The sequence below is a fragment of the Medicago sativa genome, chromosome 5, assembly GCF_051527215.1.
Source record: "Medicago sativa cultivar Bolivia chromosome 5, Bolivia_mono, whole genome shotgun sequence".
NCBI classification, from domain to species: Eukaryota; Viridiplantae; Streptophyta; class Magnoliopsida; order Fabales; family Fabaceae; genus Medicago; species Medicago sativa.
In genome coordinates this window covers 30373151-30434098 of record NC_140753.1, presented here as the reverse complement: position 1 = coordinate 30434098, position 60948 = coordinate 30373151, and the positions used below count along the sequence as shown (strand labels likewise).

General features: G+C 33.7%; 3 protein-coding genes across 4 annotated transcripts; all 3 read left to right on the top strand.

Moving 5' to 3' along the window:
* The first annotated feature begins 285 nt into the window (after positions 1–285).
* On the top strand, positions 286–2316 carry LOC146921686 (uncharacterized). The gene is made up of 4 exons (XM_085715010.1): positions 286–587; positions 1014–1103; positions 1203–1299; positions 1917–2316. The coding sequence occupies exons 1-4, from the start codon at positions 383–385 to the stop codon at positions 2053–2055; spliced, it is 531 nt and encodes a 176-aa protein (XP_085571136.1). The 5' UTR covers positions 286–382; the 3' UTR covers positions 2056–2316.
* Positions 2317–4192: 1876 nt separating this feature from the next.
* On the top strand, positions 4193–16532 carry LOC146921685 (uncharacterized). Of its 2 annotated transcripts, none has more exons than XM_085715007.1 (15): positions 4193–4356; positions 5191–5588; positions 8707–8784; positions 9008–9063; positions 10028–10147; positions 10245–10315; positions 10970–11063; positions 11203–11406; positions 12257–12508; positions 13278–13386; positions 13590–13657; positions 15002–15071; positions 15155–15229; positions 15574–15665; positions 16211–16532. In XM_085715007.1, exons 2-15 carry the CDS (start codon positions 5271–5273, stop codon positions 16284–16286), a joined length of 1683 nt encoding a protein of 560 aa, XP_085571133.1. In that variant the 5' UTR covers positions 4193–4356; positions 5191–5270; the 3' UTR covers positions 16287–16532. The 2 variants fall into 2 exon arrangements, with proteins under 2 accessions (XP_085571133.1, XP_085571134.1); XM_085715008.1 differs by having other exon boundaries at positions 4862–5588.
* A 976-nt stretch (positions 16533–17508) lies between these two features.
* On the top strand, positions 17509–18595 carry LOC146921684 (acidic endochitinase-like). The gene has a single exon (XM_085715009.1). It carries the CDS (start codon positions 17563–17565, stop codon positions 18445–18447), a length of 885 nt encoding a protein of 294 aa, XP_085571135.1. The 5' UTR covers positions 17509–17562; the 3' UTR covers positions 18448–18595.
* The last annotated feature ends 42353 nt before the right edge of the window (positions 18596–60948 follow it).

Sequence of the window (60948 nt, the reverse complement as noted above, 5' to 3'; positions counted from 1 at the left end):
TTTTATTCCCTGGTTAAATCAGAACCATTTTCCTAAAAAAAAAAAAAATCAGAAACATTTAATTTTATTAAAAAATCCGAAGTGGGAAATGCACAACGCACTTTCGTTAGCGTCATTGGTTTAAATTTAAGAGCAGAAACCAAAAGTGTTGAAGAAAAGTATTTTAAATATTAAAGGTTAAAAAAAATAAGAATTGAAAATTGATAATTTTATGAAAAATTATAATTTGTAAAGTTTGAAAAGTTTATAATATATAAAAAGAAGCAATATGAGCCTTGTATATCTGCTGCCCCTTATCTCACTGCCCTTTGCTTCCAACTCCCAAGTGTTCAGCTGATAGGCAGCAGTGTAGAGAGGGGAACCCAAACCAATCATCATCATCATGGGTTCCTCTTCATTACCATCTTTCATTCAGATTTCCACCTTCTGTGAAAAACTCAGCAATCCTCAAAAGAAGGTTCAGTTTGGAATAACAAAAAATGACACAAAGTTTTCATGCTCCTTATCTTCTCATCATTCTTACAATATTCTTCAAAAATCAGTTCCTTTGGCTGCTTCTATTGCAATTCTTCTCTGGTCAACTCCAGGTAAAGTAACCTTTTACCATGCTTTAATGCAGCATGCAATTCAAGTCACTAAACTTCATTAGAGACACATGCTAAGGCATTTTTGTTATTGAGTTTAATATTATATAGTAAAATAGTTTTACCGTGTCATCAAATCATAATCAATCATATATATGATTTTACAAGTAGTTATGATTGATGTTAAGATAGTTTGAGTTAGTTAGGATTAGTTAGAGTTAGTTACTCGTTAGCGTAGTTGAGTTCTATAAATAGTATTCCTATGCTATCTCTATCTCATATGAGTATGATCTGCAGCACTATGATCCTATGATTCCTAAGAATTAAAGTGAAACATTTTTAATAATCTGACGATTATGATTGATCGACGGTGTAAAAAATATTTACTGTGACAATGTATATGAATTGAATTTTTTTCTTATTTTGCAGCACATGCTGGATTCATGTCAGGAATCACAGGACTAGAGTCTGTTCCTGGTCCTGAGCTGCCTCAGATTGACTTCCTCAAACGTTTTAATGGTTTCAACTTTCAAACTCTTATAACATGTTGTGATTTTGTAAACCTAAATTTCATGAAATGAAACTAACATATATTGTTTTATGATTATTATTTCACAGAAGAAAACCAGAAGAAATATGCTGAAAATGATGCAAGATTTAAAGAGACTCCCCTGGTGAAGAAACTGCTTGAGCAATCTAAGTTGAATAAAGAGAAGTAATTTTTCTGTTATCATAATTGAACTGTGTATTTTTTATTTAGACAAAGTGCTATGTCCTATGAGCACAGCACAGACACCTCTCCCTAAAGTGCTATGTTGATATGTCGGATACGTTTTGGACACCGACATTTCTCATACACGATTTGGACATGCAATAGACACTTCTTAATGTCCAATTAAAAAAATTGGCTCGGACCTGTTAGACACGTCAAGAGACCTAGCTAACACCTATTGAGCCTATTCTAATTTTTTTAGACTATTATCAATACATCATATCCGTAACTAGGTTTTATAAAACACACTACCTATCTTCTTATATTGACAAAAATGTAAGAATTGGATAAATGATTCTGTTAATATTCTTTTTTGTGAGAATCTCTGTCATTACCATAACCTTATTTTTGAAACGTTAATATATTAATATTAATTCTCAATTTAGAATATTGTCACCGGTGTCCTATATTTCGGACACCAGCCGTGTTGCGGTGTCTCCTTTGTCCTGTCCGGTGTATGCATTAGATCCTATTATTCATCGGTATTAACTTTGTTTAAAACAATGTTTCTATGCATCTGTTATCAGAAAGTTACAACATTTTTGTGTTTTGCTCTTTAGGAATAGTAAAGAAATTGAGAACAAGTACTGCTTACGAGGGGCGGAATGGGGAGTTGGTGATTGTTCAGCAGAGGGAATGACTCCAGAGGCAAGGGACAAATTCATAGCAATGTTGAAGGAGAAGGTTGGAGAAAAGTAATATGATGAGCATAGAGAAAGGAAAATGTCTTAGGCCTGTTGCAAAGTTTCAAAATATAGTTATTGAAAAAGGTAAAAAGCACAATTTTGACATATTGGTTGGCACCAAGTGAAGAAACAATTTTAGGCCTGTTGCATAGTTTCAAAATATTGTTTTTGAACTAATTAATTAGACGTGGATCATTTATATGTATGGTTGTAAAAGAAAAACACTTGTAATAAATTTTGTTAATAGTTTAGATGATTTTATTTTCTTTGTTTATGTGTTCTAGTTTGCCCCTTTTTTGTTACTGTTGATGGCTGAAATGGGTTGATGGCAAAGTTCACATTAGGAATTTTCCTCTTGATGAATTGTGTGCATGTTTTGTGGTGCATCCACATGTCTTTCTATTAGAATTGATACTATTCAAGGAGTGTAACTTTTACAAAATCACGGTGGTTCACCATGATTCTGACAAATTCATTGTGACTTCATCAAACCAAACTTACCAACTCTTTTTATCTGACGTTCTTCAAATCAACTCATTTGAATGTCCCCCCAACATGCACTTTTTCAGTTAGGACTTGAAATATTGAATCTTGTGTAGCAAATGTTGTACACATAATCTCCGATAAGCTTTAGGAAATACTCTATGAATCATGTTCCTAATGGCTAAAATCAACCACCATTATTACAAGAGATATTTGCTAATAAATATCATCCTCATTTTAAAATTAATTTTAAAAATACTATTAATTTGTGATGATGCTATTCCTCTTTCATCATTTTTTAATATGTGAATTTGAAAGAGGAATAGCATCATCATTTTTAGATAGATAATGATGATGAAGATTATAGCAGCACAATCATCAAAATTGATAAGTTTAGTAACCCATTCTTGATCACCAAGTTGACCAGCCAATTCTTCAGGTTCAACCATTAGATCATCCAATTTCACTAACAGGAGAGTTCAAAATGATCACTAGTGTTTTGTGTGAAATCCATTTCAACAATATCACTAAGTGTCTTCATTGGATCATCAGATATACATTGCCTTTGAGGAATGCTATCCAAGAAACTAGTTTCATCACTTTGTTGCATTTTGTTCAGCATGTTAATCCTTTGATTGCAAGCTTGAATCTTGCCATCTATAATATCAATGAAGGTTTTGAGTTGATCCCCTTCCAAGCTATTGAAAAACAGACCCTTTACATTCTGTTTGCGCACTTTGGAAATCTCGGCTTCGATCATATTCTTCTTATTTGCAAAAAAATTCCTTCACATCAAGTTCCTTTGGAGTTGCACCCTCAATCTTTTGTTGCTTGTATTTTTCGAGCATGGACCGTACAATTGTGGAGTCTTGTTGCCAAGTCATTGATCTACTATCATCATCATCATTTACAATTAAGCAAGCTTCAACTCCAAACTTGCTAGAAAATTTAGAAACTTTCTTTGTTAATCCATTCTTTATCTGAACGAAAGCTAATTTCTGAGTTTTTGTCAAAGTTACTTTTGCACGACCCATTTTTACAAATTCAAAAGATGAATTATATTTGAATTTTAATGTCTTTTACGTTTAAAAATTCATATTGAATTGATGTTTTGTTAAAAAAAATCTATTTTTCTTGTGAAGAATTTTTTTTATAATATTCTAAACATTCATATAAAAACTCATTAAAAAATATGAAGGATTCACCTGGCTTAACTTAAAAGTGTGGATGTATATTTTTAAGGGAATTAAATCAAAAATTTAAAATAATTATAAGAATAAAAAACATACTTAACCCTAAAAAAAATATAAACTTTTGTAAAAGAGATTTTTATAATGTACCAAACAAGATTGTGGAAAAAAAAACCAAAATTTCGAATAAATTGACTAAAAGTTGAAGAAATTATTTTAAAATATTAAAATAAAAATGATGATTATATTTAAAGAAATAAAAAACCATATAGTATATTTTTTTTAATATCAAAAAACCATATTTAACTCTAAATATAAATATCCTCGACCTCCCTTCAAAAAAATAAAAAAATATCCTCGACCTACAAACCAATTCGGTTATGAAAAAAAATTGTATTAATTTTTGGACAAAAAAGATTAATTAACCTTAAGCGGTGATAGTTAATGTTAATGATTGTTAGTGTTCTGAGATTGAACAAACAGAAGAAAACAAGAATTTAATTCTGTCAGGAAAAAGAAAAACAGCCTTTCCAAGCTCATCCTTTTTCTTGTCCCGCCGAATCTTCAACAACAGTTCTCATTCCTCCCATCCTATAATTGCAAACTACTCTTCTTTTTCGATACCCAGATTTCATTTCCAGGTAATTCATGCTTTTCACATCAAATTAACCTTTTTTTCGTTTTCATTATATATAAATTTTTAATTTCCAGGTTATATCAAGATTCAAATTTTATGTTTTTTTTTTCTTCAATTGATTAATGCATTTTCTTCCTGGCTGCAAGAAAATGATGATTGAAGAAATCGGTCATACTTTGAATTTATTTTGGAATCTTATATATCAAGTTATTTTTTTAAAGGAGAGTTCCTTATTGTTGATGTTGATTATGGCGTGCCAGAGATATCTGGCATCTCTGGCACGTGTGTAGTTACCTTAGTGTTGTGTCTGGTGCCCGTGTCTGTGGCATAGTTACAAGTGTGTGTCTGGTGTCCGTGTCTATCTGATATCCGGACACATGTGTAGTTAAACTCAATTACTGTTACTAAATTAAATTATTTGAGGTTTTTATGTGTCGGTGTTTAATAGGTTAGTGTAATCTGTTTAACTGTTGTGTGAATTTTGGATTGTTTGTGTTGTTACAATACAGTGATTGTGGAACTTGGAAGGAGATTTCTTATTGTCGAGTTTGATTATGGTCTATGTAGCACCGACACTTTAGATAAATGGCGTCTTAGATATCTGACGTGCACATAGTTACATTCGGTGTTGTGTCTGGTGTCTGTGTTTATCATAGGTCTGACGCGTGCATACATAGTTACATTCGGTGTTGTGTCTGGTGTTTGTGTTTGTCATAGGTCTGACACATGTATACATAGTTACATTCGGTGTTGTGTTTGGTGTCCGTGTCTATACGTTATGGTGATTTATTTAGCTGATTTGTGAGTTTTGGATTGTTTATGTGTTGTTACATTACAGTGATTGTGGAACTTGGAAGGGGTCATTTGGAACCATAAGAAAAGGGTTGGTATTGCTGTTGATAGGATAGAGTCTCAGAAATGTACAGGCCCGTGGCTGCTTCGTCAGCCACATCTCAAGATGGATTACCTGATGACAACGGGGACTTTGTTGTTACATTAGATCAAGTTCCAAGGTGGATTGATGCCGAGCATATATTGGAGAATGACAATGGAGATTCACCGCTTTCTAGTCCATACTTCCCTGATCCTTTGGCGTTCCAATCGGGAACAGGGAGTGGTGCAGGTGGTTCGGTCTCTAGGTTTCCTGTTGACCATGAAATAAATTCACGGTTATATTTGTGGAGAGGGGATCCTTGGAACCTTGAGGTGGATGCTGTGGTGAATTCAACAAATGAGGTTAGTCATACTCCCTCAGTCTCGTATTAAGTTTCACTTTGAAATATTGTCTCGCATTATTTATCGCTTTAGAATTTCAATGAAGCATTTATTTCTTTTCTGTTCGCCTCTTTTTTTCTTCTTTCAAACAAGTAATGAAAACGAGAAAACTAAAATGATGTATAAACATTTTTTTTTATTAATGATGTTCATAGTAGTCTTTAATTAAATAATATAAATAAAAATCATAAGTAACATACATGACAATTCTTGGTTTGGTTATTATTGTCTAAAAGTCATTAGTAACCCACACCATTTACCGTAGCGAATTGCAAACTCGCTGACTAAGGCTTGGTTTAACTTTTCTTGGTTTGATAATCACAAAGTCATGGTTATTATTTTCTTGTGATTTTCTATCTTTTCTTTTCTCTTTGATTCATGTAGTGCAAACAAAACAGGATAAACTAAGACCGTGTGACGGAACTCACATTTTTTTTACGTATATGGTTCTACCCCTGAAGATTAATGAAAATTGAACTATTTCTAAAGTGTTCCTACTGCTTTGAAGTTAAAGTTCAATATTCATCGAATATCCATTGGTTGCGGTGTAATGGCGTGTGATTTAATCAATTTCAAATTGCTTTAGTTTGTCAGATAACCCCACCCAATTAGTTGTTACTCAATTAGGACTTTTCATATTCATTTTCTGTTTTTAGTTACAAAAATATCACCCTGTTTTCACCTTTTTTTTCTTCAACATTTTCAAAGTTTTGCGAAGGTAAGAAAGTAAAAACATGGTGGTATTTTTGTAATTAAGACTATACTGAAAATGAAAATAAAAACCAAACATGGTCTTAGTTTGTTAGTTGGAATTACTTAGGTTGTGATGTATATAAATAAGTGCAAGGGAGTAGAGGGAGCGGTCTTGTCGTTACATAGAGAATTGGGGACATTAGGCATAGGGAAGGGAGGTATATCCCGTTCAGCTCTTTAATGTTCTATCTTTGTATTTTTGGGTTTATCATTTTTTATTTTTAATAAAAAATACTATTTCCTATCAATTAGTATCAGAGCTCCGATCTTGGAGCTTTGAGTAGTGAGGCATCAGAGCTCCGATCTTGGAGCTTTGGGTAGTGAATATTGATGGATTCATGGCGAAACACATCATTGACATTGTTGGAGGTGTAATATAAAACATAATACTATCAAAATCAGAGACTAGGCAAGACAGAAATTTAGGAAACAAATTTTTAGGAATCATAAACAGGAAGAGAGACAAATAATAATACAAAATTTTCCATAGTTGAAGAAGGATTCATGTTGCATCCTTTAGAAAAGAACAGGAGGAGTAGTGTCTTTGGATCCAAGAAAGGGTACATGAATCTTTGGTGTTAGAAATGAAAAAGGACTGAAGACCAAGAGCTAGAATTGGAACGTTGGAGGAGAAACAAAGAACATTATAATATGGAGATCAGAAACAAGGCAAGGAATGAATTTGGAGGAAACATAAACTGTTAGGCAAGATACTACTGCACCTATTGATAAGATCTTGAGAGTTTTCTTATAGAAGGAAGTTTAGGTATAATAATAAATAGGCCTCTGGTTGTATAGTTTGAGAGACAATAGTTAGAGACCAGTTAGAGACGAGTTGTTAGGTTGGTCTGCTCTTTTCTGTTAATAGAATAGACATTCTGAATATTATTAAGTAATTGACTGGTTTATTCAAGAGTGAGGGACGGACAATTCAGGGATGGATAGCTTCCTGGTGTAATCATTTCTTTCTATTAGCAATAAATTCAGGGACGGACAATTTCCTTTCTTCTTGTGGCTTTTTGAAGCTACCTTTTTGAAACAGTAAGAGAGACAAATGTTACCACAATCAAAGTAGGAGTGTAGGACCTGACTGTTGATAGGAGAAAATAAATGACGGAAAATAATAGAGACAGAAGGGGAAATCGCTGTTGTGGTTTCCTAGTCATGAAAAAGAAATGAGAATACAAGAGCATGGGTCATTACTCTCTAGGATGCAAAGAGGGGACAACAATTGTGGAAAATGGGTTTTGTGAAAGTAATCAACAAACTCCTTCTACCTCAGAACCACTAGCTCTGATGATGTTAAAGTATCTAGAAATCATCTAATAATATTATTTGATTTTAGAACATACAAAAGTATCATAGATGATCTCTTATGAGTGGGTTTAGTTTTTCCATATAATATGTTTGATTTTTTATTAGAATTAAGTCTAATTTTAGTATATATTAATATAGGGATAATGCTGTGTTTTGCATAAGATCAAATCAATATCTATTTCAACTGATTCAGTCTCAACTCTCATTTCGCCCTTCCCCACCTGAAAATTACGGTGTCTGAGTATTACCGACCTTCATGACTTGTGCTTAACTATACTAGTGTGGAGTTCCCTGAAACCTAGAACTCTATTGCTATGTTCGAGTTAGTCACATTCTCCAGATGTTAATATCTTCCTTAACTGTATAGAACCAGAAATAAATAATTAATAAGTGAGAGATTGCTCAATAACATCCTTGTGCATTCATTGAACTGCTCCATAACATCCTTGTGCATTCATTGAATTTGCTATAATAATTTCAGGTCCTTACGTAAAATCCTATAATAATTTCAACAGATAAGAAAAACCTACCTGCTAAGATATTACATAAAATGGTATTTCTATTTTCTGAGTCATATCGTAGAGATGCTTGCTCTCTGTTTGGTGTTTGAATACAATTAAATTATAGGTCAACAAACAATCACGTAATATTGAACCCTTATGATAGAATGCTCACATAAAATTATTCAAATTATGTCACTTAAGCAGGATCTTTATTTAAATAAAATAAACATGATAAAAAACGATTTTTGGTTTACCCTAAACCATTGTTCACTTGTTGTAATCCTGTGTCTACACTACCAAAAAAAAAAAAAATCCTGTGTCTACATGTGACTATGTAAATCAAGTTCTAAAGAGGTCTTGCAATTCTTGACAGTTTTCTTGCATCTCAGACCATTGTGATTATGTAATAAAATGATATTTCACAGCAGGTTAGATCTAGACCTCCAGTAAATATAATGGTGATAATAAAGCATATATCTTATCAGCTTTTGGTTTCTTGACAACAGGCTTTGGATGAAGCACACAGCAGCCCTGGGTTGCATGCCGCAGCCGGACCTGGTCTTGCTGAAGAATGTGCAACTTTGGTATTGTTTTTTTATTAATTGCTTCTGCAGTTATAAATTACTATGAGCATAATGTTGATAACATTTATATTTGTACATTTAGTAACTATAATATTATTTGTTAAATATTTGGAATTCATGTGTGGAATAAATGTTCGGTTGAAAGATTTAGCTAAATATACTGCAAAGTTTCCAATGAGTTGTAAATATGATAAAATAAACGATTTCATATTATTCTGGACAGGGTGGATGTCGAACAGGGATGGCTAAAGTTTCCAACGCCTATGACCTTCCTGCAAGGTTTGGCCCCTTTAAGTTTACTTTTTCAAAGTCAGAAAGTAATAATCTCCAGTGTCCATATGGGAAGCCCCAATGCTACTATGCAATAATGACTTGCTTTTTTTGCCTCCTGTCTGGAGAAAAGGCACACGGAAAATATCTTTAAGTAATGCTGTTGCATTGTCATTCTTTCTTAGATCAGTTTAGAATCATGGTTGTATTGACATGGGAATTGTATACACATGTGGAGCACGGCATATAAATAACTGATCTTACATACCAAAACAGATTTGACTAGTTTATAATGATTAACTTGCATTACACAAAGGGGATGCACAAATATATATACAAGAGAGTTTCTCTTTAAATTAAATAAGGAAAAATAATAATCTAAATCTTAGAATTTGGGTAGGGCTTAACTCAACCCTAACAAAATGGGTTTGTAATTGTAATGTGGGAGGGACTCTTACAACAATCCTCCTTCACACCTAGGCTTGATCATCCGGGTCGTGACTCAAGTGGCCCAATAGTGGTGACCTGACAGTAGGTGGCCCAACAAATATTGGATAGGCTCTAATACCAAATTGAATAGTTTAGAATTATTATTTTGCATTACACAAAGGGGATGTACAAATATATAAACAGAAGAGATTCTCTTAAAATAAGGAAAACTAATAATATAACGAATGTGTATTAATGATATTAATTAAAAAAATTATAATTATGACCATAATCAACGCATAGGGAAAGAGAAAACATGCTCAATTGTGGATGCATTTGTACAAATGGTAAGCAACATGTTTTCTCTTTGAATATGTTTTGGTATGTGAGATCAGTTATTCACGTGTCATGCTCCACCGATTATGTTAATTTACTATTCCCCTTTTATTGACCTATATTCCTTCCATAGTTCCATGCACAGTTGTCTTGGCTAGAATTTAGATTCCTAGAATATGATATTCTATTCCCTGATAAATTCTGGCAGGAAAGTTATCCATACAGTTGGTCCGAAGTATGCTGTGAAGTATCACACTGCTGCAGAGAATGCTTTAAGTCATTGCTATCGTTCTTGCCTCGAGCTTCTAATTGAAAATGGGCTTCGAAGGTTTTCAAATGTTGTCATTCTTTTTTCTTCAAATAGTTAGACTATCTCCCATGTTACCTCAAATATCTAAAACTTACCTTTTTATTGCATAGTGCAGCATTGCTATGGGCTGTATTTATACAGATGCAAAGAACTATCCCCGTGAACCAGCTGCACATGTAGCTATAAGTGAGTTTCTCCCCTTAATTTTTTTTCGGCTTCTATATTCTGTCATGATAAATTGAATAGGTTAACTTTGACTATCCGATAGGAGTTAAACTTCCTAAATTTTGGAGATATATTACTTCTTTTCTGTTCAGTACCACGTATTGAAAATAGCAGCCGTGGATGCAAAAACCATGAACAATAATGTGTTGACTTTATCTTAGATAGAGAGGAAGAGAATCTTATTGGTCATGGAAGGGGGGATGGGAAAATATATAATTACAAAGCACACACTCAAGTCTTCAATCTGCCAATCAATTATTTTCTGTTGGGTTTATTTAATTTAATTTTCCATATTACTAAGTGGTGATTAAAATTGTCTTTGCAAAAAAGTGTTTGTTTAAATTAATGATGAAGGGGATGGCAAGGTGCAGCTTAAGAACGAAAATAGATGCATGTCTAGTTGCATCCTTTTATGTATGATTCTTTTATTTTATACATTTTCCAAAACCTTCATTTTCTCTAATTGCCTTCCATCTCAACCCATTCCACTGCAGTCAGCATTATATATCCAAACATGGCCTCTGGGTATTTAATCATGCAATATTGAATGTATGTAGCATATGATTATGATTTTATATTTTGTCCTTTCACATTTTCTTGTGTCTTTTTATTCAGGAACTGTGCGGCGGTTTCTTGAGAAGCAGAAAGACAATGTAACAGCTGTTGTCTTCTGCACTACCAACACCATTGATACCGAGATATATAAAAGGTGTTTCTCTATTGCTGGTACCTGCAATGTTTAAAATAAGAGGAACTTCTCTAAAATTGCGCCAGTTTGTTTTATACGCTTTTCAATGTGGACTCTGCATTACTTATTCATTCTTCCGTTTTGTATTATTTACATGTAGGTTACTTCCACTTTATTTTCCCCGGGATAAACATGAGGAGGAGGTGGCTTTGACAAAGCTTCCTGCAGATGTTGGGGATGAAAATGGTGAGACTACCATAGATGAGCGTAAAATTAGAATAAAGCCTTTGCCTAAAAAGAAGGTTCCGAAACCTCCTAGAGAACCAGTGGATCTTCCTGTTAGTGATGTTGGCTTGGTTCGCAGGTCAGTCAACTTTTAGTTAGAGATTTTTACATTTTTTATATTTCATTCTAGATTTCTCAGTGTGTTCCAGTGTACAAATACTTGAGTGGGCGGTAACAATCTGAGCAGAAATAAGTAGTGGATTTCATGGTATCTGAATCTGATAATATATTCTAGACAAACCCTATTTGTCCTTGACATTCTCTTTTATTTCTCACTTTAGTCCTGACATTTTTTAATGTAATTCTATTTAATCATCAATCGGTATACTACTAGTCATCTAAAGAAATAAAGAAACAAAGAAATAAAGATGTGACACCAATATTCATTTGCATGACAGTTTGACAATATATGTTGTAAAGAAATAAAGAATACATCCATAGGAACTTGTTTTATTCTTTGCTCATCAATTGAAATGCAGGATGAGATTTTTCTCTTATCCTTTTTCGAATGGCAAGTAATGAGTGAGACTTTATCATGTTAGAACTTAGACGGTTGTTGAACTCTTGAGTTAACACTTCAACTCTTACATGTTTATGTTCCTAGGTTACAAAACAAGTCAACTGGATTGATAACTCTTTTTTTATAAACTCACAAGTTCAATGGAACTGATAAAATTATTAAACTGTCAATTTTAGTTGCGAGTTTACGAGTCTACAATTCTACATTGATTTGGCCTTAAAATCTAAGTTTTTGGTCAGTATTATTTGGATTAATTATTTATCTTTTATGCTAAGCTTACATGCCATAATGTTATTTACCATTAATTTTATTCTCTTGAACTTTTTCCATTGCATTTAAGTGCGCAGATATCCTCCATTTTAAAATTTTGTTTCTTGTGGAACTTTCCTGATTAATGATTCTTTGATAGGACTTCATCATATTTAGATTCATTTCTGGATCCTGCCTTCATGTCTTTGATTAAAGACCCTGATGAAAGACGTCTGGAGCAGTGGGAGAAAACTGTTCAAGCACAACGAAGCTGGACTTTTGCTAATTTGCTTGGATTTGGTGACCTAGGCGGACCTTCATTGTCTGCCGCTGAAGAATATTCTCTGCACTCTAGATATCTTTCTAAAGCAAAATCCTTAAATCTATCTGAAATTGCAGATATGAAGATTGTGTAAGGGTCAATCTATTCATTGCCTGTGTTTTGTAGACTTTGATTACTTTCATTTCCAAAATTACTTGAGATATTTGCATACTTCAACGTTTGGATTCATCGAATCATGAGGAAAAATGTGTTACTAACCAGTCTACATGTGCATATCTTTTATGTATGATATTAATCATAAGGAAAATCATCTCCCAAGTTGGAGCTAATCTAAGCTAAATCATCTATAAGGCTATGACGATTCATTAATAGCTAGCCCTACTCATCATAAGTGTAACTTTTTAAAAAATTGGGGAGGGTATCAAAATTATTATTAAAGTTGCACCAATGACCATTATACAATTGTCTCCAAAGAGATTTGAACTTGTCTTGGGATTACAAGGTCAAGCTCTTACCATTGAGCTGACACTTCACGGACCATCATAAATGTGATTGAATTTAATGCAATCGTTGAAATGTAAGGTTTTTGTGTTTGGATATTTTCTGCAATTTGGAAAATACGAGATAAACTGACATTTGGGTTGTGCATTCTTCAATTCTTTTTGGCTTTCTTTACCAAATTTTAAGACATCTGTAAGGCAGTCATGTAATGATGAGAGTGATGTTCTTCCACATTAGAGAAAATAGACTATTTTAATTATTGATAAACAAATAATGAAGTTTTATGCTCTTTAGAGTTTTGATATTCTCTTGTTTCTTAACCAATTGATATGAAGGTTTCATGCATGAGTTCATATTGATATTTACCTTGACTTTCAGAGATATTTGTATTTTTCAGCTATCGTGGAGGGGTGGACAGTGAGGGGCGTCCTGTCATGGTTGTTGTGGGGGCTCACTTTTTGCTCAGATGTCTTGATCTGGAACGATTTGTGCATTACGTAGTGAAGGTGATTTATATTTGTACCCTTTAGCTTGACATATTTTACTGTTGACAAACATGAGTTTGGCTACACAATTTTCATCGTCTGGATATTGAGATTGCTTATTTATCTTAAAACTAATTTAAGATCATTATGTTTTAAGCCATATTTTTCCCTTACCCTGTCAAGTTTTCAAATATATTGAAAATTGTCTTGGCGTTATATTTCAGGAGTTCGAGCCAATAATACAGAAGCCTTATACTATTGTATACTTTCATTCTGCCGCATCTCTGCAAGTGTAAGTGTTAATAATGGACTTATAGGATTTACAGATATGGTTATTCTTTGGAAGTTTATCAATCTGCCCCCTATATGCTCAACCTGCCAAAATACACTACCAGAAGCATGCCCCACACGTTTTTGGGGGTGGATTAAGAAATTATATTATTCTTGTATGCTAAAAATGAATGTATGAAATATGCCAAGGGTCTACCAAAAAAAATAATATGCTAAGGGTTGTCTTTGAAATAATACTTGGATATTGAGATAAATTGGCTATGCAGACCTTAATTAGATGATTTAGTTGTTAAGCGTAATGTTTGATCACGTAAAAATGCCCTTCCATTTCTAGAATTCATTAAATTCACTTTTTTTTCAATCAGAAATATTGAACCGGAAATTCAACTCAGGATGGATGAAAATATGGCTGAACAATTTTGTATGAGCTTATGAAGCATTTTTTTTTATTTAAGGGTCTTGTTAACGAGAGCCCCTGGGCCACTCTTTAAACATTCTAAGTTAAGTAACTATTTTTTTAAAATGTCAAAGTTTTCAATTTCCAATGCACTGATTACACAAACTTTCATAAAAAGTTACCATTTAAGGTCCTTAACTAGTGCCCCGTGGGCACTAATTAACATTTCCCTTTATTTAATTGCTAAACATCTCACATTGCATAAGTAGTATGGAGTTGCTGGAAAATCTGCTTAACCATTGGTTGAGTGATAGAACCCGTAAAATCAAGGTAATAAATCTGTATATATTGAATGATAAAGGTGATCTCAAGAGTTCTACAATTATGGAAATGCAAAAGAAAAGGATAACCAGAGGTTCTATAAACTCGTAACCAGAGCTAAATGCTCCTCAACCAGAGAAATCATTCTCCTAACAACTCTTAGCAATTAACTAGCATGACTCTCACTACTCTCTCAGTCACAATATATTCCCCTTGCCTCTTAACTGAATTCCTAGGATCCTGCTCCACATGATAACCGACTCTCCCTCTAAGTGGGCCCTGAATATCTGGGCCTATGTGTATGGATCAGGATCCTATCATTGAGGTTGGTTCTGCATTATTTTCTGTCTGTTTAACATCAACTAATTCTCAATACGTAGCCCCATATCTAAATCAGGCAATCCTTTGATTCGATTCACTGTGGTTTGGCTATATGCAACTTAACTTGAAAGAAAGAAATACGATTGTGCTCGGAAGATTTGTTAAGAACATTTTACTTATGTTGGTTGCTTTGTGAAACTGTTCTATTTATAAGTTACTTCTATAATTGGTTGCTCCAAATTTTGCACAATGCTAATTAGTATGGTTTCTAAATCACGTTTCTCCACCCTATTTTTGTATGCATAGGCAACCAGACTTAGGTTGGATGAAAAGGTTACAACAAATACTTGGACGGAAGCACCAGCATAATCTGCATGTAAGCAGTATTTCTGTTTTCATAATATATTACTTTTAGACCTTTGTAGTATTTGATCAAATCTCACTGTCTGATATGTCCAGGCAATATATATCCTTCACCCAACTTTAGGACTAAAAGTTGCAGTACTGGCTCTACAGTTGCTGGTGGACAATGTGGTATGTTAGGAAAATCAAATTCTTTTAATAGACTTAGGCCTTGTTTGGATAAACATCTTAATTAAGCTCTTAAGCATAAACACTTATAAGATATCATAAATTCAAATTGTTTTCAGATAAGCTATAAGTTGTTTTCGTAAGCTATTATGGAGAGCTTATGGAAATAAGCTGAAAACAATTTATGGACATGTCATAAACAATTTACCTATGCTCTCCCAAACATTCTTATAAGTTATAAGTGTTTATGTCAATAGATAAGCTCAAATAAGTCAATTCAAATGGGCCGTTGCCCCAAATTTGAGAACATCCTAATTGTGTTATTGCCATTGATACTTGGGTTCTAGGTTTGGAAGAAAGTGGTATATGCTGATAGACTTCTGCAGCTCTTCAGATATGTACCTCGTGAGCAGTTGACTATCCCGGATTTTGTTTTTCAGTTGAGTATTTAGTTTTCATGTTGTTGTTTTCGTTTGTTTTTCGTAATGTTTTTCTATGAAATCTTATTCCACGTAGCATTTTTTGTATGAAAAATGATATTTTGAGACAAATTTGATAGAAAAGAATCGACAGCAGTTTGGATGGTTAGTGCTGTTAAAATACGCGGTAAAGAATATAACAAGTTGTCACAACTCATCAATTATCCATTGAACACAATTAACCACAATTTTTCAGGTGCTCAAATATAAATGATATTTGTGATAATCATATAAAAATATGTATTAACCAAATAAATTATACATGCAAATCATGGTTAATTGTATTGTGTGGATGATTAATTAGTTGTGACACCTTGTTATATTCATTAATCATCTACCAAACATGTTTAACCAAGTATTTGACTCACGTTAATCATTTAAATTGTTGTCGAATTTTGTTGTCTCATTGTGTCAATAACAAAGCCCTTTTTTTATAGCGTTTCTATTTCTAGTAAATGTAGTTTAGTTTATCGGTTATAATTGATTTTGTACTATTATTTTGTAGGCATGACTTAGAAGTGAATGGAGGAAAGGGTCTTATTGTGGATCCCAGAACAAAATATGTTTATCATAGACCTTGAGCATTTCATCCACAGTGACAAAGAACATCACTTGTTGTAGTTTCTTCATTAGTCTGCCCCGTTATTCTCAGTCTCACTGTTGGGTGGAAGAGGGTCCATGTATCTGTGTATGTAAGAATTTAAATTCTTTTTTTTTTTTAATTGTTGATAAGTTTATCTGTAAGTAATATAAGATTATTTTTTTGTCTGTAATTTCTCCTAAGTGAGTTCTTAATAAAATTCAATGCGATTTTGATCTTTGTTGTAGCTGGTTTGCTGTCTTTGTTCAAGTATCTTGTATATTAAGCCAAGAGATCTTATTAATATAGGTTTTGAAAATTTATGCTTCTAATCACTATGGTATTAAGTCTTCTTTGAATTTTGTTTGCTTGGTTATCATTTAGCTTAAACATTTTGAAAGTGCTCTAGTGCCATTTTGATTGTTTGACACAATTATCAACCGGATTAAAGTTGCTTAAATTTAAAGATATTGAGACCAAAATCAGACAAATAAAATAAACCATCTTTTAACAATGAGAGTTGGTTCTAGAAGAGGCTAGTCTTGTACAACATGGTGAATGAAAGTTCGAATCCTGCTCGAGCTTGGAAGACTTGTCTACCTTTAATATCCAACATAGTTTGAAATAGGATTACCATTAGTGAAGAATTTACTGAAAAACAAAACCAAAAAAAGAATAAATTATCTTTTATTTTTAATAATTTATATTAAACTAGGAACAAAAATGAAGTACTATTATTATAATTTAAAACTAAACTCAAACCAAATATGCCTTTTTATACTGGCATATTTTTCATTTTAAAGTTCAAACGCAGTGCAAGTGGGGGAAGATAATCCAATATGTATCAAAGCAGAAAAATAAAAAGAAATTGATAGATTCACTATAAAACCAGTGACCCATTTTTTCTTTAATTAAATTGTAATTCCATCACTGTAAAAAGAGAACATCAAAAAGATATGGTGCTCAGCTGCATTTGACTGGTATGCTGACTGTATTAGCAAGAGTGGAGTGGAAGAAAATCAATAGCAGTAATGGACAAGAGCAAATATATACAGGCTTATTTGCACGTTGTTTCATTAATATTTATCAACATAAATGATTGCAATTTTGGACTAAGTATAAGAAAAAGACACATTAGCAAACAAACTATTAAGGATTAGAGGCATGTTATGTTAATTGTCACCCTTATAAATAGCTTCCTCTAACACCAAAGTTCTACAACCTAAAAATCATTCAATTTTGATCAACACACTTGACTTTGTCAAGTACTTGGGAAAATGGCTAAATTAGCAATTTCAGTTTCATTCTTCTCCTTGATACTATTAGCATTAGCATATGGTTCTAATGCTGGCAGCATAGCAATCTACTGGGGACAAAATGGGAATGAAGGCACCCTTGCACAAACATGTGCCACAGAGAACTATGAATATGTTATCTTAGCCTTTCTACCAACATTTGGCAATGGCCAAAAACCAATGATAAATCTAGCAGGACATTGTGATCCATATAGCAACACTTGCACAAAGTTAACCTCTGACATTAAATCCTGCCAATCAAAAGGCATCAAGGTGTTATTATCGATAGGAGGAGCTGCCGGTGGTTACTCACTCGCATCCTCTCAGGACGCGAAACAAGTAGCAACTTATCTTTGGAACAACTTCTTGGGAGGACAATCTCCGTCTCGTCCTCTCGGCCCTGCTGTTCTCGATGGCATTGATTTCGACATTGAAGGAGGATCAAACCTTTATTGGGATGATCTTGCTAGGTACCTTAAAGGATATGGCAAAAATTTGTACTTGTCAGCAGCTCCTCAATGCCCTTTCCCTGATGCTTGGATAGGAAATGCCCTAAAAACAGGTCTTTTTGATTGTGTTTGGGTTCAATTCTACAATAACCCTCCTTGTCAATACAGTGGAGGTGCAATTAGCAATCTTGAAGATGCATGGAAGCAATGGATATCTGATATTCCAGCCAAGAAAATCTTCTTGGGATTGCCAGCTTCACCTCAGGCTGCAGGTAGTGGCTTTATATCTGCCACTGATCTTACTTCAAAAGTGCTTCCAGCAATTAAAGATTCTTCCAAATATGGTGGTGTTATGCTTTGGTCTAGGTACTATGATGATCAGAGTGGTTATAGTTCGTCCATCAAAAACCATGTCTAAAACCAACCCCCTATGAACATATATTGGTGCATTATGTCATGTTTCATGTTTATTCTTGTATTTGCTTGTGTGTGTAATTAATCTATATATGATGTTTTATCTTATGATATCAGCAATATTGCCAGTTTGTATTTTGAACAAGTTTTAATTCTTATTTGGATGTCTTTCGCACTATTTCTAGCATGCAAACGACATTAATGTAAAGGGGAATGCTAAAAGCTGAAATGAATGTTTGGATAATTGGTTTATATTGATCGTTCTTGGTTGAGACCAAACATAAAAAAAACCTTGCCATAAATGAATAAAATAATGTTTCCATTTATTCATCAAAAAAGGCGAATTCTTTGAAGCCAGAATGCATTTTCCTTGATATCTAACATAATGAATGAGAGGATCCTTGAAGAATGTTAAAGTATACGAAAAATCCTTAGCAAAAACTTCTACAAGATGTTCTCTTTTTGCATAAAAAAAAATTCGTTAAAAAAAAAACGCTAAAAGATTTTAATCGTAAATGAGAGGATTTATTACGTAGAAAAAGGAAGATAGATTCATATTCACATACATAAAAATTATAGAGGAACAAGACACCCATTCAATAATTAGAAATTCCTCTAAAAAAATAGCAAGAAATTATTCCTTTAAAGAAAACAATAATAGCCAGAAATTCAATTATATCAGCCAAAAATTCCTCCATATTTAGTGAATGCACAACATAAGGAAGTGAAAAAAAAAAAAAAAGGAAGTGTCGTGTTAATCAAGTATGCACATTATAAATTTAGATTTACATTAAATTTAAATATATTGAAGATTAAAATAAAATAATATTTGAATATAATTTATAAGTGAAATAAGGGTCTGTTTGGATTAGCTTATTTTAGAGCTTATGCAAAACAGCTTATGCAAATAAATATTCTTTTATTTATTATTTATAAGCTTGTTAATGTAGTTTATGAAAAAACAGCTTATGAAGATACAATTTTCGTTAGTGAGAACTTATGAATTAAGATAAAAACTTATTTATTTGCATAAACTCTTTTTCATAAGCTCAATCCAAACGGGGCCTAAGACTTGTTTGTTATATTTGCTAAAAAAAAAAAAAAAAGAAGATTTGTTTGTTATTTTAATTAAAGATATGATTTAAAAATATGTTTTGGCAATACAATGTGTTTGGTAACAACGAGAAGCTAGCTTATAGCTTCTTGAATTAGCTTATAAGCTTGTTGGATCAAACATGACGTGTTTGGTAACAAGCTTTTCTCATGAGCTTATAGCTTTTTTTGAGAAGCTATTTCAAGTAACTTTTGAGCTTATATCTTATAGCTTTTTATACATTTTACCATTTTTAACCTTTAGTTTTATTTTATTATTATTTTTTATAAAAGAAAAAACTACCCACTAGCAAGAAAAAACTGCCCACGTTTTGCCATGCCTCTTCTTATATCTTTTCTTTTACGTAGGGTTCATCTCATCTCTCTGTTCAATCTATAAACCAATTTTTTATTTTTATTTTTACAAATTGAGAGTATAAAGTATGCTGTTCTTTATATTGCACACATATATCATATTTATTAGTGCTAGTTTAAATAAAAATATATAATTTTCCATAAAACTTGTAAACTTAAAAGATACGATTATCTCCTAAAAAAAATACGATAATGAAGTTTTTTTTTTTTGACGTTACGATAATGAAGTTAATTAAACAAATATATAATTTGAATTCATATATCACATATAGCATTGTAAGGAAAAAAATATTTATAAACATAATTTATACAAAGAGCAAACATACATGTATTTTATGTCATTTTATACTTATCAGTTACTTCAACAGTTAATTTTACCAAACACATTATTTTTAATAAGCCAGCTTTTCAGCTATAAGCTATCAACCATCAGTCATCAGCTATAAGCTATAAGCTAGCTTTTCAGCTATCAGCTAGCTAGCTTATAGCTTCTTTTTACCAAACAGAGCCTAACTCTATATAAAGTACAATGAATACAAATTTAGAATGACGTTTCTCCACATATTTTATATCTCATATAGTTTCACTTTCACTTTCACATACTCAAACAAAAAAACCTCATTAGTAAGTATCAACAAGAAGAATAAAAGGAAAAACATCTGGCTGTGTTTTGTAACACAAAAAAGCTAGCTTATAGTTTCTTGGATTAGCTTATAAGCTTGTTGGATGAAAACTTGATGTGTTTGGTAACAAGCTTTTCTCATGAGCTTATAGCGTTTTTTGAAAAGCTATTTCAAGTAGCTTTTGAGCTTATACTTTCTTCCAATTTTAACCTTTTATTATTATAGTTTAATTTAATTTTAATTAAAAAAACTACCCACATTCTTATTCAATTTCCCACGTTTTAAAAAAACTACCGACAATCTTTTTCAAATTTTCTTGTTCACTTTCTTTTTTACATAATCTTAATTCAATAATAAATAATTTTATATAAAATTTACAATAAAAGTTTAGTTGAGTAAAATTCATTAAAAGAAAGTTTTGTTAAATAAAAAATGTCAATTGAATTCATAAATACATTTATCATTTGGGAGATGAAAATATTTTGAAATAAATTTAAACATTTAAAAAGAAATACATTAATTAATAAAAATTGGATATATGATTTATAAAAAAAAGATTGTCCTTTTACGTCATTTTATATTTATTAGCCACTTGAACAACTAATTTTACCAAACACTTTTTATTTTAATAAGCTAAATTTTCAGCTATAAGCTACCAGCTAGCTTTTCAGCTATCAGCTAGCTTATCAGCTATCAGGTAGCTTATAGCTTCTTTTTACCAAACACACCCCTACATGCAATGTCAACTTTTGAAACCAATAAACCCTCACTTTGGCTTATTGATAGTGGAGCAACAAGTCATTTAACTTGTGATCAAGAACTTTTTACAGAACTCGACAAATCTTATACTTCCGTGATCAGAGTTGCGAATGGAGCAAAAATTACAGTAGAAGGCATTGAAACAGTTGTATTTAAGAATCACTCAGGTTTTAAACTAGTTTTGAATGTTTTATATGTTCCTCAAATTTCTAAAAATCTTTTAAGTGTTCCACAATTGTCGAAGAATGGCTACAAAGTGTTATTTGAACATGAAAATTGTGTGATTAATGACCAAAACAACAAAGAGGTGCTCAAAATTCCGATGAAAGGCAACATATTTTATTTAGATTTGATGAAGAATTTAGAAGATGATGAAGATGAACGTGATTTGAAGAAAACTCATGTTAAAGAAGAGAATGAAGGTGCAAGTGAAAAAGTGCCTTTCTTTTTAACGAAGGAGAAGAACCACCGAACTGCCGTAATAAATGCGATGGTTAATACCTTGAACCCTAGGTATTGAAGCTGGCCAAAAGGAACTGGGAGTGTTGAAAATATTATGTCTAGATATATTTAGATTTGAATTTATTAAGAATTGAGATAAAATATCATTGGGATATACGAATTATGTTCTTTTTTTATGTTCATAATTTTTTTTTTTTTTTTGTGTTGTTTGAGTATGAATTTTGTGTTTCTATTTAACATTTTGTTTCTATAATTTGAAGGTACAATTTGTCAAATATAATCTTTCTTAATTGCTCGTATCTACTCTTTTTTTCAGTAACACTAATTAATGTTATCTACTTAAAAAATTCAAGTTTTTTTTTTAAACAGTTTGTTTTTCGTTATCCGGGCATTTAAACTTCCGTGAAACAAAATGTTATTTCCTTGCTATAATAATAGTTCTATGAAGAGTTGAAATTCTATATAAATAAGATGAATAACATTGTTTAAATTTTAAGTGCGAAATAAAATAACAATTCTGATGGAAAAAAATAAAAGACTCCATGAAGTTGGAATTTTTTTAGAGATATGGTATTTAAACAACCATGTTTAAACAACTTTTGTAACAACTTTATCTCAAAATCTCATTGTACTTGTATTCTCTCTCGCACTTTTTCTCTCTCTCTCTCTCTCTCTCTCTCTCTCTCTCTCTCTCTCTCTCTCTCTCTCTCTCTCTCTATTGTTATTGTTCAATAAGAAGAGAGAGAAAATGTTGTCACAAAAAGTTGTTTAAAATTAGTTGTACAAATATCGTATCTCTAAATTTTATTTTGGTTTACAAACAACATTTAGACTATTGCAATTGTTTTTTATGAAAGAGAGACAGAGTGGGTGTGCAAAAAAAATATGAATTTGTTGAAAAGACAGAGAGAGAGAGACTTATTTCAATTGTTTGTTATAGAAGAAAGATTACACATCAAACTTACTCACAATAGAGTGCGTATAAAAAAAATAAATAGGAATTGATTGTTAAATTAAAATGAGGGTATAATGGAAAGAAAGAAAAAACTCCAAATCCCACTTCCTAAGTTTAAGTGTATTATTCTAAAATGATACTAAAAAGGAACGGGTGAGTAATTACTACTTAAAATTATATATGTTAATTTATTTAAGATTTATTTCTTATTGCAATCGGCTTCCAACAACCGACACCTTAATCAGGAGAAGGGTACTTCAACCGAATACGTTTGTTTGTTCAGGTGGATGCGGCTCACTAGAGGATCTTGTTTTTGACTTGCGACTTTTTTGGTCAAATTTGGTATGAAATTTACAATTGGCTTGGATTGGTTTCAGTAAAGGCAGCTCATGTCAAGGATAACATTCTTCAATTTCGATCACTAGGTGGCTTCTCGAAGAATATTTTCTATGATAAAGATTGTTGTTGGTGTCATTAAAAAAAAGAATTTAGATTATATTTTTTTGATATATTGTTGGTGTCATTGAAATAGATAATCATGGTTAGTTTGGTTTGTTATAACATGAAAACAACAAACATTTATATTTTTAGTTTTAATCTAAATCAAAATTTCATAAAAAAAAACACCATTCATAATTTTCAAACGTTAGTGCAATAAAAAGAGCGAAAAGACGGGCACATGGGTGCACATTTCCGTCTTTCCGCTAGTCTATACTATATATAAAGAAAACAACCCCTTTAAGCTCTTTTGGGCTGAATTTTTCTTTCCAAAAATTCCGTCAATTTTCATTACAAATAACACGTGTAACAAATAGATAAGAATAAATTTAAATATTAAAATAAAAGTGTAATAAACACAAATGTACAATTTTTCCTTTATCATTTAAAACGTGTAACAAACTAGACGAGTATACTTTTTCTTTATCTCAATTATACCCTTAAACAACAATTTTTTCTATAATAAAGATTGTTGTTGGTGTCATTAAAAAGATAAGAATTTAGGTTATATATTTTTGTTATATTGTTGGTTTCATTGAAATAGATAATCATTGTTAGTTTGATTTGTTATAATTTGAAAGAAAAAAATATTTATATTTTTACTTTTAATCAAAATTAAAATTTCATAAAAAAACCCAGTTCATAATTTTTAAACGTTAGCGCAATAAAAAACCGGAAAGAAGGGCATGTGAGTGCCCGTCTTTATATATACTAGCAAAAAGACGGGCACTCACATGCCCTTCTTTTTGCTAGTATATATAAAGAATATAGCCCCTTTTGGCACTTTTGGGCTGAACTTTTTCTCTTTCCAAAATTATCCTCAATTTTCAATACAAATAACATATATAACAAGTAGATAAGTATAAATTCAAATATTAAAAAAAAAATGTAACAAACATGAATTTTTTGGTTACCACACAAAGTATATCGTGTAAGTTTGTAAGTCCATTTATTTTTTATTTTATCCTTAAAAAGTGTAACAAACTAGATAAAGAGAATATGAGATATTGGGGAGATTTTTGGCTAGCATTTTTTTAATCCAATTATACTCTTAAAAAAAATTTCATATATTGTTGGTGTTATTGAAAAAGATAAGAATTTTTGTTATATTATTGTTGTCGTTGAAAAATATAAATATGATTTGTTGAATTTGTTACATTTGAAAGTTACAAATATCTATACTTATAATTTTAATCTATATCAAAAAATATATATTATTGTTTGTAATTTACACGCAAAATTTATATAAAATATTGTTGATAATCTACACGCGTTAGCGTAATAAAAAGAGCGGCACGTGCTAGTCTTTTCGCTAGTATATATAGGGGATGTTTCAAATGAGAAGTGATTTTAAAATGAGAAGTAAGAAGGCTAACAAACCCAACAAACAATGCTTATCTTTTGTAGACAAATTCTAATATGGACCAGTGGCCCAATATGATCCATCATGGATCAGTTTTTTCAAATCGATTTCAGCCCTAGATATAATATTAAAATATTGACTGGCCAGGATGAATTCATTTAGCAGGTTTTCAATCGGTTTTTTTTTTAAATATTGTCATGTTTTTGGAAAATGCTGAATAATACTTATGAAATATAAGAAACAAGTTAATATTGCGTCATTAATCAAACTCTTTTAACAATTTACTTTTAATTATGTCATTACTGAAATAATTAAGATCTAAATCATCAAAATCCCCAAAATTAAGATCTAAATCCCTGAAATTAAGATTTTTGATTCTTCGTTCAACAAAAAATTAAGATCCGCCGAAGTTTGATTCTTCATTAATCAGCCTTCTTCCTTCAACAATCGATCCTGTCTTGACCAAAGTTTGCATCTTTCGCCTTCCCTTCATCGTTGTTCTCAGCTCGCATCGTTGAATGGATGTAGTTTCGTAAAGGTAACGTTGGTTTGTTTAATTAGTTATTGGTTTCGATTTAAAATCATTGATTTGTTACGATTGTGTTGGGGATTAACATCAGCTTCAGTTGCGTGTGAGTTGGGAGTCTGTTGGTACCAAACGAAGCAATGGGTTGTTGTCAATTCGCAGCATAGATTAATAGATTAATGAGTAAAGATTAAGAGTTGTGGGTAGGTTGAGTTATTTGAAACATGTTAATTGTGTTAGTGATTAACATCTGATTAAGTTGTGGGTAGGTTGAGTTATTTGAAACAGGTTAATTGATATGCTTGCATTGACATACATGTTGATTTAGGTCCCAACAAGTAAACAATTGTCAACAAACAAAACTTAACATACATGTCCCTCATAACTGACATCATTTAGTAAGGTTATGTACAATATTTGATCAATACCAATATCTGTTTTTCAGAAGATCAAGAGGTAGTAAATCAAAGGGAATTCACAAGTCATTCCAAACTATCATTTACCCCCCATATGACATTGCAAATGTTATGATTATAAATTTCAAATCATAAACCATTATTGGTTATTCATAACTTAATGAATTGTTGAAGGCATTTCAACTAGATTCTATATATACCAGTGATACGAGTGAACTAACTGTGTATTTATGTTATATAATCACATGATAGAATTGAAATTTGTCTAGCATTTTGCAAGGCATGGAGATATGAAATTGATGTAGATGAATGTGGGTGGTTAAACCATCCAAGTGGGAGATCATGCAGGGTGGACTTGACTTGTACATCTCCGGTTCTAATTGTTATATGACTTCAGGTATGACATTACTCTTGAGTTACTTGAATGAATGCTGAAGATAACACCTACGAAATGATTGCTGTTGAGAATTATGATGGGGTAGATAAACATATGAGCAACAAGAAGAGTCCAATTGTGATCAGCTCCGATTCTGAATGATAAGTTAACACACATGACTTGATTGAGTTACACAACTGATAAGTATCCCAAAATCCCAATGAACTTCCAACAAACTTATAACGTAGATGTAGAGTATGTTGGTGTTATTATCAACCAAGGTTGGAAGCATTTAGATGAAATGGTAAGTAATAGTGTGTAAGGCTTAGTATGTTGATGGTAGGGTGATCTTACTATTTTCTTCTTGTATGTCACAGAAGTAGTTTTTATGTATGGGATAGACCTGTATGTTTAAATGAATTTTTGAATGTGATTACTTTATGCACGTTGGAAGATGTCTGATGCTATGCGTTTATTATGTTCGTTGTATTTACCTTTAATATCCATTTATTCACACTCAATCCATACAAAAATGAGTGAATACAAAGCCAAGATTACACTCATAAATGATTCATCTTTGCATTAGGTGAGTGATTGGTAAAAATTTATTGAGTCAACAACTATAACATATGACGTATATTATGTTCACCAACTTCATTTAACACAACATCTTCTATGACCGAGGGCTTTATTAACAAGGTACTATACTGAATGAATTATCATTTTTTGCATACCAGGGCACACCACCATAACTCATTATCATACTTTGACAATCCCTGAGTTCACAGAATGATGAATTATGTGGTACAAGGCCAATTCTCTACAATACATGTTCCAGATCAGGTAAGTTTACTCCTTTCATTTCTTATGCAACCATTGAAATAAACATGGTTTCTTATCAAGTTTTATCATTTTGTTTTGTCGTTAACATGATTGTTCACTATCTAGCCCTACGGAGAGATTGATCCAAAGTTTGTTTTGGAGCATTACAATGAGTTGGGGGATGAATGGATATTGAGGGATGACAACGATAATCCATATCTGGCGACAGTGGTGAAGAACGAAATGAAACCGATTATTACAAACGGTTAGGTATCTTTTAGGGAAGCTTTTACAATCGAAGGAACACAAGAGCTGCATGCATTCTATTTGGGGAATAACAACTTCTGGGTATTTAAGGGGAAAACCCTTACAGATTCATCCCAATACCCTACATTTCATAGCCTTAGTACGAAGAGTGGAACGACTAGATGCTTTAATGTACTTGTGACCGACTACCTTTCTATAAGCTCACAATTGGTAAGATGTTTTTTTTAAAGCTATATCTTGTAAAAAACAATTATTGATAATTGTAGACAGTATTTTAACAAACTGTGTTCTATTATTTGTAATTATTGTTCAGATTTTCAATAAACAATTTGGGGATTACGTTAGATCGAGAGGGTTCACAAGTCTTAATCTATGTGGATCAAATTGCGAAGTTGTGGAATGTACGGTCATCAAGACCAATCGACCAGAGAAAATTACCAAAATTGTTGGTGGATGGAGGAACTTTTGTAGGTTAGGTGGTTACAAACCTGGTGACACTATCCGCTTCAAATTTGCTCATTTTGGGAACAATAATTTAGTGCATGTCATGAAATTGGCAACTTGATGTAGCTTGATTGGCTATTAAAATATCCTGGTCATTACTATATATATCATGTATTGTGTATGGTAATATGTATGGTAATCATTTCAGTTCTTTGAAAAACCAGTGTACGCGTTAATTTTGGTAATGTTAATGGTAATCATTTCAGTTCTTTGAAAAACTAGTGTTCCCCTTAACTTTGGTAATATATAATATGGTAATCATTCGTGTTAACTTTGGTAACAATCATTTCACTTCTTTGAAAAACTGGTGTTCGCGTTAACTTTGGTAATATGTATGGTAATAATCATCTCACTTCTTTGAAAAACTGGTGTACGCGTTAACTTTGGTAATACATTTGAGATAATCATTTCAGTTCTTTGAAAAACTGGTGTACGCGTTAATTTTGAAGAGTTTATTTGATAAACATGACAAATAGGAAGGTAAATCTCAAATTAATATGTTAATGTAGAATGTTACCTACTACGATCACACAAACTTGTTTTACCTCACCTATGCGGACAGTGCATAATGTGTTAAATATCAATACTTATAGCATATGCAAGAATATTAGTGATATAGTTGGACAATGTCCATATACTCCATACAATTAGTCACTTGAAAGTGTTCTAGGATTGAACCAAGTCAATACAAAGTACAAGTTATTAAAGACATTGTAAGGACATTACACATTCCAAAATATAACAGATAAACTACTTGCAAAATGAGGCTTTATAACAAAACAAAGCTTATATATTTCTCTTGATCGATTAGTTGTTAGTAGCTCTGGCCTTCCCCTTGTTTCCCTTGCTCTCTTTTCTAGCCTTTCCTTTCTTTCCCTCCTTTGATAATGTTTCTTGATCAACATCCTTTGAGTTCCCCTCAGCATCGGGTCCCTTGTCTGCCTTCCTTGCCTTCTTAGCCTACAAGCATAACATATAATCAATAGTTGAAAAGAAGAAGAAAAAAAATAGCTTAAACCCTTTCTGTTTGATTTATATTACCTTGTTTTGAACTTCATGACCATCACCATCTTCCGGAAGAACATGTGTGTCAACTTTATGTTCCACATAAATAACAACAACTTCATAATCCTTCATATCCTTAACAAATAGCAGTACATGGTCATCGTAATTCAAAGGCCTTAGGCCACGTTGAAAACTATACTTGGGGAACCAGTACCACATGCATTTGATATTATTGTAATGTTCTTCACACTTGACCAATTCTTCCAATTTGTAATGGTTTTTATAGTCCACATCCCACTCCCAGTCCATCTCATCAACCTTACCCTTTACGTACAATTTAAAAGGTGTCTGAAGAAGTTCACCCATATGGTGAATTCTTAACCTAATACCTTGCGCCGATGGTGGCCTAAACATAATCAGATCAAATGAATTAAAAGGATAACCCTAAACATGCAAAATGACATCATTTTCAACAAGTAGATTTAAATCAGCAGCATTATTACAAAATAATTAGTTGTCAGCCATATATAATAGTCCTCTATAAACGCAGACCCTAAGTTGGTAAAGTGATTGAAATAACAGCGACAACGTCAACAACAAGAAAATGACTTAAAGAAATCTACTAACCTCATACAGTACTTTGATTCCTCAGTCTGGCGCTGGAAGTAGTTACGGTGGCTCTCCATTTTGAAATCTAGGATGAAATAGGGAGATTGACGATGTAGGGTGATGAAGAATATATAAGGTCTGATGTCGCTATCAAATTGGGGGAAGTGGTAAAATTGGAGAAAGTGGTAACCAAGGCCCAAGGGTTTCCTTCTATTTATACTCATTCGATTCCAAATTGGGTAATGTGGCAGGGATGCAAATACAAGCTAGATGCCATGTCACTATTATACCAATTTTTGTTTTTAATCAGTTTTAAAATTATCTTATAGCTCTTTAAAAATCTATATATATATATATATATATCTTAGACCTTTTTTTAGGCAGTTATTCACTTATAATTTGATCAAATATTTTCATCAACCCTTTTAATCCAAAATACCAAATGTATAAGTCGATAATTTATGTTAACAAAAACAGCGATTAAATATTAAACAATAATTTTTAACCTTCAATAACTAATAATAAACAATATACTTCCTCCGGTCCGGTCTTTTTTACAATAAACAAAAAAACAGGGACGAATGCTTGTACAACCAAGGGGTAGCTATGGCTACCCCAAAAAAAATTAAATTATTGAGTTAGTAGGTGTATTTTTATATTTAGCTACCTCTAATAATATATATTTGGCTACCACAAGTTCGATTTTAGGTGCAATATATATATGGCCACCGCGTAAAAATATTGTTAGCTTCGCCGCTGCAAAAGACATAAATCATCAAGATAAAGGACGAGCTTAAATGTATAATAAGTTATGTTCTTTTTGTGATTTTCTGTTTTACACAAGATAATTGTGACACGTCCTACTTTTGAATTATATTGATTCTAATTTTAGTTTGAAAAATTCTTTCCATCCCTTTTGGAAAAATGTTCGACAGTTAATAAGTAATAAGTGATATATACCCAAGTAATAAGTAATATATATCCAAGTAATATACACCCACGGTTGATGTTATAGACCCAAAAGTACACGAAGTTGTACAACAAACAAATATTTTAAAAAATCTTAGCGGCGCACTATTTGTACAGACAAATATTCTGCGTTGCGATCAAGTGCAAACTTCAACAAGTCTCCAGGCTTTAGCTTTTTGTCCTTGACAAACTCATACCAGCCCTGACCCAAATGCCGCTCGTTTGGACTATGAATAGAAGGCAGGATCTTGCATACATATTCAGCACCGTCGTCCTCACTACTAAGTATAATCGATTGTTGGCCATCTTTTAGGCCAAACTTAGTAGTAACGGCTGGAATATACTACATAAACAAGTAAGAAGTTTAACATCAGTGAAGTCATGTAACGTGAACTCATGTAATGACATATGTCTATGTCTATACAATTGTAATATGTCTATGGATATACATACATCCTACTCTTATAAATCAACTGCAGGAATTAACAAATGCAAGAGATAATACATGATATACATCTAAACAATAAGGGAAATGACTGCATGTCCTTGAATTGAAATTAACAGAGCAACTTTAAACAATTATTAGTGGACGAGCTTTTGAAACTGCATGGTGAAATTGAGACGGGGTGTAGTGAGCCGTATATTATATTCTAATATATACAAATTCATAAGTACATTTGGTGTAATTAAGTAAAGTATAAAGTTCGGTTCACTTACCAAAGCCTGAGGCTTCTTGATGTTTGCAAGTGCTGCTGATACTTTACGCTCCCAGTTGTAAATATCCCACTCATCCGGTTGAAGTTCACAGTGTAACCAATCTTCTTCATCTTCACCAGGAAGATATTCTTGATCAGAGTCTTCATCACCACCAGCATACTTACCACCATCAGCATAATTACCACCATCATCTTCACGAGTAACATAATGACCACCACATTCTTCATTGCCACCATCATCACGATGATTTCCTAACACATTCTCAACATCATTACCATCACCTTGGCCATGATCTTCAGCAAAAGCATAGTAATCAACCAATTCCTCATCCTCATTCTCATTATTATAATCAGCATCTTCCATTTTAGTCATCTGAACACCACCTTCAGTTCCAGCATCTCCATCACCACGTTGCTTTTCGTAGTCTCAACTCGAATCCTCGTTGTCATAATCAGCATCCTGTACTTCAATCAACAAAGGTCCGTAACCATCAGGAGGATGTTCAAGGATAACACAATCGTCATCAGAAATATATGGTTCTATGGCATTTTTGTCATCTTCGACTTCAAATTCTAATAGAGATGGATACTTGTTTGAACAATTTAACACCTTGTCGGCATCGGTTAAGACAGTCATGACAAACCTATTACCTTCAGTCACATATTTCAGTTCCACCCATGTCGGCTCATTAAAACCACATTCTTCCGCCACACATCTATCGGATTGCAAGTACACAAGTGCGTGATCCCATATCATTTCAACATCAAGGATTTGCTCACTAGGGAGGATGACACTATATTGGTTCTGAACCCTTAGCTCTTTCGCCCAATTATGGGCAAAATCTGATTGCACTTTGATTGTGTTCTGTAAGGGAAAATGATAGATTATAAATAGACTATAAAGTTACATTAATCTTAGACCAGTTTCCTTATACAACAATCAATAAGTAACTAGTTTACAAAAAAGTATAATCTTAGACCAGTTGCCTTATGCAACAATCAATAAGCAACTAGTTTACAAAAAAGTCTATAGATAATAATAAGAATAAAACTAGAAGAGTTTAAAAAATATGATTTGTTACCTTTTTTGGTAAAATGGCCGTATAGAAATAATTGTTTGGTTTAGGGTAGAATCCTCTTGTCTCTCGTCTAAAACAATGAAATATACACATGGTCAATGATTTTGGTTAACTATGTAAATCAACATGCAGGTCCATCAAAAATAAGTGTGCACATTAAATTAGTTAAAAATTCGATATATTCATTGTTTAACATAACAAGCTATATATACGGTTTGCACAGTATAGGTTCTGAAACAAAGAAGAATGTAGTCAATCAACAAAAATGGTAAATAAAAGATTAGCCTTTAAGAACAAATAAACGGTAAAAAACAACAAATGCAACAAAAATGGCAAAGTACCTGCGTACAAATATCCCTGGTGAGTTGTTGGGGTTTGCGTTGGGATCGTTTGGAGCGTCGTTGTTGGGGTTTGTGTTGTTGGAGTAACTGTTGTTGTAGCCGGGTGGGAGGTAGTCGCTGTCGCTGTCACGGTCATCGTCGGAGAAAGCCACACTGTTGTAACTGTCGTCGTCGGAGTAAGCCATTGTCGTCTTCCTTAAGTTGGAGTATAGCGATACACGCGGGTGTTAATTTAGTGGAGAGATGAAAATTGTCTATTTAGTTTCCCATCCCGTGTTTGTTGGTAATAATTACTGGGCTGGGCAAAATGGTGGATCGGGTACCGTTTGTATGTTGGGAGGGTGGTACACATGCCAGAGAAAAATAGTCTATGGACCCAATAATATTAAGTGGCCCAAGACCTAAGAACCTGGGGAAATTTTACCCTATACCCTTACAACTTTACCTTCACCCTTACAAATCAAAAGAAAATGTCAATTTTTAGACTTCATTCCTGAATTACACTTCATTATTTCACCCCGACATATTATATTTCTGGTATCCTGAATTGTTTTTAAGAAGAATTCATCGATATTTCCAGTTTTAAGAACATTCGGAAAACATAGTACATAATTTTTTGATTATTTTATTTATTCAAACTGAATTGATCTTTAACTTTTTATTGGAATTAGCAGTTAAAAAAAACTGATATGTTCTAAAAGCTTTTGACTATCAATTCAAAAACCTTTGTAGAGAATCAAAAGAAAACCTTAGGCAAATTAAATACGTCGTTGAATCAAAACTAAGTTCCACAATTTCTGCATGTGGTGGATTCAAAATTTAAGAAGAAAGCTCTCTCTCTACACCGCATATTTTAGAGTTACACAGAAGATTATGATTGCAGTAATCTCGGTTCATGTTCGGTTCATAATCCAATAAGGTCTATTGAACGCTTCGATTGATTAAGTATGTTGCCTAGTCGTTGACATCTATTTTTATTGTGTGAGTAATGTACTTACAGGTTCACTAGGTTTCTAATGGGATAGTTTCCCATATCGACTTACACATAAGATTCTGTTGGGGGTAATTTGATTTCATGCTCCATTATTATTCCTGATCCCTTACTGTTCCTTGTAATGTCCTTGTATAATTTTACCAGGATTTCTTAGCGGATCTTCTCCTAGAACGACGCACAACTAAGATTCCAGTTTGGTTAACTTGAGTTCCTGATCCCTTACTGTTCCTTGTAATGTCCTTGTAGTATAAGTTTACCAGGATTTCTTAGGGGATCTTCTCCTAGATCGACTCACAACTAAGATTCCAGTTTGGGCAACATGAGTTCCTGATCCCTTACTTCTCCTTATAATGTCCTTATATAAGTTTACCTGGATTTCTTAGGGGATTTTCTCCTAGAACGACTCACAACTAAGATTCTGGTTTGGGTGACTTGAGTTCCTGATCCCTTACTGCTCCTTTTAATGTCCTTCTATAAGTTTACCAGGACTTCTTAGGGGATCTTCTCCTAGAACGACTCACAACTAAGATTCCAGTTTGGGTGACTTGAGTTCCTGATCCCTTATTGTCCCTTTTAATGTCCTTCTATAAGTTTACCAGAATTTCTTAGAGGATCTTTTCCTAGAACGATAAGATTCCGGTTTGGGTGGCTTGAGTTCCTGATCCCTTACTGTTCCTTGTAATGTCCTTGTATAAGTTTACCAGGATTCCTTAGCGGATATTCTCCTAGATCGACTCACAACTAAGATTCTGGTTTGGGTGACTTGAGTTCCTGATCCCTTACTGTTCCTTGTAATGTCCTTCTATAAGTTTACCAGGATTTCTTAGCGGATCTTCTCCTAGATCGACTCACAACTAAGATTCCAGTTTGGGTGACTTGAGTTCCTGATCCCTTACTGCTCCTTTTAATGTCCTTCTATAAGTTTACCAGGATTTCTTAGGGGATCTTCTCCTAGAACGACTCACAACTAAGATTCCGGTTTGGGTGACTTGAGTTTATGATCCCTTACTGTTCCTTTTAATGTCCTTCTATAAGTTTACCAGAATTTCTTAGGGGATCTTCTCCTAGAACGATAAGATTCCGGTTGGGTGACTTGAGTTCCTGATCCCTTACTGTTCCTTATAATGTCCTTGTATAAGTTTACCAGGATTTCTTAGCGGATATTCTCCTAGATCGACTCACAACTAAGATTCCGGTTTGGGTGACTTGAGTTCCTGATCCCTTACTGTTCCTTGTAATGTCCTTCTATAAGTTTACCAGGATTTCTTAGCGGATCTTCTCCTAGATCGACTCACACCTAAGATTCCGGTTTGGGTGACTTGAGTTCTTGATCCCTTACTGTTCCTTGTAATGTCCTTGTATAAGTTTACCAGGATTTCTTAGCGGATATTCTCCTAGATCGACTCACAACTAAGATTCCGGTTTGGGTGACTTGAGTTCTTGATCCCTTACTGCTCCTTTTAATGTCCTTCTATAAGTTTACCAAGATTTCTTAGGGGATCTTCTCCTACAACGACTCACAACTAAGATTCCGGTTTGGGTGACTTGAGTTCCTGATCCCTTACTGTTCCTTGTAATGTCCTTGTATAAGTTTACCAGGATTTCTTATGGGATCTTCTCCTAGAACGACTCACAACTAAGATTCCGGTTTGGGTGACTTGAGTTCCTGATCCCTTACTGCTCCTTTTAATGTCCTTCTATAAGTTTACCAGGATTTCTTTGTGGATCTTCTCCTAGATCGACTCACACCTAAGATTCCGGTTTGGGTGACTTGAGTTCCTGATCCCTTACTGATCCTTTTAATGTCCTTCCATAAGTTTACCAGGATTTCTTAGGCGATCTTCTCCTAGAACGACTCACAACTAAGATTCTGGTTTGGGTGACTTGTGTTCCTGATCCCTTACTGATCCTTTTAATGTCCTTCTATAAGTTTACCAGAATTTCTTAGGGGATCTTCTCCTAGAACGATAAGATTTCGGTTTGGGTGACTTGAGTTCCTGATCCCTTACTGTTCCTTGTATAAGTTTACCAGGATTTCTTAGCGGATATTCTCCTAGATCGACTCAGAACTAAGATTCCGGTTTGGGTGACTTGAGTTCCTAATCCCTTACTGCTCCTTTTAATGTCCTTCTATAAGTTTACCAGGATTTCTTAGGGGATCTTCTCCTAGAACGACTCACAACTAAGATTCCGGTTTGGGTGACTTGAGTTCCTGATCCCTTACTGCTCCTTTTAATGTCCTTCTATAAGTTTACTAGGATTTCTTAGCGGATCTTCTCCTAGATTGACTCACACCTAAGATTCTGGTTTGGGTGACTTGAGTTCCTGATCCCTTACTGATCCTTTTAATGTCCTTCTATAAGTTTACCAGAATTTCTTAGGGGATCTTCTCCTAGAACGACTCACACCTAAGATTCCGGTTTGGGTGACTTGAGTTCCTGATCCCTTACTGTTCCTTGTAATGTCCTTGTATAAGTTTACCAGGATTTCTTATGGGATCTTCTCCTAGAACGACTCACAACTAAGATTCCGGTTTGGGTGACTTGAGTTCCTGATCCCTTACTGCTCCTTTTAATGTCCTTTTATAAGTTTACCAGGATTTCTTAGCGGATCTTCTCCTAGATCGACTCACACCTAAGATTCCAGTTTGGGTGACTTGAGTTCCTGATCCCTTACTGATCCTTTTAATGTCCTTGTATAAGTTTACCAGAATTTCTTAGAGGATCTTCTCCTAGAACGACTCACAACTAAGATTCCGGTTTGGGTGACTTGTGTTCCTGATCCCTTACTGTTCCTTGTAATGTCCTTGTATGAGTTTACCAGGATTTCTTCGCGGATCTTCTCCTAGAACGACTCACAACTAAGATTCCGGTTTGGGTAACTTGAGTTCCTGGTCCCTTACTGCTCCTTCTAATGTCCTTATATAATTACTATGAGTTTCTTGTAAGAATCAATTATTTTTAGTGTTTATCCAAACACACGGTAAGTATGTTGCATTCAATCGGTTAACTATGCTTTGATCATATGAGTAACGCCCTTTCCAATTGACTACGTTTCTAATGGGATATTTTGTCAGATCCAATAACACAGATAATTCCGACTTAAGTCACTTAGTGTGCAGAGTATTAATTAGAGGGTGCAATTAAAAAGAAAAAATTATTACTGCATTGGAAACTGAAAGTGACATTCATTTTGAAACAATTTTTGTTGGCTAAAGCGATATTCATTTTGAAACGGAATAAAAATTAATCAAACAAAGTTATCTACGGATGAATTTATGTTTGAGGGAAATAAATCCCACCTAAATTTTGAAAGGAAAAAATCTCACCAAAATTATAGTCCCGCTTAATTATTGGGTGTAAGATAACATGAAGCATAACCACAATGTAGTTACACACAGATGCCGTTTGATTAAAATATACGGCTGAGATTGTTCAAACGGGTTATGACTTCTTGATATTGTAGCCGTCCGATCTGAGATCAACGATAGAAAAAGATGAAAACTAATTCACTTAAATAAATTGATGGCACACTGGACCGAAACGCGTGTGCACACAGGCTTTTTTGCAGCACTATAATGATTACTATCAATACCAATGCAGGCCTATATTCCTACTTCCTTACAGTGCACTGTTGATGGTGATGTATTGAGATTTAGATAGATTTTTGGAAGATTTTGCTGCCCTCGTCAGGAATCTAATGCTGTCATCACAAAACCGGTAAGAGACACTGTGACAGCCATTTGTTTGCAGTGACACTATGACAGCCATTTGTTTGCGGTTTTTTTTTTTTGGTTAAATGGAATTTTCCTTTTTAGGCATTATGAGTTATACTAGCACAAGCTTTTTTCTTTTTGCGGCGTCACAAACAAAATTCGTTAAATGTTTTTCCATTAAACAAAATTCATTTATTGTTTTTCCCCTAAGTATAAGCTAAAAACTTGTTATTTTTTGTAGTACATTCACATTAATCTCCCATCTTATCGCTGACATTTGTTTTGATTTATCAGATCAACATTCATTGAGTATGGTAGGAGAACTAGGGTCTTTAATTCCAAATAGTAATATAACCAACTAAAAAACTTTAGTTGAACCAATAGTTCCATTGCAAGAGTTTTGTACCCTTTGCCAACACAAAGATTTGGACCCTTTATTTGGTCACTTACACATAAAAAGGAAAAAATAGAAAAAGTAACAATTAAATGATCATTGATTTTCAAATGATTTTAGCATGTTCACTTTTTTGTGTTTTGTGTGCACCCAAGACTTAATCCGCGTGTCCACGGACGGTGAAAATTTACCGTTAATTTTGTTTTTTCAAAACGGTTAGCGTCTGAACTATATGTATGTATATATTGTTACTTGGATGCATTGGACATCAAATTGGGCACAACACAACCAATAATCTAACACATTGAAAAAATGCAACTACGATCTAGACAATTAACGATGAAATGATAATTAATGCAATTGATATTAACGAACTTTTAAAACTTTATAACACATACATTGTCGACGAACTTGGAAAATAAAAATTTTAAAAATTGTTGACAAACTTGTAAAATAAAAATTTAAATTAGATGGTAATGTAACCATTATTAAATTACATCCAAACAAACGCTTGTAAGTCTGTCCATCCCTCTATTAATTAGTTCTTGATACTAAGTGCTGCTTCATAAGTTTCGAACGCTTTATTCATGTTAGATTCAATTTCGGATCTTTCATTGTGACCTCCCATAATTTTAGCAATCACTTCATTGAGAGTCTTGTATGTAGATTCTTTCATCCTCGGAATGAGTTCCAATTTTACGTTAGCGACTCTAATTTTTTCCTCAATATTGTTGATCTCATCATCTTCGACATGTTGGCCAGTTGCTACCATGTCTTGTAGAGTACGTAGTCTTTTTCCAAGTTTTTTGAGAAGATCTTCATGGTAAGATTGACTAAGTATATGCTTCAGAATTTTCTCAGAATTGATCTCACGTTGTTTATTGAGAAAGTTAAGTTCACGTTGCGAGACACCATACTGATGCTCACATAATCGAAGGGCTGCAATCTTTCTCATGTTAGGACCAAAAGAGTAGAGATAGAATTTGATGGCAAGGTAGAACCCAACTTCGACATCATTGAAGGAATCTTTGAAGACACTAACTTGTTCCATTAGTTCTTTCAAATTCAAGATACAGTCTTCATCCGAACTAAAAGCATCAAAAGTCAGATCTAGCATATCCTTTATTTGATCAAAAAGGTTTTCAATATTAACCCTAGTTTCGTCATTTGTAACAACGGATGATTGTGGAGACATTTCTTCTAAATTGCCTTGATCATTCATTTTGTTTTGCAAGGAGTAAGTACAAAAATGATAATGATTATGTTGTCCAACAATTGGGATTTATATATACATAATTGCAGATTATTTGTAGAGATGCAACCCTTCGAAAGGTTACATTGATGCGTGGCAACCGTTACAACGTTTTGAAAGGTTCCATTGGTTAATTATAAAGTTATTGGTATTTTTAATTTTAAAAACCATTATAACATCAACCACTTGTGTTGATTCAGTTTCTTTCAAAAAAAATAAATATGATCTTCATAATTTGTTTATTTTTATTTTCAGTGCAATGTACTTAGGCTTGGCCACAACAATAAAAACAATCCAACAATTTGAGCATATCCAACAAACAACACGACACACGGAAAAACATTGTTGAAATAACTAATACTGTTTGGGTTGCAACATCAAAATATTGACAATAACACTTAAGTACCATACCCAAATTAACTTACGACATTGAGTAAACTACAAACCAAAATATTAGGTGAACCAAAATATTATCGTTGTCGTTAAAATATTAAAACACAATGACACACATCAAAATACACGAAAATAGTACACATCATACTCAAATTACCAGACTGAGTAATCTACAAACCAAAATATTAGATGAACCAAAATTTTAACGTTAAAATATTAAAACACAATGCGACACACATCAAAATACGCGAAAATAGTACACATCATACTCAAATTACGACATTGAGTAAACTACAACCCAAAATATTAGATGAACCAAAATATTAACGTTAAAAAGTAGTTGAACTCCAAAGTCTTGACACAGTTTGTTCAAAAGTAATTGAAGTTCCTCATGAACGAGGAATAGAGGAACATTGGTGTTTGGAGCAAATGAATTATCTCCTATACAATTAAAATATATAATAGTTAATATATAATAAAATAGTTAAATAACAAATGTTTATTTTAAAAAACATTGAATATCCATTGTTATACCTATAATGAATTCTTGGGTGGAGGGTGACGATCCGGATGATCTTTCCTTATCATGGTTGACTCCAATGTTTAGCATTGCCACACGGTTTAGGTGTCTATACCATGCATCCTCAACTTCAACATAGGATCCAAATCCCTCATATCTTGCATATTCATAGCCAACAATTTGTTCTGCAATATCCTCCAATTTTTCATATATACCAGGGTTTTTACCGGCATAGACAACATAAATCTGTTTCTTGGGTGATTTACCACATTTGTATGGTGCAGTTCTAGGGAGTTCCATCATAAGTTAGCTTATTGAATTTAGTGGTGTTTACTTAAGTGCATAATCATATATAGAGAGATATAACTGACATTTATTGACACAACCACTACACATCCCATCCCATTAACTATTTAAATTTTTGTTTGGTAGTTGAAATAATTATGTGCATTGGTACTTGACACTAAGATACACATTACGCGAATTGAAAGTTGGTTTAATTACCTATAATTATCTTTTCAAGTGGTGGCAACGGCTGCGTTTGGGTTTCCAATTACAAAAACTGCACCGATTCCATTTGGTACGTCTATTGTTGCTAACCGTTCAAGTGGTAACTGTTGAAAACGTCACATATCCTTCTTGAATCCGCTGCACTTGTCCAAAACATTCCCTAAGGTTCATATCATTACTATCATCTTCTTTTCCCATGCATATACATTTTTCCTTATTAGGTTTAGTATTTGTGTTCTTGTAATTTGTTCGCTTTTTGTTACTTCAGGTTCTTCTCAACTATCAAGTCATCATCCACTTAGGGGTTGCAGGTTGTGTCATTTCGACATGTCTAGATCTGATCTCATCCGTCGAATGCTGGTGCACCCTCCAAAAGGCATGTTCATCACTGTGCATGTGAAAGATGAGGTCGTATATATCGTATTATGTCCTTGATATGTTATTTTGAATCGACAATGAATTACCTTTTAACATTAATAGTAATGGTTGAATCTAACGGACATTGTTTAACGGTTTCAGCCTGTAAGTGAGATTGAACCGTCATTTTTTGGTGAATTCCATGATGAGTTGAGTGAAAGATGGGTGCTTTATACATGCAAGGGAAGGAGGTTTGATCTGGAATACGTGAAAGACAACAACAATCCAATCTTAACTGAAGGATGGCTACGAATCAGGGAAGCATATTGTCTACAACATCACCATGAAATCTTGTTCAAATATTTAGGAACTACTCCTAATAGAGATAGTGTATTTCACTTCATTGTTGACGTTGATCGAAAAACCAACCCCAATGAATTCCCAACATGGCATTCTAGGAGAAAAGCACTAAGGAAATCAAAAGCATTTGTGTTGACTATCGTACAAGATCCTTTCCAGATTGATGAATTAGTTGAGTACTAAATATATAAATGTTGCAATATATAAACGTTGCAGCCATATGGTTTACTTTTAATTTTTTTAACATTACCATAATGATAATCAATTCATTATTTTTTTGTAGATACTGCCTCAGGAGATGGGAGAGTACTTGAGGAACACTCTTTATACTCGTGTTAAGCTGTGGGAAAGTCCACAAGTTATTCAGGACTGTGCCGTCGATTATGAGACTTCTCAACCAAGGCTTGTTAAATTTAAATTCGGTTGGAGTAGCTTTGCACGTCTTAACAACTACAAAGTTGGAGATAAGATCCGATTCCTCATGACAAACCTTCACATTGGACAATACATCATAGTAAGTCGTGTTTGACTTCTATTTATAGTTTTGTTGCTTCGCTTGTAATGTTATGGTGTAATGCCGAGACACAATTTCTAGTATTACGGTGCTATTTTGGTTATTTGGTTTTAAACTTGAGGCACAGTGCCAGTACACTTTGTAGTATTGATCTTTAATCAAGGTGTTTGCAACTAGTTTTAAAACAAGGGTGTTGAGTCAGTACGTTTTAAAAGATATAGATTTAGTTGGTCACAAACACAAATAAAAGTGACTTAGGCACCAACACATGGATAAGAAAAATTTAAAGATTAAAATAAAAAATGATGTGACTAAAATAGATAGTCCAAATCCTTTTGTCCAACCTAGAATGTCAAACTATATGGTGCACACATTACATTGGCACTTGTGACATCGTGGTTGGCCAATGTCACGTTACATTGGCACCCCTTCATATGTCACCAAAGTGCTAGACATAAATAAGACAAGAAGAAATTGTGACTATAAAGGGACAATAGGCAAAAGGAACAAAATAAGGTGTTGTACTTGTACTGACTGACCTTAGAGGAACACGTGGGGAATAATCTTTTAGCTTTAGTAGTGTAATATTTTTATTCCTCTGACTGATAAAAAAACACAATATATAATATATTGGACCACCACTTTTTGTGGTATATGTCTGAATGCATGAGCTATCCACATCAATTCGCTAGTTCCCGTACTTTTCATTCGATCCATGCAATAACATCATGCATCCCGGTTCAGTTGATGGATAACATGAAAACTTCAATTCTGCCCCTCACTCAGACACTCACTCACTCACAATACATGCCAATCAAATTAGATGGTAAAAATTGAACCCCACACAATCTATTCAACCAATTGACTAACACTCTTTTTAGTCAACTTTAATGGGTGTACCTTAATTTATCGTTGCATTTATGTGGACCCTACCACACCAATTTTATTTCATATTTTTATTTTCTTTTATGTTTTTGTGATTATATCATTTATGTGGACCCTACCACACCAATTTTGTTCCATATTTTTATTTTCTTTTATGTTTTTGTCATTATATGTCTCGAGGTATTCTTCCATTGTCACAAGACCAAATCCATAATATTTGGACACACACAAAAAGATTATCCTCAAAATTCTCAACCATTTTTTTTATCAGTCTCCTCTTTATTATTAAAAAACTTCTTTATGTGTGTGTGACCAAACACTTTTTCTTTGGTCCCGTGACCATATTAAGAATTTCTCCATTCAGGTGGGATGCTATTTTTTGACCTTTACAACAGTGTTCACTGTTCACCCCTGGCATGCAAGCACTAAGGGTGTGTTTGTTTCTAAGGAAAGATAGTGGAGAGGAGGGAAAGATGAGGGAAAGAAACACTTTCTTTTGTTTGGGACTCACTAAAAAGGCCAAGGAAAGAAAGATTTTAGTGGGATCCATCTTAAAAATCTTTCCACGCTCAACTGGACAGAAAGTTTGAGGAAACACCAATATTAGATTGAAAAGTCCAAAATAACCCCATGTTGTTTATATTTTTTCACTTGTCTCTTTCTTTCTTTGTTTTTCTAAATTTACGGCTTTGTTTTTTTCTTTCTTTCTTACAATTGCTTTAATACTCACAGCAAGTGCACATTCTTTTTTCCATTGAAACAGTGGGGACGTGTGTGTGTATATATATATAATGTAATTTTTCCTCAAGGGTATTTTTGTCAATTATTAAATATAGATCTTTCTTTCCTTAACCTTTCCACTTCACTTTCTTTTATACCAAACAACCAAAACAATCCTTTCACTTTCTATTCTTTTTCTTTCCTCATACAATCTTTCCTTTATCTATCTTTCCCTTCACTTTCATTCTCCATCCAAACACACCCTAAGGTGTGTTTGGATCCATGGATAGGTTAAAGAAAGAAAGGCTAGGGAAAGAAAGGTTGTGGGTACAGTACCTTTCCACAGTTTGGTTTAAAGGAACAGTAACTAAGGAAAGAAACAATTTGTGGGACCAACGCATGGAAACCTTTCCTCCCACTAAAGCACGGAAAGGGTGAGAAAACACTTGTTTTTTGTGTTGTTCCACTTTTAGCCCTATGTATACATAAAAGTATATAAATTATGAAATTGATAAATAAATATGGGATGCTATGCTACTGAATATGTATTTTCACAACGTATAGATAAATAAATATTTATATTCATGTGCATATGTTAAATTATTAATTTTTATGCCATATATATATATATATATATATATATATATATATATATATATATATATATATAAGTAATAAATAAATATACAACTCATTTCATTATAAGGATGTTTTTGTCATTTTGCAAAATATTCATCATTCTTTCTTCTCACTTTCCATTCACTTTCACTAATACCAAACAACTAAAAAATCATCTTACTTTCTTCTCACTTTCTTTTAACTTTCATTCCTTCAACAATCTTTCCTTTTACTATCTTTCCTCACACTTTCTTTTCCAAGCCAAACACACCCTAACATCATATTTAGATAACCAATACTTTTTTGATTTCAAAATGATGTTGGTTGTTCCCTTTTTTGAAATTGTAATTAAATTTGCAAATGAATATTATAGAAACACATTAAACATGCACACTTTAATACGATATTATAGTAAATATATTATGTTCTTGGCACTATGCCATTAATAACAGTACAAGTCATACTACCACAACCAAACTAAAATATGTACATAGACATCATAATACCATACTACAGACAATCAACTACTTAAGTAGAATGTCCTGGCATTATGTCATTAATAATACAACCTATTGGCACTACACTACCACCCAAAATAACAAGGAAACCTTCAATATTTGAATTAACAATAATCAACTGCGATTACTTGGTCAACATGAAAGTTAACAAAGCGAAAGGAGATTTTATCTCCAACCTTGAACTTGTTGTGCGCAGCAAACTCAATCCAATCTTCACGAAATACCATATGGGTAAGCTTCAGCCTTCTGTATGCAACGTACTCGCTGCAGTCCGGATGGTCCACGCATCTTAACCTTATAATAGAGTGTTCTCAGTAGATATTCTTCCATCTCGTTAGGCACAGTCTACATAAAAACAAAATATAAGGAATCAAATTTTTTCATTTATGTCATCCTTAATAAATTTAGTAAAAAATGCAAGAATTGTGGTTATCAAAACTCAACCAGCTCAGTAGTTATGTCACCATGTGTGAGAGTCTTTTGAAAAATCACAGCCCTTCTAAGTCCCTTGCTCCTACTGTGCCATGAAGGGAAAACGTTAATATCCATTTCAACTAGTGAAACGTCAACAACGAAAATACTTCTCCCTGTGCTGATGCTTGTTCCTAAATACTTGAAAAAAACATTGTGGTGCCCTTTGAGTTTATGAACTTCCCTGAATGTCATCCATCCATCGGTTAACATGGGAAAATCTGGGTCTTCGTTACACTCAACCGTGAGTCTAACGTCTTTGTTGTCGTATAGAACCCAAGTTTATCCCAATTCACCGTGAAATTCATCGAAAAAGCTGGGTTCAATTTCACCACAGTCCTGTAGGTGTAACACAAAAACAAAACGAAGAACAAAACAAATAACAATCATTTACCTATAAACATCTAAAATCCAAAAATAGATTTAGCATTACTAAATGTGATGGGACTAAGAAACTAGCAATGTAACAAAAAGCAAGGACCAAAAAAAAACTAGCAATATGTACTAACAAATAAATGTTATGTGACTAATAACCTAGCAATGTAACAAAGACCAAGGATCAAAACAAATCACAATCTCATAATCTCAAATAATAGTTGCATGAATCAACACAATCTTTTACCTATAAACATCTTAAATCCAAAGTAGATTTCGCATTACTAAATGTGATGTGATTAAAAACCTAACAATGTAATAAAGACCAAGGACCAACTCAAATCACAATCACGTAATCTCAAATAATAGTTTACCCTAATACAAACTATTATAAGGACTAAAGTGAAATTTATTTAAAACAAGCCTCATCTTTGACATGCACAGTAGAGAAAAATCCTCTTGCAGGTTGTTTTAGGAGTTGGCCAAGGGTGGGAGGCATGTTGTTGGATGGGTGAAGACGTGAAGTAATGAAAACTGAGAGTAGTTAGGGGGTTAGGTTGTTAGTTTTTACAAATGTGGTGTTTGGGTTGTGATGGGTGAAGTGACAGAATGGGAAGAGGCGTGTTTTTTGAGTCATTTGATTCAAGTTATATTATATGGATCCGGATTCAGTAATGTTGTGGTGGGATAAGTAAGGTGACTTTGGTCAATATCAACCATTGATTAAATCTTTTGGTTCAAAATTTGACACATGTTCCAAGCTTTGTTTGTAATTAAAAAACAAAAGCAAACATCTAAAGAAGACCTATCACAAAACCCATACCCATAGCATGACCCACCACCACTTCTGCGTTCTGCATCTCTGATCGTCATACGCTGCTCATCTCGCCGTCGTGGTCTTCGATCGCCGTCATAATCGTCATTTTCAAAGATTTTGATTTCATCTATGTTTGTTTTCGTTGATCCTTTCTTCTGCAACCAAAAACAACACAGAAATCAAAGAACGGCGGCGCTGAATAAATGGTGGTGGTTGTGGGACGGTGGTGCGGGGGACATCGGTAATGGCAACAACAAAGGGATGTGGCAGGGAGATGGGTTTCGATATGGATTGCAATCTGATTGATGAAACGGGTCATGAAAATGGGCCATAGTTTATCAATCTGATTTGTTTTTGTTTTTTAACATAAAAAATGAGTGGGACACCTATTAAAATATGGACCATAGGATTAATCCAATGATGGAAATTGACTCAAAGTTACATAACTTTTCCCTCCTAAAGGTTACTGATTCACCCAAGTGCTGTCCGTGGTGGTGACTAGATGACGTTTGCAGACTTTAATTAAATGTAGGCTTAAATCCTCAATCAGAGCATCCACACTGGAGACTCTCATCTTTGAGGCCTTAAATAGGTCTCACATTGACACATCACTTTTTAATAATTTTTTAATAAAAATACCTAATTAGTACTCAATCACGTCAATGGAGATCCTCTAACAAAAGGTGTAACTGGGTCCCACGCATATCATTTATTTAATACACTATCTATTTTATACTAATAAAAAAGTGATGTGGACCCATTTAAGAATGAAGTCTTAATTTAGACAGAGGTATTCTTGCATGGTCACAGGACCAAATCAATAAAGTTTAGACACACACACATAAAAACATTATCCTCAAAATATTGAATCATCTTTTTTTATCAATTTCATCAGCATTATTATTAAAAGGGTTTGTCTAACATGTGCAATATTGCACATGTTAAGGTAACTAAAAGTAGCAAGATTTTATTGAAACCAACAATTATTTAACAAAAAAGTTATATATTTAATACAAAATGTTCAAGTTCCAATGCAAAGTTGCTATTTTAAATTTCTTAACATGTGCAAATTTGCACATGATAGAAAAACCCATGTTTAAGACTCTCCCATTGTGGATGCTCTTAGTCCCTTAACTTGACCTTAACTTGATTTTGAGTATCGGTTTGGTCCCAGAAGTAATAAATGTTCGTTTAGGTCTCTTAACTTTATTTAAAGTAACGGTTTGGTCCCTTTTGTTAATCTAATTAAAAAGAAAACGTTAAATTTTGGTCATCTTATTTAATTAGTATTATTTTGATCCCTAAACTTAACGTTTTTTTTTAATTAAATTCTCAGACGGGACCAAACCGATACTTTAAATAAAGTTAAGGGACCTAAACAGACCTTTTCTTATTTATGAGACCAAACCGATACTTAAAATCAATTGGTTATATTCATTGGTTTGTGGGTAAAAGGACCTATTTCAAACTTTTGAAACTTAAAAGACTAACTAAAAAAAATAGTTGACACTAAAAGGATCAAAAATAGAATTTGGTCTATTATATAGACAAAAACATAAATATATCCATAAAAGAAATCGTTTAATTAATATTGATATGTCACTTGGGCCCAACTAGAGACCGCATTATCCAACGTCAACCACTTCTTCAATACGTTTCTTCTTACTCGATCCAGTGAAAGCGACCCTGTGTGCTGTGTTTGCCCTCTTGTGCTCTACTCAGAACTTGCTCTCAATCTCTTTTTACTTCATTCTCCATGGCTGCTCCAAACTTGTGAGTTGAATATAAATTATTTTCACCTACATTATAATAGATCTGAATAATCAATTTTGATTTGCATGTGTTTGCTTTACATTTATTTCTTTCCCTGAATAAGCAATATAGATTCATGCTTCCTTCTATTTTGTACGAGATTGTATGCCAATGCATGATGCATGTGATTATTTTCAAATTATTATTAAAACCTACACAAATAATTCGTTTATCAACTTATTACCTTAAATGTACACCTATGTATTATGAATAGTGAGTAGGGTTTCATAAATTTTTTGGTTTTTTGAATTCGTCCTCATTATTTTATTGTTTGTGGGTGATGTAACTTAAATATGCTGTCAGGAGTTTTGTTGTGAACAATGCTGGTAACACTGGTGATGGATCATGCAATGAAGGTGAAAGGACATTTGAAACCTTCATTACTCCTGAAAGTGTAAGCCACTCAATCAATCCATGCTATCAAGTCATGTAAGAAGACATTTGTATGTATAGTTCTTTACTTGTTAGCTTAATGCAGGATGAAATTTCTGTCCCAGCTGAATTTGTTAAAAGGTGGAAGGATGATTTTGCACAATCGCATTATGGTTGGATCAAAGATCCAGTAGGTAGTTTTATCAGGATTGATACAAGTAGAATTGTCACTGAACATGTAATACTTGGAGGACTATCATTATCCTTGCATTGTGGATTCAATGCTGCTCAAAAAGTCATATTTTGCTACCAACTCTATGACAATCAACTCAATATGCGCATTGTTGATGACCAAGGTGTTGACATTACTTGGTTAGGATCGCATCACCCCATCAATTTCCATGCCATGAAACTTGCTGATCCAAGTTTTGAAGTCCCAATTGGGTTTAGGTCTGCTGTGGAGCATAATGAAACAGATGGAGAGGATGTTCGGGCCTTTCCTTTTGAGCTGTATATGGATTATGTTATTGGAAGAGATGATGAAGATGGTGCAGATGGAAATGCTGCTGTTTACGTTGATGAATTTGGTGATGAACATAAATATGTTGCTGGAGGTAATGGTGAACCTGAAGAGTATATATGGACTTTGAAGGTTACCAAATCTATTGCTGAGGGTGGTAGTGTGATGGTAAGTTTTTTACTCAAACATCTCTAACTAATTTTTAATTCAACATCTATACGTTAATCAATTTCGTATTTATTTCATTAACTTATTGTAATCCAACTCCTCTAACTTATTCAATTTGTGTGTGACATTTTTACAGCCTTTCCCAAGCTTTGTGGTTGACAATTTCGATTGGATTGATGCTACTGAAATTGATGTTGTGGATGCTGAGACTGATGAAATAACCAAGTGTAGACTTAAGACTATAACCAGAAAATCCGGATATGTTGAGAAGCACCTTACAAAAGGTTGGTATGAGTTTGTTAGGTCAAAGAATTTGACTGAACTTGATCAGATTCTCCTTGGTGTTGAGAACCCTGTGGACCATGTGATGGTTCATGTTATTCGTCCTGAAATCTGAATGTTGCACTTAGCTGTTGGATGTTTTCGTGAACTTACTATATACTCTGCGTGCTGGTGTTATGTCTTGTCTGTACGTTACCGTGCTTTGGTTGTTATAATTCTGCAGTACCCATATGTTTAATTTAGAAAACTTCGTTGTGTATGGATATAATGTGTAATATTTGCTCTTGAATTCATTTAATGTCCGTTGATAATTTACATTCACTGCTTCTATGTTTTGGTAAAATCGAGTAGTCCGAGTATGTCAATGTTTTAGAAAAGTCTTGCTCTATAAAAGTTTTGGTAAAGTCTTGCATGTTTCAGAAAAGTTTTGACCCATTTTTTATCATAGAATTGTTTTATATCATGTCGCAAACTATCATAAATTAAGTTTATTTACTAAATTATTGGATTTGGTCCCTCCAAATTTTAATTACTGGCTCCGCACCCAGCATAATCCCATGCATGTTTTGTAATCTCATTCGTATGCAATGTTTTTAAGAGTCCTTATATGGAACGAAATTTGATTAACAAAAACATATGAAGTACATATTGGCATTAGACTTATAAGTTCTAATCAAAAGATCATAACGGTAATACAATGCACCCATATGCGGAATACACAGGATATGTATGCATTAAAGTAATTTTTTAATAAACAATACTAATAAAATAGGCTCTTTTAATGGAATACACGTTGGTTGTTAGTAAACAAAGGCAAATTACGTAATCGTGATATTTCGTTGTACGATATTTCGTAATACTTAGCATTGGCCATGTTTTGTATAGTAGCAGCATATATTGATTCACCGTATATACGAAGGTTATATCCTTGTACAAGTTAAAAGGACAATATTCATATTAGACAGACTCTTCTATATCAGCACACATTTCTCGTATAAACTGTAGTCATTAGCTAACATAAACAAACTAACTATTCAACATCATCACACATTATAGACCCCACAATTACGCGAATGCTTTACTAATATTATAATATGTTTCGGAGACCCTAAATTTAATTGTACAATCAAAATTTGGTTTAAATAACTAATTTTTTTTTTAAAAAAAAAACAAAAACAATTGGTACAACTGAAATTACATGGCCCACATATATTTTCTACTTGGGTCAATATTTACCTCCAACCTAAATGGTCCCCACTCACTTACCAAAAGTTAACAAAACTCTTTGCATTCTTCCTTCAAAACAAAAAAAAAATCTTTGCATTCACACACTGTCGCTTTCCCTTCTCTCATACGTTTGAGAACCAGCTTGAAGCAACCTTTAATTCAACATGCAGCACCCATCAAACCCTAACTCCTCATCGCTGAAGAGGTACGATCTTGTAAAGAAATACATCATCCATTTAGTTGAATCTGTAACTGTTCTAGCTTCTTTTTAAGTTAAGCAAAAAAATGCCTTTTTTTTCTTCCAATGGATAGCATCATAGGTTTGTCAATGGAAACATAATATATGTTGTTCGTCTATGTTGTTGACCTATTTTTTTAATAGACTTACATTATATGAACATCGTAACAGTAACTCCAAATCTCCAAATATGTTGAAAAGATGATAATTTTTGAAATAATTTTTATTTATTATTATTGATATAGGGTTTCCAAAGGAGATAGTTCTTCCAACAATGGAAAGCCAAAATGGTTCGAAACTGTGGTCCATCCAGATCTACTACATTTATTATGATCATTGAAGATTTATGTTTATTTATAATGTGGAAAAAAAATACTATTCTTCAAAATCATTGTTAATGAAATGTGTTTATTTCGTATAGCAACGTATTCAATTGCCCCTCAACTTTGTCGGCAAGTGGTATATGGAACTCAAAACTCAAATCCAGGGATGGATGTTGCTCCCAAACGGTGTAAAATTAGAGATGAAAATCAGTGCCAAGGGATTTTATCAGCACATGGAATCAGAGATTCAGGTTGCACAGTTGTGTGGATTTACACAGCCTATGAGAGTTCATATACGTTATGTGTACCCCAACAATTTCAAACTGTATGTTTTAGGTGTTTATAACGATGAACTTGGTAAGTCGTTTAACAATCCATTGACCATACCTGATTATGGTGATGAATATACTGACGGAGACTGTGAGATTGTAACTGATGATGATGTTGAGATAGATGATAGTGAGGAAGAAGAAAGTGATGATGATGATGTTGAGATAAATGATAGTGAGGAAGAAGAAAGTGATGATGGTTTTGAGGATGTAGATGGTGTTGTGGAAGATGGTAGTGATGCTGATTCTGATAATGTAACTGAAGGTGATACTGATGATGATCATGATGATATTGATGGTGATTTGCTAGCTCGTGATCTTGATCCAGAACTCTGCAAAGTATTTAACTGGAGACGTGATGTTTCCAAAGCTCTTGCACGGCATGAAAAACCCCAAGTATTGGTATGTTTAAAAATCTTTGTTTAGCAATTTGTTTACCACTCTTGTTGTCTTCTAATATTGTTGTCCATTTTATAAAAGTTATGTTGTATTGGAATCCTTGTGTTTGAGTATGGTAATTGCAATACAATGTTAATTTTCAACCAGTCTGTTACCATATGGAATGCTAGCATGTTGACTGTATATGACCATATATATATGTTATTGTAGAAATTGCCAGCGGTCACTTGTGAGAAGGCCATCCCAGCAGAGCAGGCGAGGATTAACCTTCACTTGATGGGTAATGGAGCAGTCTACGAATGCCACATCAAAACTTCAAACCGAGGGGTGTTTTCTCAAAATGAAAGGTTTCTTACTGATGGCTGGTATGATTTTGTGAGGGAAAACAACCTCAGGGAGGGAGACCAGTTGTTGTTTTGTCTTGATAAACCAACCGACAATCTATTTGTGAGAATTATCCGTCGTGCTGCTCTTGGATGAATTTTTAGTGCAACAGATTTCCTAACACTTTTTGTTGTTGTCTTTGTATAGTGGTGGTTGTTGTAGTTGCATTTGGATAATGACTCTAATTGTGCAGTTTGTTTTTTGGATTGTGTGTTAATGTTTAAGTTCTACCTAAACCTTAAATTGCACGTGGTTGTTTTCTTAAGTGGCTTCGCTTATATACATATGTGAGAATGAAAATAATCCGTGTAGTTGTCTATATATACTTGTGTGGTTGTATAATTTAATCTACCATGTATCTTTGCAAACATGTTAAGGTTTAAACTGCTACCAAGCCTAAATTACGATTTAATTTCATGTATTTTGCTTAGTGTGTACATCCTAATCAATCGAAATATTACTTGTGAGAATGAAAATAATCTGTGTAGTTGTTTATATATACTTGTGTGTGGTTGTATAATTTAATCTACAATGTATCTTTGCAAACGTGTTAAGGTTTAAACTGCTGCCAAGCCTAAGTTACGGTTTAATTTAATGTATTTTGCTTAGTGTGTACATCCTAATCAATCGAAATATTATGATAGTTGTGTGTAACCACGCTTTGGACAAAGCTACTATGGTCAGCTTCACAAAAATCAGAAGTATTTGTTTTTTATATCTTTAGGGGAAAACCAAAAAATGAATTTTGTTACTGACGCCTGCAAAAGAAAAAATGGAGAAGTGGGGGAGGGTGTGGGTCCAAATAATATACTCCCTCTGTCCCAGAATATCTGGCCCAATTTGGTTTTTCACACAAATTAAGAAAAATGCATAAATAAAGGGGAAAGTGTAATATATTGTATTGGGAATGATGAAAATAGTACTAATTAGAGTTATATTGTATTGGAAATGATGAAAGTTGTATTGAAAATTGAAATGGATCAGTTATTTTGGGACACTTTTTTTTAGAAAATGGGTCAGATATTCCGGGACGGAGGGACTACTTGGCAAAATCTGATTGGTTGTTGTGATTTTCAGATTTTTATCTCATCTTAATCATTTGAGGTCAATTATTTTATGGTAAATTAATTTTTTTTCCTTTTTTTTTTTACCAAAATTCATCTTTTTTTTTTGTCTATACATCAAAGTAAAATATAAAATATAAGCGGCCGCGTTCAGGTCGTCGTGATAATGCACAAATATTATTTAGAGATTGCGGTCGTCGCGATATGAATTATTCGTAACGGACATTTACAGTTGTATCGGCTGATTGTTACAGTCTTAACGGATGTTTCGGTGAGATTATTTTCATCTCAGACTGGAAACATGTAAAAACCGTATCAGTGGCCACCAAAGAATTTTTGTCACGCCCGTTTTCGTGGCAACGGACCCATATTTAAAATCATAAGTATAACAAGATAACACCTAATTTTTTCTTTTCTTCTTTCAAAAAAAAAACCAACTAATTTTTTTTCTATTTACCCAAAAAAAGGCATGCAACAATTGGTCGCCACTGACATGACCCCTCTCTGATTGCTGACCGAAATTTTCCAATATCTAGCTTGTTTATATACTGTCACGTTCATACAGTGTAATGTTGCAGGAACTGCCCAAAAGATAGGGATATGGGCTAGGCTTTTTTTTTACTGTACCACTATTAAAATAAGGCCACGCTCTTCTTTTTTTGGATCATGATTGACTGTGACAACATTATATCAGACTTGGTGAATTCTTCTGATATTGTTAGTTTTATTTACTCTATATATTATTTGGGAAATGTTAACCAGTGTCCCGGGGGCACTGGTTAAGGAATCAAATGTAGATAGTCTAGCATTGGAACTTGTGCTGTCAACTCATCGAAAGTTTAAAAAGTGTTATTTTTACTTTGAAATTTCCTCTTTTAGTTTCCTTAACCAGTGCCCCGGGGCACTGGTTAACAAGACCCATATTATTTATATTTCCTATTTGTGTTTTTTTTTTAAGCAAACCTAATTGTGTTATTTAATCTCTACATTGTAATGACAAATGTGTGTTAATATGGAACAATTATACAAGTTAATAATATACCATTTTTATTATTTTAAAAGGTAAAATTCACACAATAATTGCACTATGACAAACACAGAACTATCATAATCTTAAGATTGATTGGGTTGTACACACTTAACAAACTAAATTAATTAAAACAGAAATTATAATTGGTAGGAGTTTTAACCTTAACACGTTTGCAAATATAAATTGTAGATAAAATTACACAACTACACACTTAACAAACTTAAAAAATCTTTGACGCGCTTAAAGAAATTCATGACTACACATCCTTCCAATTAATATAGTTCATCCGGACGCTTGTAATCCACTCTTACAAGGAACCATTCCAATTCCACGTCAAGACGACAATTAATGCAAGTGTCAAGTTGGTAGTCATCCTCTGAAAACTCGATCCAACGACGTCCCTTTGGTCGTAGTCCTTTGCATGGTTTAAATCATTTAACACATACATTTGAGAATACCAAGTTATTTGGCCACGGTCTACGTCCTTTATGCCAATATCCATCAGTACGCAAAGACTCCAGAATCATCTGTCTGCATTCGAAAAATTTCTTTTCAGACCACAACTCAGTTAATGATGTTCTTCCCATGTCATGTGTCTCAACATTGCCAGAAAAGATGTTTAGTATCCCCAACGCATACTTTGCTCCATCGTGACCTTGTTGTACGACAATGTTTGGTAACTCTCTAGCGTAATAATAGTTAGGAGTATCAAAACGAATGTTTAACATACCCATTCGAAAGCAAAACTCTCGATTCTCACTTGATCTTAACAGTTGGTGAAAAGAATCCCTAAGTTCATTTGGTTTGCGAAGGGTGCTGTCAAATGATGCATCCAACGCACACCACTTTAACACTCGTTCATTCAAACAAAAATCCTTCAAAAATTTGCATGTTTGTCTCAAATGGAGTAGGTCTTTGATTGAAGATGTAGCAACCAACGTGATTATAAATAATAAAATATCTTCAGGAAGATTTAGAAGCATATTGTTATCTTTCATTGTTTTGGTGGTTGACTTCGAATGAAGAATATTTTTTATTGAAGTTTGCTTATGCAGGGTGTATGCGTTTTTTTATAGTGATTGTTGGTTGTTGTTAGGCAACGATTGAAAAATAAAAGGTTGGGTCGATTGTTGTTGAACCGTGATGATGCCACTTTTTAGATAGATGTAAGATTCCTAAATGTAACGTTGCCTGTTTGCAGTTAATTTTTACCACTAGTATGAGACAAAGCAAATAACGTGTAATTGGCTATTCAAATATCTTTCCACGTACCATTGGCTATTACCTTATATTTCCACGTACCACCAACCTCTCAATATCTCACGTCGCTTTTTGTCTTCTTCACAACAATCATTTTATAAAAAGGGCGGGCCACATAGCCTTTTCAATAATGTCCACCCTTTACATGCATGCACGCAGTAACGTGATAAGTAAAACACAACCCTTTATTGAACCCTTCCACGGTGATCAATTGGTTAACATCAAAGTTAACAAATTAATGAAAAATCACATTAACATATTAATGAAAAATCACATTTGTCTACATGCACTTAAATTAATGAAAAATGCTAAATGTAGTGACTCTTTCTTTCGACAATGTAGCGATTAAATAACACACATAAACAAACTATTCAAGGATTACAATGTCTGCTATCAAGATGTCTTCTTTCTTAATGTTTAACATAACATGATAAAAACCGAAAGGATTAAGGACTTCACCACATACACAAACACCATTAAGCTAATTTTACATTAGTACATTAGTGGAATAAGACCGGAGCAGGAACTCAAATTACCCCCATCGGAATATTAGGGCCAAGAACATAATATATTTCCTAATATCATTAACAATTATGCATATTTAACTACAATATGAGTCTCTATGTTGTTCATTTGAAATTTAATGACAATTTCAAGAAAGGGATCAAACATGATCATTTTTAAATAAAATATTAGTATCGGTAACCTTAATTTCACGTTAGTGCTTGCATGCAAAGAGTGGACGTTATTGTAAAGGTTAAAAGAACCACCCTATATGGTCGTGGATGTGTCCATTGGCGACACTTGAAACGTCCCTTTAATTCAAATGCATTCCTCATCGATAGTGGCAAATTTAAAGATAAACTATAAATTAATATATTTAAGGAAATACGTAATATTAAAAATGCTATGTTTATAGCCAAACAATAAACTTGGGAAAATAAATCCTATTGGTTGTTTTGATGTTCTAAATTATTTTTATCTCAACCTAATTTTTATATGTCAATTAGACAATTATTTGTTCTTAATTTTTTTCCGACCAAAATTCATCATTTTCTTTTGTGTATATATATAGAGATTTGGTTCATTATGTTGGAACAAAATGTGTTTAACAATGAACCTTAAAGAGTTTTGATGATAACAAGGTATTAAAAATTGTAAATTGGACTAGCTAATATTTGTTCAAGTGTACAGGACCATAATTATAAAGTTACATCATCATTGGTTCTGAATGAGCAAATAAAGAGCAAAGGAAATGAAGCTTAGATGATTCTGAAGGCAAAGCGCTCCTGAAGTCAAGCTGCTCCTGAAGAAATACCGCTCCTGAAGTAAAGCTGCTCCTGAAGAATAGTGCTTCTGAAGACAAGAGGTCCAGAAGCTGCATCATCAGAAGCTGCATCATCAGAAGCTGCCTCATCAGAAGTCATTTCACCAGAAGCTGAAGATCAACTGGATTTGCAAAACATTCAAAGATTGAAGGATCTACACTGCAAAAGCTGTCTATTGGATTCGAAAACATAGCAGAAAATTAGTGGAACATTGCAACGGTCATTTCAAAGGTGTTTGAAGGCTTGTGCTTGCAATTTGGACGAAAGCGTTGACATTGTACTTTGTACGAATTGTACAACCACGTTCTCCACTACTCTGTTTTGTGTCCACGCTACAAGACAAGAAAACAGCTACAGAATACGGTTACGCCTGCATAGATGTTCCTTTGGATAAGGAATGGATTTCAAATTTGTTCTTCATAGGACAACAACCAAATCAGGCAAAAGATCATTGGTGAAAGATCAAGCTTCAACAACGACTCTTTGGTGTGCTGGCAATTTCACAACGTCTCTTTCACACCTCTATATAAAGGAGTGAAGACCTAGAGATTTGGTAATGCAAGAACGCTGAACGAAAGACTCACAAGATTTTCACAAGTACCAAACCTCTGCTGAAATTGTTCTGCATTCACTTAGAATTTATGTGTCTCAAAGTCATATCTTAGAAATTCTTAAGTCCATTGAGTCTGTATCTGATTTGTATTGTGAGCACCTCTGATTGTATATCAAGTGTTCAACCTTAAACAATTTTCTGTGTAATTTTGTTTAGTTAGGAAGTCTCTTACAGTTGTGCTTGAGCAGGAAGTCTCTTGATTGTGTTCTTGAGCAAAGGAAGTCTCTTGCTTGTGTGCTTGAGCATTGGAAGTCTCTTGCTTGTGTGCTTGAGCATTTGTAATCAGATATTACTCATAGTGAAATCTCCTTGGAAGTGCAAGGGGGACTGGACTACTTCCGGATTGTGGAAGGAACCAGTATAATTGCTTTGTGTCATTCTTCTTCTCTCTCTCTGGTTTTATTCCGCTGCATTTAGATTCTGATTATCACTTCAGAAGCTGTCTCACCTAGCTTCTGATCAGTGTGTTCAGTTTTTAGGAGAAACGAAGAATTTTTCAAAACACAATTCAACCCCCCTTCTTGTGTTTTTCTCACCTTCAATTGGTATCTAGAGCCTTGGTCTGTTGTGTAACACTTAACCGTGCAACAGTCAAAGATCTGAGAAAAACATGTCTACTCCTCCTCCTACTGGTCCTAGTGATACTAGCTATAAACATGTCTCACATGATTATAGTGATAGTAAGAAAACCAGTGTTGGAAAAGTTCCAAAGTTCAATGGAGATGCTGAAGAGTTCTCTTGGTGGAAGACCAACTTTTACAGTTACATCATGAGCCTAGATGAAGAATTATGGGACATTCTGGAAGATGGTGTTGGTGATTTAGTCCTTGATGAAGAAGGAGCTGCTGTGGATAGAAAGAAACATACTCCAGAACTTAGGAAACTCTACAAGAAGCATCATATTATCAGAGGAGCTCTTGTCACTGCCATACCCAAAGCAGAGTATATGAAGATGAGTGACAAATCCACTGCTAAAGCTATGTTTGCTTCTCTCTGTTCAAATTATGAAGGGAGCAAGAAGGTCAAAGAAGCAAAGGCTCTCCTGCTTGTACATCAGTATGAGTTCTTCAAGATGAAGGATGATGAAACTATTGAGGAAATGTACTCAAGGTTTCAAACCTTAGTTTCTGGGCTACAGATTCTAAAGAAGAGCTATGTTGCTTCTGATCATGTAAGCAAGATACTCAGAAGCTTACCTGCCAGATGGAGACCAAAGGTGACTGCCATTGAGGAAGCTGAAGATTTAAACACTTTAAGTGTCGAAGATCTTGTTAGTTCTCTCAAAGTTCATGAGTTAAGTCTTAATGAACATGAGTCTACTAAGAAGAGTAAATCAATAGCTCTTCCATCCAAAGGCAAGTCATCAAAAGCTCTCAAAGTAGTTGAATCTGAAGAGGAAGAACAGTCAAGTTCAGATTCTGAACCAGATGCTGCTGAAATGGCCATGCTCTCAAACAGACTTCAATATCTGGCCAAGAAGAACAGAAAGTTTCTCTCCAGAAGGGGTAACTCCAGAAGCTCAAAGAAAGAAGATCAGAAGGGATGCTTCAACTGTAAGAAGCCTGGACACTTCATTGCTGAATGCCCTGATCTTCAAAGAGAAAAGTCAAAGGACAAGTCAAAGAGGTCTACATTCAAACCAAGCAAACTCAAGAAGCAGATTAAGCAGAGTTTAATGGCAACTTGGGATGATTTGGGTAGTGAATCTGGATCTGATAAAGAGGAAGCTGATGAAGATGCAAAGGTAGCTGTTGGGTTGGTAGCAACAGCAACTTCAGAAGCTGGATCAGATTCAGACTCAGAAGATGAAAACGAGGTATATTCCAAAATTCCCAGAGATGAACTTGTTGAGTCACTTAAAGAACTTCTCACACATTTTGAAGTAAGAACCAATGAGTTGAAGGATTTAAAAGAAAAATATGCTGATTTGGTACAACAGCAAAAATCAACTCTATTGGATCTGAAAGCTTCTGAACAAGGACTTAGGGGCTTTGACTTCATGTGTAAAACATATGAAGATCAGCTCAGGTTCTTATGTCAGAAGCTACAAGAAAAGTGTAATGAAAAACCTTTAAGTAACCATGAAATTGCTCTTGAAAATTTTATTATATCTGGCATTGACAGAAGCAGAGTAGCTTCTATGATTTATAGCATTTACAAGAACAATGGCAGAGGAATTGGTTTTCCAGAAGTGAAACTTGAGAAAACCAATCTAAAATCTTGTTGTGAATGCATCAAGGAAGGACTGAAAACCTTCTTTGTACCAGAAGGGGCTGAGTTGGAAACTGTTGTTCAATCAGAACCTAAAGCTTCTAGTTCTAAGGCTAAGATTACTTCAAAGCCAAAGAACTCTAAGTCAAAGGTTATGATCAAATCTGATTCCAAGACTTCAAAGGTTAGGATCCTGAAAAGATCAGAACCTATTCCTCAGAGTCTGGTGAAACCAAAATCTGGGGTTCTGAAGTCTAAGTTTCAGAAGAAGACAGTTACTGCTTCTGAAGTACCAAAACCTAAGGTGATGGTTAATCAGAAGCAACCCAACTCACAGCACAAGGTACAAGAAGTGAAGAGTAAAGCCTTAAGTACTAACCTTCCAGGACCCATAGAACAATGGGTACCTAAATCTGAAAATGTCAATGATGCAGGTATGTCTAAAAGCAGTGCCAAAGCAAAGATCATGGTACCTAGACAGCGGTTGCTCAAGACATATGACAGGAGACAAGTCCATGTTCCTCAGCCTAACAATGAAAGAGGGAGGAAATGTGAAATTTGGAGGCAACCAGTCAGGCAAGATCATAGGTACAGGAACTATTGGTAATTCCTCTATCTCAATTAATAATGTATGGTTGGTAGATGGTCTTGAACATAACCTTTTGAGCATTAGTCAATTTTGTGATAATGGTTATGATGTACTTTTTGAAAAACCCAACTGTACAGTAATCAACAAGGAAGACAAATCCATTGTGTTCAAAGGAAAGAGAGTTTACAATGTCTATAAAATCAATTTTTCTGAACTGGCTGATCAGAAGGTGATGTGCCTACTATCAGTGAATGATAAGAAATGGATGTGGCACAGAAGGTTGGGACATGCTAACTGGAGGTTAATCTCTAAGCTTAGTAAGTTACAACTTGTGAAAGGGCTACCAGACATTGACTATCATTCAGATGCACTCTGTGGTGCATGTCAGAGAGGGAAAATTGTGAAATCATCTTTTAAAACCAAAGACATTGTTTCAACCTCAAGACCTTTAGAATTACTCCATATTGATTTATTTGGACCAGTAAGTACTGCATCCTTATATGGAAGTAGATATGGATTAGTCATTGTTGATGATTACAGCAGATGGACTTGGGTGAAATTCATAAAGAGTAAAGATGTTGCGTGTGATGTATTCAGTGGCTTCTGCACTCAAATTCAATCTGAAAAAGAATCAAAAATTTTGAAAATCAGAAGTGATCATGGTGGAGAATTTGAAAATGAGCCATTTGAAGCTTTTTGTGAAAACATGGAATTTTCCATGAATTCTCTTCTCCTAGAACACCACAACAAAATGGGGTTGTAGAGAGAAAGAATAGAACTTTACAAGAAATGGCCAGAACCATGATTCATGAAAACAATTTACCAAAACATTTTTGGGCAGAAGCAGTGAATACAGCATGCTATGTTCAAAACAGGATCTATATCAGACCTATTTTGGAGAAAACAGCATATGAACTCTTTAAAGGAAGAAAACTCAATATCTCTTACTTTCATCAATTTGGATGTACATGTTACATTCTGAACAACAAGCTCTACCTAAAGAAATTTGATGCCAAGGCTCAAAGAGGAATCTTTTTAGGTTACTCTGAAAGGTCAAAGGCATACAGAGTGTATAATTCAGAAACACTCTGTGTTGAAGAATCTATGCACGTTAAATTTGATGACAAGGAGCTTGAAGATAAAACTTCAAAGCAAGGTGAAAGTTTTGCAGAGATACAGGTTCCTG

Coding starts and splice junctions, on each gene's coding strand:
- LOC146921686 (XM_085715010.1), top strand. CDS start 383: ATGGGTTCCTCTTCATTACCATCTTTCATTCAGATTTCCACCTTCTGT. Junction 588..1,013: donor TCTTCTCTGGTCAACTCCAG/GTAAAGTAACCT, acceptor CTTATTTTGCAG/CACATGCTGGATTCATGTCA. Junction 1,104..1,202: donor CTTCCTCAAACGTTTTAATG/GTTTCAACTTTC, acceptor ATTATTTCACAG/AAGAAAACCAGAAGAAATAT.
- LOC146921685 (XM_085715007.1), top strand. CDS start 5,271: ATGTACAGGCCCGTGGCTGCTTCGTCAGCCACATCTCAAGATGGATTA. Junction 5,589..8,706: donor TGGTGAATTCAACAAATGAG/GTTAGTCATACT, acceptor TCTTGACAACAG/GCTTTGGATGAAGCACACAG. Junction 10,148..10,244: donor ATTGAAAATGGGCTTCGAAG/GTTTTCAAATGT, acceptor TGCATAGTGCAG/CATTGCTATGGGCTGTATTT.
- LOC146921684 (XM_085715009.1), top strand. CDS start 17,563: ATGGCTAAATTAGCAATTTCAGTTTCATTCTTCTCCTTGATACTATTA.